Here is a 72,089-nt window from a genome sequence, read left to right as displayed (position 1 = left end):
TGGTGTCTTTAGGGTTATGTTCTAGGGATCCTGGCGTCTATAGGGTTATGTTCTAGGGATCCTGCCGTCTATAGGGTTATGTTCTAGGGGTCCTGGTGTCTATAGGGTTGCGCTCTAGGGATCCTGGCATCTATAGGGTTATGCTCTAGGGATCCTGGCATCTATATGGCCATATCCTATGGATCCTGGTGTCTATAGGGTTATAGTTTAGGGTGCCTGGTGTCTATAGGGTTATGATATAGGGATCCTGGTGTCTATAGGGTTATGATATAAGGATTCCGGTGTCTGTAGGGTTATGATATGGGAATCTTGGTGTCTACAGGGTTATGATATAGGGATCCTGGTGTTTATAGGGTTATAATATAGGGATCCTGGTATCTATGGGGTTATGATATACAGCTCCTGGCGTCTATAGGGTTATGATATAGGGATTCTGGTGTCTGTAGTCTTATGATATAGGGATCCTGGCATCTATAGGGTTATGATATCGTGATCTTGGCATCTATATGGTTATGATATAGGGATCTTGGCGCCTATAGGGTTATGATATAGGGATCCTGCCGTCTATAGGGTTATGATATAGGGACCCTTGTATCTATGGGGTTATGATATGGGGATCCTGGCGTCTATAGGGTTATGATATTGGGATTCTGGTGTCTGTAGGGTTATGATATAGGGATCCTGGCATCTATAGGGTTTTATGATATAGGGATATTGGCATCTATAGGGTTTTGATATAGGGATCTTGGCGTCTATAGGGTTATGATATAGGGATTCTGGTGTCTGTAGGGTTATGTTCCTGTGATATCAGCTGACTCTCTTTAATCACCAGTAGGGGGCACCAAAATCTTAATTTAGGAAAGTTTCTGGTTGATCTCCGTTTTTTCCCTTCCTTGTTCTGTGCAGATGATAAGAGCTGAGGGGAAAGTCCAGGGCCGTCAATCCATCTCCGATAATAGCGTGGGCCGCGCTCGCCTTCTGATCTCACTTTCAGGTTGTGTACCGTAAACAGCTGTGGATGTAGAACTATCATCGCCCGCTCCCTCGGCTCCACTGAACACAAGTTATATGTACAGACGGGGGGAAGCAGCGGATCCTCCGGCCTGTCCGATCTACACATCAGGCGTCTGGCGAGGGATTGGCCACCACTAAAGACGTCAACAATAGTTTTCCAAAATGACGCAGTTTTTTTTAAAGAAATTGCCGCCTGATGTGACCCGGCATCGGCCTCCAGGAGTAGGAAATGGCGCATGTACTTTATAACTGTGGTGATCGGTTATGTCAAAATAAGCCATGGCCTCGAAGAAATATTGTCGAAGAGAAGATGTGTCCGGGCGCTGTATAAATTCTATCTGAATAAATGCCTGCGCCAATTTTTATATGTGCGCCCCCAGTCACATGACTGGTCACTGACCCACAATATCCCACCCAGCACACATGGGGTAAAGTTTCGGGGGTTCTGCGGATCCGGACAAGTTGGCGTTTGCTCTTCTCCAGGTGACATCATCGATGACCTCACAAGTGTTTGACAGTGGGACGCGAACCCCGGGCCGTGTGATGTCACCCTGTAATTACTGTGACTCACGTCTTATCAAGACTCCGATCCAAGAAACACCCGGCAGAGATCTGAGAACGAACGCTGCGCCCAGGGATCAACACGAGAAACATCGGAAATACCCCCCCATGCACATAGATTAGATTGTAAGCTCCTCGGCTGCAGGCCTGATATTACATGTGACCATCCCCATGACCGCTGCAGTGCATGTTATACAGAGATGAGAGAATCAATCTGACTGTTCTGACGTTTCTCGTAATGTTCGCTGCTTGCCCACCATCGCTTGTTTGAGGGTCGCATGATCAGTGATGTCATCAGCTGGATATAGGATGGGCGCTCTCTATCTGATCAGACCCCCCCCTTAAACAGCCGCCGCGTAACACATATGACAGACCGCACATGTGGGGAGGGGTGTGGATGCAGCTGAGCCCACGTCTCCCCAATATCTGCTGATAACGGAGTCATGAAGCCGCCGCAGCCTCGGGATCCGCAGATAAGCCCTCATCATCTGCATGTTTGTTTATGCAGTTTAATATTTCATTAGCAGGGAGCGGCGGGGGGCCCCTGGGGCCCGGTATTCGCACATATCACGTCTAATTACTTCTTCTTGTTTTATCTACCAGGTTATAGAGGAAAGTTCTGGAATCTCAGATCTTCTGTATTCTGCAGATCTCACTCGGATCATTATCTATTTATAACGTACCAGTGGCAGCGGCAGGTTCTACAGGACGACCGGGGGACGACAAGATCAGTAAACATGTAACTGCGGTTGGGACTGCCGTCTCTCTGACTTCAGGGGTGTTACCACAGCGCCAGGCCGCGGGGAGACGACGCTTTCACCGGTTCGCGGCTTCTGCTCGTCTCTAGTAGGGGGGATTCTCATGGTCGGGGGCTGCGCTGTCACACGAGTCGCGTCCACATCCTGTCTGCTCCGCTGTGACATCATGCCGGTGCGCATGGTCAGAAATTTGACGCCATCACTCTGCAGCATCATCCGAACATCTGTCCTGTTATAACTTCTAGGTTTGTGCGCTGGATCACTAGGGGACCCCCTCCCCCCCATCCATGTCCTCCCCCGCTGCATACACAAGTCTTTACTTCTAACCAACCACAGAGGTTAATAAATGCCCACGCAGCCAATCAATGCCCAGTGAGAGACTCAGGTTATTGGCTGAAAATTCTAGACGTGGCAGTTCATGGGATTTATCACCAGATCACCAAATACACGTCCCGAAGATACAAGGACAAAAATTATATATAAAACTTGTATAAAAATGTTTATCAGACGATACAAAGCCACTGATTGGTGGAAAATAAACTCCCAGTGTCAGGCAGCTGCTGCAAAGGCAAATAAAACCACGGGTGCATCACAAGGGGCCTAGATGTACATGATGAAAACATAGTCCTACCTCTATACCACTCAATCGTCAGACCGCACCTGGAATACAGTACAGTACTGATCACCTGTGTATAAGACATAGCAGTGCTGGAGCGGTGTAGAGGAGACGAGACACAGTAATACATGGAATATTGTGCACAGCACTGATTACATGTGTATAGGACAAAGCATATGTATAAGTTACACATCTTGTAAATAGTGATATGGATCATGCTGGTATAACCTGGGTATCTTCTGTATATAATTATATATGTATAGCTGGTATAAGTTACACATCTTGTAAATAGTGATATGGATCATGCTGGTATAACCTGGGTATCTTCTGTATATAATTATATATGTACAGCTCGTATAAGTTATACATCTTCTTGTATATAGTGATATGGAGCATGCTGGTATAACCTGGGTATCTTCTGTATATAATTATATATGTACAGCTGGTATAAGTTATACATCTTCTTGTATATAGTGATGTGGCGCATGCTGGTATAACCTGGGTATCTTCTGTATATAATTATATATGTACAGCTCGTATAAGTTATACATCTTCTTGTATATAGTGATATGGAGCATGCTGGTATAACCTGGGTATCTTCTGTATATAATTATATATGTACAGCCGGTATAAGTTATACATCTTCTTGTATATAGTGATATGGAGCATGCTGGTATAACCTGGGTATCTTCTGTATATAATTATATATGTACAGCTGGTATAAGTTATACATCTTCTTGTATATAGTGATATGGAGCATGCTGGTATAACCTGGGTATCTTCTGTATATAATTATATATGTACAGCTGGTATAAGTTATACATCTTCTTGTATATAGTGATATGGAGCATGCTGGTATAACCTGGGTATCTTCTGTATATAATTATATATGTACAGCTGGTATAAGTTATACATCTTCTTGTATATAGTGATATGGAGCATGCTGGTATAACCTGGGTATCTTATGTATATAATTATATATGTACAGCTGGTATAAGTTATACATCTTCTTGTATATAGTGATATGGAGCATGCTGGTATAACCCGGGTATCTCCTGTATATAATTATATATGTACAGCTGGTATAAGTTATACATCTTCTTGTATATAGTGATATGGAGCGTGCTGGTATAACCTGGGTATCTTCTGTATATAATTATATATGTACAGCTGGTATAAGTTATACATCTTCTTGTATATAGTGATATGGAGCATGCTGGTATAACCTGGGTATCTCCTGTATATAATTATATATGTACAGCTGGTATAAGTTATACATCTTCCTGTATATAGTGATATGGAGCATGCTGGTATAACCTGGGTATCTTCTGTATATAATTATATATGTACAGCTGGTATAAGTTATACATCTTCTTGTATATAGTGATATGGAGCATGCTGGTATAACCTGGGTATCTTCTGTATATAATTATATATGTACAGCTGGTATAAGTTATACATCTTCTTGTATATAGTGATATGGAGCATGCTGGTATAACCTGGGTATCTTCTGTATATAATTATATACGTACAGCTTGTATAAGTTATACATCTTCTTGTATATAGTGATATGGAGCATGCTGGTATAACCTGGGTATCTTCTGTATATAATTATATATGTACAGCTGGTATAAGTTATACATCTTCTTGTATATAGTGATATGGAGCATGCTGGTATAACCTGGGTATCTTCTGTATATAATTATATATGTACAGCTGGTATAAGTTATACATCTTGTATATAGTGATATGGAGCATGCTGGTATAACCTGGGTATCTTCTGTATATAATTATATATGTACAGCTGGTATAAGTTACACATCTTCTTGTATATAGTGATATGGAGCATGCTGGTATAACCTGGGTATCTTCTGTATATAATTATATATATACAGCTAGTATAAGTTATACATCTTCTTGTATATAGTGATATGGAGCATGCTGGTATAACCTGGGTATCTTCTGTATATAATTATATATGTACAGCTGGTATAAGTTATACATCTTCCTGTATATAGTGATATGGAGCATGCTGGTATAACCTGGGTATCTTCTGTATATAATTATATATGTACAGCTAGTATAAGTTATACATCTTCTTGTATATAGTGATATGGAGCATGCTGGTATAACCTGGGTATCTTCTGTATATAATTATATATGTACAGCTGGTATAAGTTATACATCTTCTTGTATATAGTGATATGGAGCATGCTGGTATAACCTGGGTATCTTCTGTATATAATTATATATGTACAGCTGGTATAAGTTATACATCTTCTTGTATATAGTGATATGGAGCATGCTGGTATAACCTGGGTATCTTCTGTATATAATTATATATGTACAGCTGGTATAAGTTATACATCTTCCTGTATATAGTGATATGGAGCATGCTGGTATAACCTGGGTATCTTCTGTATGTAATTATATATGTACAGCTAGTATAAGTTATACATCTTCTTGTATATAGTGATATGGAGCAGGCTGGTATAACATGGGTATCTTCTGTATATAATTATATATGTACTGCTGGTATAAGTTACACATCTTCTTGTATATAGTGATATGGATCATGCTGGTATAACCTGGGTATCTTCTGTATATAATTATATATATGTACAGCTGGTATAAGTTATACATCTTCTTGTATATACAGTGATATGAAGCATGCTGGTATAACCTGGGTATCTTCTGTATATAATTATATATGTACAGCTGGTATAAGTTATACATCTTCCTGTATATAGTGATATGAAGCATGCTGGTATAACCTGGGTATCTTCTGTATATAATTATATATGTACAGCTGGTATAAGTTATACATCTTCCTGTATATAGTGATATGGGGCATGCTGGTATAACCTGGGTATCTTCTGTATATAATTATATATGTACAGCTGGTATAAGTTATACATCTTCTTGTATATAGTGATATGGAGCATGCTGGTATAACCTGGGTATCTTCTGTATATAATTATATATGTACAGCTGGTATAAGTTATACATCTTCTTGTATATAGTGATATGGGGCATGCTGGTATAACCTGGGTATCTTCTGTATATAATTATATATGTACAGCCGGTATAAGTTATACATCTTCTTGTATATAGTGATATGGAGCATGCTGGTATAACCTGGGTATCTTCTGTATATAATTATATATGCACAGCTGGTATAAGTTATACATCTTCCTGTATATAGTGATATGGAGCATGCTGGTATAACCTGGGTATCTTCTGTGTATAAATATATATGTACAGCTGGTATAAGTTATACATCTTCCTGTATATAGTGATATGGAGCATGCTGGTATAACCTGGGTATCTCCTGTATATAATTATATATGTACAGCTGGTATAAGTTATACATCTTCTTGTATATAGTGATATGAAGCATGCTGGTATAACCTGGGTATATTCTGTATATAATTATATATGTACAGCTGGTGTAAGTTATACATCTTCTTGTATATAGTGATATGGAGCATGCTGGTATAACCTGGGTATCTTCTGTATATAATTATATATGTACAGCTGGTATAAGTTATACATCTTCTTGTATATAGTGATATGAAGCATGCTGGTATAACCTGGGTATCTTCTGTATATAATTATATATGTACAGCTGGTATAAGTTATACATCTTCTTGTGTATAGTGATATGGAGCATGCTGGTATAACCTGGGTATCTTCTGTGTATAATTATATATGTACAGCTGGTATAAGTTATACATCTTCTTGTATATAGTGATATGGAGCAGGCTGGTATAACCTGGGTATCTTCTGTGTATAATTATATATGTACAGCTGGTATAAGTTATACATCTTCTTGTATATAGTGATATGGAGCAGGCTGGTATAACCTGGGTATCTTCTGTATATAATTATATATGTATAGTTGGTATAAGTTATACATCTTCTTGTATATAGTGATATGGAGCATGCTGGTATAACCTGGGTATCCTCTGTATATAATTATATATGTACAGCTGGTATAAGTTACACATCTTCTTGTATATAGTGATATGGAGTATGCTGGTATAACCTGGGTATATTCTGTATATAAGTATATATGTACAGCTGGTATAAGTTATACATCTTCTTGTATATAGTGATATGGAGCATGCTGGTATAACCTGGGTATCTCCTGTATATAATTATATATGTACAGCTGGTATAAGTTATACATCTTCCTGTATATAGTGATATGGAGGGTGCTGGTATAACCTGGGTATCTTCTGTATATAATTATATATGTACAGCTGGTATAAGTTATACATCTTCTTGTATATAGTGATATGGAGCATGCTGGTATAACCTGGGTATCTTCTGTATATAATGATATATGTACAGCTGGTATAAGTTATACATCTTCTTGTATATAGTGATATGGAGCATGCTGGTATAACCTGGGTGTCTTCTGTATATAATTATATATGTACAGCTGGTATAAGTTATACATCTTCTTGTATATAGTGATATGGAGCATGCTGGTATAACCTGGGTATCTTCTGTATATTATTATATATGTACAGCTGGTGTAAGTTATACGTCTTCTTGTATATAGTGATATGGAGCATGCTGGTATAACCTGGGTATCTTCTGTATATAATTATATATGTACAGCTGGTATAAGTTATACATCTTCTTGTATATAGTGATATGGAGCATGCTGGTATAACCTGGGTATCTCCTGTATATAATTATATATGTTCGGCTGGTATAAGTTATACATCTTCTTGTATATAGTGATATGGAGCATGCTGGTATAACCTGGGTATCTTCTGTATATAATTATATATGTACAGCTGGTATAAGTTATACATCTCCCTGTATATAGTGATATGGGGCATGCTGGTATAACCTGGGTATCTTCTGTATATAATTATATATGTACAGCCGGTATAAATTATACATCTTCTTGTATATAGTGATATGGAGCATGCTGGTATAACCTGGGTATCACCTGTATATAATTATATATGTACAGCTGGTATAAGTTATACATCTTCTTGTATATAGTGATATGGAGCATGCTGGTATAACCCGGGTATCTTCTGTATATAATTATATATGTACAGGTGGTATAAGTTATACATCTGCCTGTATATAATGATATGGAGCATGCTGGTATAACCTGGGTATCTGCTGTATTTAATTATATATGTACAGCTGGTATAAGTTATACATCTTCTTGTATATAATGATATGGAGCATGCTGGTATAACCTGGGTATCTACTGTGTATAATTATATATGTACAGCTGGTATGTTATACATCTTCTTGTATATAGTGATATGGAGCATGCTGGTATAACCTGGGTATCTTCTGTATATAATTATATATGTACAGCTGGTATAAGTTACACATCTTCCTGTATATAGTGATATGGAGCATGCTGGTATAACCTGGGTATCTTCTGTATATAATTATATATGTACAGCTGGTATAAGTTACACATCTTCCTGTATATAGTGATATGGAGCATGCTGGTATAACCTGGGTATCTTCTGTATATAATTATATATGTACAGCTGGTATAAGTTCTACATCTTCTTGTAAATAGTGATATGGAGCATGCTGGTATAACCTGGGTATCTTCTGTATATAATTATATATGTACAGCCGGTATAAATTATACATCTTCTTGTATATAGTGATATGGAGCATGCTGGTATAACCTGGGTATCACCTGTATATAATTATATATGTACAGCTGGTATAAGTTATACATCTTCTTGTATATAGTGATATGGAGCATGCTGGTATAACCCAGGTATCTTCTGTATATAATTATATATTTACAGGTGGTATAAGTTATACATCTGCCTGTATATAATGATATGGAGCATGCTGGTATAACCTGGGTATCTGCTGTATATAATTATATATGTACAGCTGGTATAAGTTATACATCTTCTTGTATATAGTGATATGGAGCATGCTGGTATAACCTGGGTATCTCCTGTATATAATTAGATATGTACAGCTGGTATAAGTTATACATCTTCTTGTATATAGTGATATGGAGCATGCTGGTATAACATGGGTATCTTCTGTATATAATTATATATGTACAGCTGGTATAAGTTATACATCTTCTTGTATATAGTGATATGGAGCATGCTGGTATAACCTGGGTATCTCCTGTATATAATTATATATGTACAGCTGGTATAAGTTATACATCTTCTTGTATATAGTGATATGGAGCATGCTGGTATAACCTGGGTATCTCCTGTATATAATTATATATGTACAGGTGGTATAAGTTATACATCTTGTATATAGTGATATGGAGCATGCTGGTATAACCTGGGTATCTTCTGTGTATAATTATATATGTACAGCTGGTATAAGTTATACATCTTCTTGTATATAGTGATATGGAGCATGCTGGTATAACCTGGGTATCTTCTGTATATAATTATATATGTACAGCTGGTATAAGTTATACATCTTCTTGTATATAGTGATATGGAGCATGCTGGTATAACCTGGGTATCTTCTGTATATAATTATATATGTACAGCAGGTATAAGTTATACATCTTCTTGTATATAGTGATATGGAGCATGCTGGTATAACCTGGGCATCTTCTGTATATAATTATATATGTACAGCTGGTATGTTATACATCTTCTTGTATATAGTGATATGGAGCATGCTGGTATAACCTGGGTATCTTCTGTATATAATTATATATGTACAGCTGGTATAAGTTATACATCTTCTTGTATATAGTGATATGGAGCATGCTGGTATAACCTGGGTATCTCCTGTATATAATTATATATGTACAGCTAGTATAAGTTATACATCTTCTTGTATATAGTGATATGGAGCATGCTGGTATAACCTGGGTATCTTCTGTATATAATTATATATGTACAGCTGGTATAAGTTATACATCTTCTTGTATATAGTGATATGGAGCATGCTGGTATAACCTGGGTATCTTCTGTATATAATTATATATGTACAGCTGGTATAAGTTATACTTCTTGTATATAGTGATATGGAGCATGCTGGTATAACCTGGGTATCTCCTGTATATAATTATATATGTACAGCTGGTATAAGTTATACATCTTCTTGTATATAGTGATATGGAGCATGCTGGTATAACCTGTGTGTCTTCTGTATATAATTATATATGTACAGCTGGTATAAGTTATACATCTTCTTGTATATAGTGATATGGGGCATGCTGGTATAACCTGGGTATCTCCTGTATATAATTATATATGTACAGCTGGTATAAGTTATACATCTTCTTGTATATAGTGATATGGAGCATGCTGGTATAACCTGGGTATATTCTGTATATAATTATATATGTACAGCTGGTATAAGTTATACATCTTCTTGTATATAGGGATATGGAGCATGCTGGTATAACCTGGGTATCTACTGTATATAATTATATATGTACAGCTGGTATAAGTTATACATCTTCTTGTATATAGTGATATGGAGCATGCTGGTATAACCTGGGTATCTTCTGTATATAATTATATATGTATAGCTGGTATAAGTTATACATCTTCTTGTATATAGTGATATGGAGCATGCTGGTATAACCTGGGTATTTCCTGTATATAATTATATATGTACAGCTGGTATAAGTTATACATCTTCTTGTATATAGTGATATGGAGCATGCTGGTATAACCTGGGTATCTCCTGTATATAATTATATATGTATAGCTGGTATAAGTTATACATCTTCTTGTATATAGTGATATGGAGCATGCTGGTATAACCTGGGTATCTTCTGTATATAATTATATATGTACAGCTGGTATAAGTTATACATCTTGTATATAGTGATATGGAGCATGCTGGTATAACCTGGGTATTTCCTGTATATAATTAGATATGTACAGCTGGTATAAGTTATACATCTTCTTGTATATAGTGATATGGAGCATGCTGGTATAACCTGGGTATCTCCTGTATATAATTAGATATGTACAGCTGGTATAAGTTATACATCTTCTTGTATATAGTGATATGGAGCATGCTGGTATAACATGGGTATCTTCTGTATATAATTATATATGTACAGCTGGTATAAGTTATACATCTTCTTGTATATAGTAATATGGAGCATGCTGGTATAACCTGGGTATCTCCTGTATATAATTATATATGTACAGCTGGTATAAGTTATACATCTTCTTGTATATAGTGATATGGAGCATGCTGGTATAACCTGGGTATCTCCTGTATATAATTATATATGTACAGGTGGTATAAGTTATACATCTTCTTGTATATAGTGATATGGAGCATGCTGGTATAACCTGGGTATCTTCTGTATATAATTATATATGTACAGCTGGTGTGTTATACATCTTCTTGTATATAGTGATATGGGGCATGCTGGTATAACCTGGGTATCTTCTGTATATAATTATATATGTACAGCTGGTATGCTATACATCTTCTTGTATATAGTGATATGGAGCATGCTGGTATAACCTGGGTATCTTCTGTATATAATTATATATGTACAGCTGGTATAAGTTATACATCTTCCTGTATACAGTGATATGGAGCATGCTGGTATAACCTGGGTATCTCCTGTATATAATTATATATGTACAGCTGGTATAAGTTATACATCTTCTTGTATATAGTGATATGGAGCATAATGGTATAACCCGGGTATCTTCTGTATATAATTATATATGTACAGGTGGTATAAGTTATACATCTGCCTGTATATAGTGATATGGGGCATGCTGGTATAACCTGGGTATCTTCTGTATATAATTATATATGTACAGCCGGTATAAATTATACATCTTCTTGTATATAGTGATATGGAGCATGCTGGTATAACCTGGGTATCACCTGTATATAATTATATATGTACAGCTGGTATAAGTTATACATCTTCTTGTATATAGTGATATGGAGCATGCTGGTATAACCCAGGTATCTTCTGTATATAATTATATATTTACAGGTGGTATAAGTTATACATCTGCCTGTATATAATGATATGGAGCATGCTGGTATAACCTGGGTATCTGCTGTATATAATTATATATGTACAGCTGGTATAAGTTATACATCTTCTTGTATATAGTGATATGGAGCATGCTGGTATAACATGGGTATCTTCTGTATATAATTATATATGTACAGCTGGTATAAGTTATACATCTTCTTGTATATAGTAATATGGAGCATGCTGGTATAACCTGGGTATCTCCTGTATATAATTATATATGTACAGCTGGTATAAGTTATCCATCTTCTTGTATATAGTGATATGGAGCATGCTGGTATAACCTGGGTATCTCCTGTATATAATTATATATGTACAGGTGGTATAAGTTATACATCTTCTTGTATATAGTGATATGGAGCATGCTGGTATAACCTGGGTATCTTCTGTATATAATTATATATGTACAGCTGGTATAAGTTATACATCTTCTTGTATATAGTGATATGGAGCATGCTGGTATAACCTGGGTATCTTCTGTATATAATTATATATGTACAGCTGGTATAAGTTATACATCTTCTTGTATATAGTGATATGGAGCATGCTGGTATAACCTGGGTATCTTCTGTATATAATTATATATGTACAGCAGGTATAAGTTATACATCTTCTTGTATATAGTGATATGGAGCATGCTGGTATAACCTGGGCATCTTCTGTATATAATTATATATGTACAGCTGGTATGTTATACATCTTCTTGTATATAGTGATATGGAGCATGCTGGTATAACCTGGGTATCTTCTGTATATAATTATATATGTACAGCTGGTATAAGTTATACATCTTCTTGTATATAGTGATATGGAGCATGCTGGTATAACCTGGGTATCTCCTGTATATAATTATATATGTACAGCTGGTATAAGTTATACATCTTCTTGTATATAGTAATATGGAGCAGGCTGGTATAACCTGGGTATCTTCTGTATATAATTATATATGTACAGCTGGTATAAGTTATACATCTTCTTGTATATAGTGATATGGAGCATGCTGGTATATCCTGGGTATATCCTGTATATAATTATATATGTACAGCTGGTATAAGTTATACATCTTCCTGTATATAGTGATATGGGGAATGCTGGTATAACCTGGGTATCTTCTGTATATAATTATATATGTACAGCTAGTATAAGTTATACATCTTCTTGTATATAGTGATATGGAGCATGCTGGTATAACCTGGGTATCTTCTGTATATAATTATATATGTACAGCTGGTATAAGTTATACATCTTCTTGTATATAGTGATATGGAGCATGCTGGTATAACCTGGGTATCTTCTGTATATAATTATATATGTACAGCTGGTATAAGTTATACTTCTTGTATATAGTGATATGGAGCATGCTGGTATAACCTGGGTATCTCCTGTATATAATTATATATGTACAGCTGGTATAAGTTATACATCTTCTTGTATATAGTGATATGGAGCATGCTGGTATAACCTGTGTGTCTTCTGTATATAATTATATATGTACAGCTGGTATAAGTTATACATCTTCTTGTATATAGTGATATGGGGCATGCTGGTATAACCTGGGTATCTCCTGTATATAATTATATATGTACAGCTGGTATAAGTTATACATCTTCTTGTATATAGTGATATGGAGCATGCTGGTATAACCTGGGTATATTCTGTATATAATTATATATGTACAGCTGGTATAAGTTATACATCTTCTTGTATATAGTGATATGGAGCATGCTGGTATAACCTGGGTATCTTCTGTATATAATTATATATGTATAGCTGGTATAAGTTATACATCTTCTTGTATATAGTGATATGGAGCATGCTGGTATAACCTGGGTATTTCCTGTATATAATTATATATGTACAGCTGGTATAAGTTATACATCTTCTTGTATATAGTGATATGGAGCATGCTGGTATAACCTGGGTATCTCCTGTATATAATTATATATGTACAGCTGGTATAAGTTATACATCTTCTTGTATATAGTGATATGGAGCATGCTGGTATAACCTGGGTATCTTCTGTATATAATTATATATGTACAGCTGGTATAAGTTATACATCTTGTATATAGTGATATGGAGCATGCTGGTATAACCTGGGTATTTCCTGTATATAATTAGATATGTACAGCTGGTATAAGTTATACATCTTCTTGTATATAGTGATATGGAGCATGCTGGTATAACCTGGGTATCTCCTGTATATAATTAGATATGTACAGCTGGTATAAGTTATACATCTTCTTGTATATAGTGATATGGAGCATGCTGGTATAACATGGGTATCTTCTGTATATAATTATATATGTACAGCTGGTATAAGTTATACATCTTCTTGTATATAGTAATATGGAGCATGCTGGTATAACCTGGGTATCTCCTGTATATAATTATATATGTACAGCTGGTATAAGTTATACATCTTCTTGTATATAGTGATATGGAGCATGCTGGTATAACCTGGGTATCTCCTGTATATAATTATATATGTACAGCTGGTATAAGTTATACATCTTCTTGTATATAGTGATATGGAGCATGCTGGTATAACCTGGGTATCTTCTGTATATAATTATATATGTACAGCTGGTGTGTTATACATCTTCTTGTATATAGTGATATGGGGCATGCTGGTATAACCTGGGTATCTCCTGTATATAATTATATATGTACAGCTGGTATAAGTTATACATCTTCTTGTATATAGTGATATGGAGCATGCCGGTATAACCTGGGTATCTTCTGTATATAATTATATATGTACAGCTGGTATAAGTTATACATCTTCTTGTATATAGTGATATGGAGCATGCTGGTATAACCTGGGTATCTCCTGTATATAATTATATATGTACAGCTGGTATAAGTTATACATCTTCTTGTATATAGTGATATGGAGCATGCTGGTATAACCTGGGTATCTTCTGTATATAATTATATATGTACAGCTGGTATAAGTTATACATCTTCTTGTATATAGTGATATGGAGCATGCTGGTATAACCTGGGTATCTTCTGTATATAATTATATATGTACGGCTGGTATAAGTTATACATCTTCTTGTATATAGTGATATGGAGCATGCTGGTATAACCTGGGTATTTTCTGTATAGAATTATATATGTACAGCTGGTATTAGTTATACATCTTCCTGTATATAGGTGATATGGAGCATTCTGGTATAACCTGGGTATCTTCTGTATATAAATTATATATGTACAGCGGGTATAAGTTATATATCTTCTTGTATATAGTGATATGGAGCATGCTGGTATAACCTGGGTATCTCCTGTATATAATTATACATGTACAGCTGGTATAAGTTATACATCTTCTTGTATATAGTGATATGGAGCATGCTGGTATAACCTGGGTATCTTCTGTATATAATTATATATGTACAGCAGGTATAAGTTATACATCTTCTTGTATATAGTGATATGGAGCATGCTGGTATAACCTGGGCATCTTCTGTATATAATTATATATGTACAGCTGGTATGTTATACATCTTCTTGTATATAGTGATATGGAGCATGCTGGTATAACCTGGGTATCTTCTGTATATAATTATATATGTACAGCTGGTATAAGTTATACATCTTCTTGTATATAGTGATATGGAGCATGCTGGTATAACCTGGGTATCTCCTGTATATAATTATATATGTACAGCTGGTATAAGTTATACATCTTCTTGTATATAGTAATATGGAGCAGGCTGGTATAACCTGGGTATCTTCTGTATATAATTATATATGTACAGCTGGTATAAGTTATACATCTTCTTGTATATAGTGATATGGAGCATGCTGGTATATCCTGGGTATATCCTGTATATAATTATATATGTACAGCTGGTATAAGTTATACATCTTCCTGTATATAGTGATATGGGGAATGCTGGTATAACCTGGGTATCTTCTGTATATAATTATATATGTACAGCTAGTATAAGTTATACATCTTCTTGTATATAGTGATATGGAGCATGCTGGTATAACCTGGGTATCTTCTGTATATAATTATATATGTACAGCTGGTATAAGTTATACATCTTCTTGTATATAGTGATATGGAGCATGCTGGTATAACCTGGGTATCTTCTGTATATAATTATATATGTACAGCTGGTATAAGTTATACTTCTTGTATATAGTGATATGGAGCATGCTGGTATAACCTGGGTATCTCCTGTATATAATTATATATGTACAGCTGGTATAAGTTATACATCTTCTTGTATATAGTGATATGGAGCATGCTGGTATAACCTGTGTGTCTTCTGTATATAATTATATATGTACAGCTGGTATAAGTTATACATCTTCTTGTATATAGTGATATGGGGCATGCTGGTATAACCTGGGTATCTCCTGTATATAATTATATATGTACAGCTGGTATAAGTTATACATCTTCTTGTATATAGTGATATGGAGCATGCTGGTATAACCTGGGTATATTCTGTATATAATTATATATGTACAGCTGGTATAAGTTATACATCTTCTTGTATATAGTGATATGGAGCATGCTGGTATAACCTGGGTATCTTCTGTATATAATTATATATGTATAGCTGGTATAAGTTATACATCTTCTTGTATATAGTGATATGGAGCATGCTGGTATAACCTGGGTATTTCCTGTATATAATTATATATGTACAGCTGGTATAAGTTATACATCTTCTTGTATATAGTGATATGGAGCATGCTGGTATAACCTGGGTATCTCCTGTATATAATTATATATGTACAGCTGGTATAAGTTATACATCTTCTTGTATATAGTGATATGGAGCATGCTGGTATAACCTGGGTATCTTCTGTATATAATTATATATGTACAGCTGGTATAAGTTATACATCTTGTATATAGTGATATGGAGCATGCTGGTATAACCTGGGTATTTCCTGTATATAATTAGATATGTACAGCTGGTATAAGTTATACATCTTCTTGTATATAGTGATATGGAGCATGCTGGTATAACCTGGGTATCTCCTGTATATAATTAGATATGTACAGCTGGTATAAGTTATACATCTTCTTGTATATAGTGATATGGAGCATGCTGGTATAACATGGGTATCTTCTGTATATAATTATATATGTACAGCTGGTATAAGTTATACATCTTCTTGTATATAGTAATATGGAGCATGCTGGTATAACCTGGGTATCTCCTGTATATAATTATATATGTACAGCTGGTATAAGTTATACATCTTCTTGTATATAGTGATATGGAGCATGCTGGTATAACCTGGGTATCTCCTGTATATAATTATATATGTACAGCTGGTATAAGTTATACATCTTCTTGTATATAGTGATATGGAGCATGCTGGTATAACCTGGGTATCTTCTGTATATAAATATATATGCACAGCTGGTATAAGTTATACATCTTCCTGTATATAGTGATATGGATCATGCTGGTATAACCTGGGTATCTTCTGTATATAATTATATATGTACAGCTGGTATAAGTTATATATCTTCTTGTATATAGTGATATGGAGCATGCTGGTATATCCTGGGTATCTCCTGTATATAATTATACATGTACAGCTGGTATAAGTTATACATCTTCTTGTATATAGTGATATGGAGCATGCTGGTGTAACCTGGGTATATTCTGTATATAATTATATATGTACAGCTGGTATAACTTGGGCACAGATTTTTGAAGTGTACGTGTTGTTTCTTTATAAACATTCCCTTTATCGTCTTGTAGAAGCTTTTAGTTTGTGTTGTGTGTCCCCGGATGTGGTTTTTGTATATAGGCGGAGAGGAGGGTGAAGCAGCAGGGAATGCAGCTGATTGGTCAGACTCTCCGCACAGTTATGACATCACACTCGTCCAGTCATCAGTCATTTCTGTAAACGTACATTAAGAGGGAAAATAAAACACCAAATCTGTGGCTTTCACACGACATTTCTGCCCCCACCACATCTACAGCCACATAACAGAGTAATAGTAATAATGTGTCAGACGTGTAGCGGAGGGGATGAGGCCGTGACGTGTACGCAGCTGTGTGACTCTGTGACTAAAGTCGATTCTCTAGTGTGTTCCACATGGCGGACTGCGGCTGCTGCTTCCGGTCTGGGTGTCAGCAGGCAGAGCAGTTCTGGAAGTGACGTATTGGGCGGCCCGTGAGGAGCACCTGGGGGGGTTCATTATGTGGGTGGAGTCATGTTTTATGCCCCTCCCCCATGTGGCGGTCACACCAGCACTCACACAGCAGTAACGAGCCGCACGCGAAGGTAACAGAACACGGACTTTACTGTTGTCAAATGAAGATCATAAAAAAACAAGCTCAGTGCAACATATCACAAGATAGAGGAGGGGGCGAGCGGGCGGCAGTCGCTCTTACGCAGGCCGCGGTTCAGTCCTCTTATTAGCCATTTCACCACCAGTGGCCGGAGCACCGATCCGGTTTTGGTGAGTGGTCCAGAGTAGCCGGTGACGGTGGGCGCAGCGGTGGCGCCGCAGAGATGGCGTCTGATGGATCCGGATTTTGGAAATGCGTTTAATGAGGAATCCGGATGGGAATGAAATCGGTATAAAACGGAAGACTATTTCCAGCAGGGGGCGCATATTTACATGAACTGACATTGGCTTGTCCCATTCGTGAGCCATCCTGCGCCACCGGATTCAAAATGGCTGCCCTGCGGGTAAGGAAGACGGGGCCAATGATCCCAATAAGTTACCGGACCCCCTGAAACCCCCTCAATTAACACTTTCACTCCTGGAGTGTATTACTACAAGATGGGTCCTTCTGGCAGCACCGGCAGCGCGGCCGGACAGCGCTCAAACCATAATACCGCAGTGCAACAAAGAAACATACAGGAAAGGGTTAAAAACGAGATGTACAATAAAAAATAACGACCCACAGGCAGCGCGGGGCCCGATACAGGCGGCGGGCGCATACAAGAGACCCCGCTGGGCATTTAGCAGACACGTTATGGCACACGTCTGTCCGGGCGAGAAGAGCGGCGGGTCCCAGAGGGCCCCCGGGGGCCACACAAACATCATGTGGGTGAAGTCGCTCTGAAAGAAATGATACAATCTCTTGCTGCTTGAGTCCATACCCTCCCCCCACTGCCAGAGCGGGGGGCACTGCCAGCAAGTCATCCGAGAAAGGAAGGACGTACCATGACGGGCATTGTCCCTGCGCCTCATTCCTGGTGTAGACGAGGGGCACCCCGCTTTCCATGGAGCAGATATACAAAGCTTTGGCTGAGGCCAGGGGAAACGTTCCAGTGCCCAGCACAAATGCCCCCGGGTCCTGGCTCAGTGCCCAGTTTCCCCCCAGGCTGAGATGAGCTTGGCTGCTGGAGCTGGCACAGCCGCTTAGTCAATGGTGCCCGGGTGGATGCTGAGCACGGGCGGCTCCAGGCAGGTGGGGGAGTAATTCAGGTGCGGCTCCTTGATCCATAAGAGCGGCACACCGTTTTTGCCCTCGCCAGTCTTGCTGGATGGTCGGCTGCGGAACCTCACCAGCAGGATGGTGATGATGAGGATGCCGAAGATGGGGAAGGGATAGAAGAAGACCAGGTAGAAGAGCGCGTCATTGGAGCAGATGACGGACTGCAGGCTGGATTCTGCCGATAAAACAAAAACATGGATGATAACACCGAGGGCCAGGCAACAACGGGACGGAACCAACTGTGAGCGCCCGTCACATGATCAGAACCCTCATCTAATGTTACATTGTAAATCTCTGCCGCGTGGTGTAACCGCTCCACCTCCTTACAGAACTGCGCTGAACTCCAATCACACCCAGAGCTGCAGTCACAATTCTGATGATTTTGGCCTCATGCACACGGCCATGCCCGTAATCACAGCTGGCCGATTTTTTGTGCCGTGCTCCCATACAAAGTACAAAAAAAGAAAAGTAGGACATGCTCCATATTTCACGGCACGGTTCTACTCTACGGAAAGGTGTCCGCGGCCAATAGAACTGGGCGGGTCCGTAATTACGGAGATTTTTACGGTCGTTTTCATGGGGCCTTCCTGTTAACTCAGGTTCTTTTTTAGGCCGGGTTCCCGCAGGACGGATGCGCTGCGTAAAAAGTCATGCAACGTGTCCGACCCGGCACCCGCATAACATCCACTGCGGAAGAAGCCGTTCACACTTACCCCTCCCTCCTCCGCTCCAGTGACGTTGCAGGCCATGTGACACTGCAGTCTGTGATTGGCTGCGACAGTCTCATGGGACGCAACGTCATCCAGGGAGGCCGGACCGGAGGAGGGAGAAGGAGCAGAGAGTTCTGTTTTTTAACGTTTTCGCTGCATTTTTTTTTCGCAGCGTCGGCCGGAGTTTTACTAAATCTCATCCACTGTAAATGTGGTGGAATTTCCGCGCACAATTCCGTTGCGGAAATTCTGCAGCGTTTATGCTACGTGGGAACCTGGCCGTTCTGCGTTGTGGGAAATGTAGCGTTAGCACAGTGCTGTTCAATACCAAGGAACAGCATCCACCAGTGTGGGTGCAGCTCTGAACGTGGCTGGAGCATAAGATATGATGTCACAGCAGAATTGTGAATGCAGCTCTGGTTGTGACTTGAGTATAAGCTATGACATCATACAGAATTGTGGATGCAGCTCCGGTTGTGACTGGAATATAAGATATGATGTCACAGCAGAATTGTGAATGCAGTGCTGGTTGTGACTGGAGTATAAGACATGACATCACACAGAATTGTGGATGCAGCTCTGGTTGTGGCTGGAGTATAAGACATGACATCACACAAAATTGTGGATGCAGCTCTGGTTGTGACTGGAGTATAAGACATGATGTAACTCTGCGTCAGTACGAGAATCTCCGGATTTCCAGTTAATTGGCGCTACATGGAGATTTACCCTGTAACCGGACGTTTGCCCCCCACTTACCCTTGCTCTGCACGGCGACCCATCCTACCAGACTCTCATCCTGGGCCAGCAGGTACCAGACCCCGCGAGGCCCCATCATCCACTCCTGGACAGAACACGTGTAATTCCCGGAATCCGCCCGGCTGGCCTGAGGGATCCTCATCTTATACATGGTGGGCGAGAGCTGGAGCTGTTGCAGGCGGCCCTCCCAGCGCGGGGCGAGCGGGCTCCACACACCGGAGCGGTCCGTGGTCAGGATGGTCTCAGCCTCCGCCCCCCGACTCCGGCTGTGAAAAGACCAGGACACCGCCAGCTGCGAATCAGGCCGCGAGCGGGACAAGACGGTGCAGTCCAGGGTAACATGGCCGCCGTCCAGCACCGAAACATTGAGGGGCGCAGCGTCCAGCAGCAGGTCTGCATCTGAGGGGAGACAAGACGGGTGTTCTGTCAGTGTGCTTAACATCTTCAAGATCTCTGCTTGCAGTTGGTGAATGCGAACATGCTAACATATCTAGTGACTGAATACCGGTCCTGACTTAGTCATGCTCACACAGCTGAGCATTTGTTACAATTTTATCCAGTCTAGACAATCCTCGGAGATAAATGGCCTGGACTCCAGGACACAAGAATTCATTTTACCTGCACTGATACATTGTAACAAACTATCAGGACAGAGCTTTGTTCCGCTGATGCGTTTACCTCACAGAGGATGGTTTACAGCGATACATTGTAGCAAAGCTTCAGGAAGTGTTAGGGCTGTACAGGTTTAACAGCAAGCATAGTTATTGAAAAGGAGGAAACGAGGTTCAAGCTGTTAGAAAGTATCAGGGACTGGACGGATATAATACACACACAAACACGCACACGGGTTGTAGCACTCACCTGGGCGCCGCACACTGACGTAGGTGGCGGCTGATCGCTCGTCCGCCCGCTTGTACCACTGCCCCCTGGGGTCCTGCAGCCATTCCTGTACCCGGCAGCTGTAGGCTCCGCTGTCCTGCTCCTCGGCCCGGTGTAGGGTGAGGGTGTAGACCCCGGGCGACGGCTGCCAGAGATGGAAGCGACTGGGCAGCTCCAAGCTCCCTCTCTCTTCATCCTCAGTGGGGGGCAGAGTGATGCCATCTGGGGATATCCTGGCCACCATCCTCCTCTCAGGCTCTCCTGCCCTCCAGACCAACCACTCCAGGGACAGGCGAGACTGCGGCAGAGTACGATTCAGCACCGGGCACGTCACCGTGAAGCTGTCACCCTCCAAGGAGGAAATATTCCGAGGGAGCGGATCCACCCGCAGGTTGTTTTCTGTGGAGATGAAGGGGCACATGGGTCAACATGGTGCTGGCATCACTGACCAATGTCATCACATACAGTGCCCCCTCTATACCATAAAATACGGGCCGGCGCCCCCTCTACACCGTGCACCACCGGCCGGCGACCCCCTCTACACCGTGCACCACCGGCCGGCGCCCTCTTTCCCCCATACACCACCGGCTGGCCGCCATTGTGCCCCACTTCTCACCGGGCATTTTCACTGCGACCTCCGTCAGTCCTGATGCGTCCTTGGCGAGCTGGTACCAGGCCTGGTTGGGGTCCAGCATCCACTCCTCCACCTGGCAGTAGTAGCCGCCACTGTCCTCCTGCCGTGCCCCCAGCAGGGTGAGTGTGTAGTGTCCGGGGGTCAGCTCCTCCAGCTGCAGCCGGTCCTTCAGATCCGCCTCCTCGGCGTAAGTCCCGTACTCCATGCCGGCCCCGCTGCGCACAATCAGCTTCCCGTCGGCCCCCGAGGGCTCCTGGGCGAACCACAGCACTGAGAAGCGGGAGTCCGGGCCGCTCTGAGCCCGCACCGCGCAGGTCAGGGTCACCGCCGCACCCTCCAGCACCGCCACAGAACGCGTCCCCTTACCGACCTGCAACCGCGACACTGAAAGACAGACACGAGGAGATGTAAACCTGCCTGGACCTCAATACATAGCGGTCATTCAGGAGTCCAGGAAAGCTGGATGACAAGCCCTATACAAGCTTATTGAATCATGTATTGTATCCGCCATTCAAGAGTCCGGGAAATCTGGGTGAAAACCATCGTCACAGCTCCCGACACGGTGTGTCACTCAGCTTTTCCAGACACCTGAAAGTTAATCTGCTATTTATACCATCATACATCCCCTACTCCCATCGCTACATAATATGGTAGATTTGCCATTCGGGACTGTAGGAAAGCTGAGTGACAATCTGTGGGGGAGCTGTAATCTTATCAGTACTTAACTAGGAATATGTGCCATTCATGAATCTGGGAAAGCTGGGTGACAACTAGTATAGCCCCCCCACAGGGCGCAGTGTCCCCCCCCACACATCGCTTCATCGCTTCCTGTTCCCGATTGATACTGGGACCCGCAGACTGCGATCACCTCCCTCCCAGGCAACCGTTGCTATGGAGACCTACGTTTCCAGGGGAACCACATGTACAGAGTCCCGGGGAGTGGGCGTACGACGCGGAGGACAGCGCAGAAATAGGGAGACCACAAAACACCCGCATCGTACGTTAATGAGGGTCAGCAGGACCAGAATGCAAAGCGACAGATTATGCAAATGAGCCAGCGTGCTAACGAAATAATCCGATCCATACTGGGATCCTATAACATACCCATTATATACTGGGATATATAAAAATATATCCTAAGATATAGCTCCTGCGTGGAATCACTATAAATGGACCCTATATACACTGCAATTACGGTAAATGGACCTTATATAGACAGAGATCCCTATATATGTGAAGTTGACTATAAATATGCCCTATATACACTGGGATCCCCGTAAATGGACCCTATATACGCAGAGTTGACTATTGATTAACCCTTTATACACCAGGATTACAATAAATCTGTGCCAAATTTTAATCAAACCAGGACATGTCAGACTATGGAGGAGCCACAGAGGGAAGAGGAGAAGGAGCCACAGAATGAAGAGGAGAAGGAGGAGGAGGAGGAGCCACAGAATGAAGAGGAGAAGGAAGAGGAGGAGCCACAGAATGAAGAGGAGAAGGAGGAGGAGAAGGAGCCACAGAATGAAGAGGAGAAGGAGGAGGAGAAGGAGGAGGAGGAGGAGAAGGAGCCACAGAATGAAGAGGAGAAGGAGGAGCCACAGAATGAAGAGGAGAAGGAGGAGCCACAGAATGAAGAGGAGGAGGAGGAGGAGGAGGAGCCACAGAATGAAGAGGAGAAGGAGAAGGAGACACAGAATGAAGAGGAGGAGGAGGAGGAGGAGGAGCCACAGAATGAAGAGGAGAAGGAGGAGCCACAGAATGAAGAGGAGAAGGAGGAGCCACAGAATGAAGAGGAGGAGGAGGAGGAGGAGGAGGAGGAGCCACAGAATAAAGAGGAGGAGGAGGAGGAGCCACAGAATGAAGAGGAGAAGGAGGAGGAGGAGGAGGAGAAGGAGCCACAGAATGAAGAGGAGAAGCAGGAGCCACAGAATGAAGAGGAGAAGGAGGAGGAGGAGGAGGAGGAGGAGGAGGAGGAGGAGAAGGAGCCACAGAATGAGAAGGAGAAGAAGGAGGAGAAGGAGCCACAGAGGTAGGGGGAGAAGAAAAGGGGAGAAGAAGGGGGAGAAGAAGGGGAGAAGGAGCTACAGAGGGGAGAAGGAGGAGAAGAAGGGGGAGAAGGAGCCACAGAGGGAAGAAGGAGGAGAAGAAGGGGGAGAAGGAGCCACAGAGGAGAGAAGAAGGGGGAGAAGGAGCCACAGAGGGGAGAAGGAGGAGAAGAAGGGGGAGAAGGAGCCACAGAGGGGAGAAGGAGGAGAAGAAGGGGGAGAAGGAGCCACAGAGGGAAGAGGGAGGAGAAGGAGGAGAAGAAGGGGAGAAGGAGCCATAGAGGGAAGAGGGAGGAGAAGAAGGGGGAGAAGGAGCCACAGAGGGAGGAGAAGAAGGGGGAGAAGGAGCCACAGAGGGAAGAGGGAGGAGAAGGAGGAGAAGAAGGGGGAGAAGGAGCCATAGAGGGAAGAGGGAGGAGAAGAAGGGGGAGAAGGAGCCACAGAGGGAGGAGAAGAAGGGGGAGAAGGAGCCACAGAGGGAAGAGGGAGGAGAAGAAGGGGGAGAAGGAGCCACAGAGGGAGGAGAAGAAGGAGCCACAGAGGGAAGAAGGAGGAGAAGAAGGGGAGAAGGAGCCACAGAGGGAAGAGGGAGGAGAAGAAGGGGGAGAAGGATCCACAGAGGGAAGAGGGAGGAGAAGAAGGGGGAGAAGGATCCACAGAGGGAAGAGGGAGGAGAAGAAGGGGGAGAAGGATCCACAGAGGGAAGAGGGAGGAGAAGAAGGAGCCACAGAGGGAAGAGGGAGGAGAAGGAGGAGAAGAATGAGCCACAGAGGGAAGAGGGAGGAGAAGGAGGAGAAGAAGGGGGAGAAGGAGCCACAGAGGGAAGAAGGAGGAGAAGGGGGAGAAGGAGCCACAGAGGAGAGAAGAAGGGGGAGAAGGAGCCACAGAGGGGAGAAGGAGGAGAAGAAGGGGGAGAAGGAGCCACAGAGGGGAGAAGGAGGAGAAGAAGGGGGAGAAGGAGCCACAGAGGGAAGAGGGAGGAGAAGGAGGAGAAGAAGGGGGAGAAGGAGCCACAGAGGGAAGAGGGAGGAGAAGAAGGGGGAGAAGGAGCCACAGAGGGAAGAGGGAGGAGAAGAAGGGGGAGAAGGAGCCACAGAGGGAAGAGGGAGGAGAAGGAGGAGAAGAAGGGGGAGAAGGAGCCATAGAGGGAAGAGGGAGGAGAAGAAGGGGGAGAAGGAGCCACAGAGGGAGGAGAAGAAGGGGGAGAAGGAGCCACAGAGGGAAGAGGGAGGAGAAGAAGGGGGAGAAGGAGCCACAGAGGGAGGAGAAGAAGGAGCCACAGAGGGAAGAAGGAGGAGAAGAAGGGGAGAAGGAGCCATAGAGGGAAGAGGGAGGAGAAGAAGGGGGAGAAGGATCCACAGAGGGAAGAGGGAGGAGAAGAAGGAGCCACAGAGGGAAGAGGGAGGAGAAGGAGGAGAAGAAGAATGAGCCACAGAGGGAAGAGGGAGGAGAAGGAGGAGAAGAAGGGGGAGAAGGAGCCACAGAGGGGAGAAGGAGGAGAAGAAGGGGGAGAAGGAGCCACAGAGGGAAGAGGGAGGAGAAGGAGGAGAAGAAGGGGGAGAAGGAGCCATAGAGGGAAGAGGGAGGAGAAGAAGGGGGAGAAGGAGCCACAGAGGGAGGAGAAGAAGGGGGAGAAGGAGCCACAGAGGGAAGAGGGAGGAGAAGAAGGGGGAGAAGGAGCCACAGAGGGAAGAGGGAGGAGAAGGAGGAGAAGAAGGGGGAGAAGGAGCCATAGAGGGAAGAGGGAGGAGAAGAAGGGGGAGAAGGAGCCACAGAGGGAGGAGAAGAAGGGGGAGAAGGAGCCACAGAGGGAAGAGGGAGGAGAAGAAGGGGGAGAAGGAGCCACAGAGGGAGGAGAAGAAGGAGCCACAGAGGGAAGAAGGAGGAGAAGAAGGGGAGAAGGAGCCATAGAGGGAAGAGGGAGGAGAAGAAGGGGGAGAAGGATCCACAGAGGGAAGAGGGAGGAGAAGAAGGAGCCACAGAGGGAAGAGGGAGGAGAAGGAGGAGAAGAATGAGCCACAGAGGGAAGAGGGAGGAGAAGGAGGAGAAGAAGGGGGAGAAGGAGCCACAGAGGGAAGAGGAGAAGGAGGAGAAGGAGCCACAGAGGGAAGAGGAGAAGGAGGAGAAGAAGGGGGAGAAGGAGCCACAGAGGGAAGAGGGAGGAGAAGAAGGGGGAGAAGGAGCCACAGAGGGAAGAGAAGAAGGAGGAGAAGGAGCCACAGAGGGAGGAGAAGAAGGAGCCACAGAGGGAAGAAGGAGGAGAAGAAGGGGAGAAGGAGCCATAGAGGGAAGAGAAGGAGGAGAAGGAGCCACAGAGGGAAGAGGGAGGAGAAGGAGGGGGGAGAAGGAGCCACAGAGGGAAGAGGAGGAGGAGGAGGAGGAGGAGGAGGAGAAGAAGCCACAGAGGGAAGAGGAGGAGGAGGAGGAGGAGGAGGAGGAGAAGAAGCCACAGAGGGAAGAGGAGGAGGAGGAGGAGGAGGAGGAGGAGGAGGAGGAGGAGGAGGAGAAGAAGCCACAGAGGAAGAGGAGGAGGAGGAGGAGGAGGAGGAGGAGGAGGAGAAGAAGCCACAGAGGGAAGAGGAGGAGGAGGAGGAGGAGGAGGAGGAGGAGGAGGAGAGAAGAAGCCACAGAGGGAAGAGGAGGAGGAGGAGGAGGAGGAGGAGGAGGAGGAGGAGAAGAAGAAGCCACAGAGGGAAGAGGAGGAGGAGGAGGAGGAGGAGGAGGAGGAGGAGGAGGAGAAGAAGCCACAGAGGGAAGAGGAGGAGGAGGAGGAGGAGGAGGAGGAGGAGAAGAAGCCACAGAGGGAAGAGGAGGAGGAGGAGGAGGAGGAGGAGGAGGAGGAGGAGGAGAAGAAGCCACAGAGGGAAGAGGAGGAGGAGGAGGAGGAGGAGGAGGAGGAGGAGAAGAAGAAGAAGCCACAGAGGGAAGAGGAGGAGGAGGAGGAGGAGGAGGAGGAGGAGAAGGAGAAGAAGCCACAGAGGGAAGAGGAGGAGGAGGAGGAGGAGGAGGAGGAGGAGGAGGAGGAGGAGGAGGAGGAGGAGCCGCCACAGAGGGAGGAGGAGGAGGAGGAGGAGGAGGAGGAGAAGAAGAAGCCACAGAGGGGGAGGAGGAGGAGGAGGAGGAGGAGAAGAAGAAGCCACAGAGGAGGAGGAGGAGGAGGAGGAGGAGGAGAAGAAGAAGCCACAGAGGGAGGAGGAGGAGGAGGAGGAGGAGGAGAAGAAGAAGCCACAGAGGGAGGAGGAGGAGGAGGAGGAGGAGGAGGAGAAGCCACAGAGGGAAGAGGAGGAGGAGGAGGAGGAGGAGGAGAAGAAGCCACAGAGGGAGGAGGAGGAGGAGGAGAAGCCGCCACAGAGGGAGGAGGAGGAGGAGGAGCCGCCACAGAGGGAGGAGGAGGAGGAGGAGGAGGAGGAGGAGAAGAAGAAGCCACAGAGGGAGGAGGAGGAGGAGGAGGAGGAGGAGAAGAAGAAGCCACAGAGGGAGGAGGAGGAGGAGGAGGAGGAGGAGGAGAAGCCACAGAGGGAAGAGGAGGAGGAGGAGGAGGAGGAGGAGAAGAAGCCACAGAGGGAAGAGGAGGAGGAGGAGGAGGAGGAGGAGGAGAAGAAGAAGCCACAGAGGGAAGAGAGGAGGAGGAGGAGGAGGAGGAGGAGAAGAAGAAGCCACAGAGGGAAGAGAGGAGGAGGAGGAGGAGGAGGAGGAGGAGGAGAAGAAGCCACAGAGGGAAGAGGAGGAGGAGGAGGAGGAGGAGGAGGAGGAGAAGAAGCCACAGAGGGAAGAGGAGGAGGAGGAGGAGGAGGAGGAGGAGGAGAAGAAGAAGCCACAGAGGGAGGAGGAGGAGGAGGAGGAGGAGGAGGAGAAGAAGAAGCCACAGAGGGAGGAGGAGGAGGAGGAGGAGGAGGAGAAGAAGAAGCCACAGAGGGAGGAGGAGGAGGAGGAGGAGGAGGAGGAGGAGAAGCCACAGAGGGAAGAGGAGGAGGAGGAGGAGGAGGAGGAGAAGAAGCCACAGAGGGAGGAGGAGGAGGAGGAGGAGAAGCCGCCACAGAGGGAGGAGGAGGAGGAGGAGCCGCCACAGAGGGAGGAGGAGGAGGAGGAGGAGGAGGAGGAGAAGAAGAAGCCACAGAGGGAGGAGGAGGAGGAGGAGGAGGAGGAGAAGAAGAAGCCACAGAGGGAGGAGGAGGAGGAGGAGGAGGAGGAGGAGGAGAAGCCACAGAGGGAAGAGGAGGAGGAGGAGGAGGAGGAGGAGAAGAAGCCACAGAGGGAAGAGGAGGAGGAGGAGGAGGAGGAGGAGGAGGAGAAGCCGCCACAGAGGGAGGAGGAGGAGGAGGAGCCGCCACAGAGGGAGGAGGAGGAGGAGGAGGAGGAGGAGGAGAAGAAGAAGCCACAGAGGGAGGAGGAGGAGGAGGAGGAGGAGGAGAAGAAGAAGCCACAGAGGGAGGAGGAGGAGGAGGAGGAGGAGGAGGAGGAGAAGCCACAGAGGGAAGAGGAGGAGGAGGAGGAGGAGGAGGAGAAGAAGCCACAGAGGGAAGAGGAGGAGGAGGAGGAGGAGGAGGAGGAGGAGAAGAAGCCACAGAGGGAAGAGGAGGAGGAGGAGGAGGAGGAGGAGGAGGAGAAGAAGCCACAGAGGGAAGAGGAGGAGGAGGAGGAGGAGGAGGAGGAGGAGAAGAAGCCACAGAGGGAAGAGGAGGAGGAGGAGGAGGAGGAGGAGGAGGAGGAGGAGAAGAAGCCACAGAGGGAAGAGGAGGAGGAGGAGGAGGAGGAGGAGGAGGAGGAGAAGAAGCCACAGAGGGAAGAGGAGGAGGAGGAGGAGGAGGAGGAGGAGGAGGAGAAGAAGCCACAGAGGGAAGAGGAGGAGGAGGAGGAGGAGGAGGAGGAGGAGAAGAAGCCACAGAGGGAAGAGGAGGAGGAGGAGGAGGAGGAGGAGGAGGAGAAGAAGCCACAGAGGGAAGAGGAGGAGGAGGAGGAGGAGGAGGAGGAGGAGGAGAAGAAGCCACAGAGGGAAGAGGAGGAGGAGGAGGAGGAGGAGGAGGAGGAGAAGAAGCCACAGAGGGAAGAGGAGGAGGAGGAGGAGGAGGAGGAGGAGGAGAAGAAGCCACAGAGGGAAGAGGAGGGGGAGGAGGAGGAGGAGGAGGAGGAGGAGGAGGAGGAGAAGAAGCCACAGAGGGAGGAGGAGGAGGAGGAGGAGGAGGAGGAGGAGGAGGAGAAGCCGCCACAGAGGGAGGAGGAGGAGGAGGAGGAGGAGAAGAAGAAGCCACAGAGGGAGGAGGAGGAGGAGGAGGAGGAGGAGGAGAAGAAGAAGCCACAGAGGGAGGAGGAGGAGGAGGAGGAGGAGGAGGAGGAGGAGAAGCCACAGAGGGAGGAGGAGGAGGAGGAGGAGGAGGAGGAGGAGAAGAAGAAGCCACAGAGGGAGGAGGAGGAGGAGGAGGAGGAGGAGAAGAAGAAGCCACAGAGGGAGGAGGAGGAGGAGGAGGAGGAGGAGGAGGAGGAGAAGCCACAGAGGGAAGAGGAGGAGGAGGAGGAGGAGGAGGAGAAGAAGCCACAGAGGGAGGAGGAGGAGGAGGAGGAGAAGCCGCCACAGAGGGAGGAGGAGGAGGAGGAGCCGCCACAGAGGGAGGAGGAGGAGGAGGAGGAGGAGGAGGAGAAGAAGAAGCCACAGAGGGAGGAGGAGGAGGAGGAGGAGGAGGAGAAGAAGAAGCCACAGAGGGAGGAGGAGGAGGAGGAGGAGGAGGAGGAGAAGCCACAGAGGGAAGAGGAGGAGGAGGAGGAGGAGGAGGAGAAGAAGCCACAGAGGGAAGAGGAGGAGGAGGAGGAGGAGGAGGAGGAGGAGGAGGAGAAGAAGCCACAGAGGGAAGAGGAGGAGGAGGAGGAGGAGGAGGAGGAGGAGGAGAAGAAGCCACAGAGGGAAGAGGAGGAGGAGGAGGAGGAGGAGGAGGAGGAGGAGAAGAAGCCACAGAGGGAAGAGGAGGAGGAGGAGGAGGAGGAGGAGGAGGAGGAGAAGAAGCCACAGAGGGAAGAGGAGGAGGAGGAGGAGGAGGAGGAGGAGGAGGAGAAGAAGCCACAGAGGGAAGAGGAGGAGGAGGAGGAGGAGGAGGAGGAGGAGGAGAAGAAGCCACAGAGGGAAGAGGAGGAGGAGGAGGAGGAGGAGGAGGAGGAGGAGAAGAAGCCACAGAGGGAAGAGGAGGAGGAGGAGGAGGAGGAGGAGGAGGAGGAGAAGAAGCCACAGAGGGAAGAGGAGGAGGAGGAGGAGGAGGAGGAGGAGGAGAAGAAGCCACAGAGGGAAGAGGAGGAGGAGGAGGAGGAGGAGGAGGAGGAGGAGAAGAAGCCACAGAGGGAAGAGGAGGAGGAGGAGGAGGAGGAGGAGGAGGAGGAGAAGAAGCCACAGAGGGAAGAGGAGGAGGAGGAGGAGGAGGAGGAGGAGGAGGAGGAGAAGAAGCCACAGAGGGAGGAGGAGGAGGAGGAGGAGGAGGAGGAGGAGGAGGAGAAGCCGCCACAGAGGGAGGAGGAGGAGGAGGAGGAGGAGAAGAAGAAGCCACAGAGGGAGGAGGAGGAGGAGGAGGAGGAGGAGGAGAAGAAGAAGCCACAGAGGGAGGAGGAGGAGGAGGAGGAGGAGGAGGAGGAGGAGAAGCCACAGAGGGAGGAGGAGGAGGAGGAGGAGAAGCCACAGAGGGAGGAGGAGGAGGAGAAGCCACAGAGGGAGGAGGAGGAGGAGAAGCCACAGAGGGAGGAGGAGGAGGAGAAGCCACAGAGGGAGGAGGAGGAGGAGAAGCCACAGAGGGAGGAGGAGGAGGAGGAGGAGAAGCCACAGAGGGAGGAGGAGGAGGAGGAGGAGAAGCCACAGAGGGAGGAGGAGGAGGAGGAGGAGAAGCCACAGAGGGAGGAGGAGGAGGAGGAGGAGAAGCCACAGAGGGAGGAGGAGGAGAAGCCACAGAGGGAGGAGGAGGAGAAGCCACAGAGGGAGGAGGAGGAGGAGGAGGAGGAGGAGGAGGAGGAGAAGAAGCCACAGAGGGAGGAGGAGGAGGAGGAGGAGAAGCCACAGAGGGAGGAGGAGGAGGAGGAGGAGGAGAAGAAGCCACAGAGGGAGGAGGAGGAGGAGGAGGAGAAGAAGCCACAGAGGGAGGAGGAGGAGGAGGAGGAGAAGCCACAGAGGGAGGAGGAGGAGGAGAAGCCACAGAGGGAGGAGGAGGAGGAGAAGCCACAGAGGGAGGAGGAGGAGGAGAAGCCACAGAGGGAGGAGGAGGAGGAGGAGGAGGAGGAGAAGCCACAGAGGGAGGAGGAGGAGGAGGAGGAGGAGGAGGAGGAGGAGAAGAAGCCACAGAGGGAGGAGGAGGAGGAGGAGGAGGAGGAGGAGAAGAAGCCACAGAGGGAAGAGGAGGAGGAGGAGGAGGAGGAGGAGGAGGAGAAGAAGCCACAGAGGGAAGAGGAGGAGGAGGAGGAGGAGGAGGAGAGAGAAGAAGCCACAGAGGGAAGAGGAGGAGGAGGAGGAGGAGGAGGAGGAGAAGAAGCCACAGAGGGAAGAGGAGGAGGAGGAGGAGGAGGAGGAGGAGAAGAAGCCACAGAGGGAAGAGGAGGAGGAGGAGGAGGAGGAGGAGGAGAAGAAGCCACAGAGGGAAGAGGAGGAGGAGGAGGAGGAGGAGGAGGAGGAGAAGGAGAAGGAGAAGAAGAAGCCACAGAGGGAGAGAGGAGGAGGAGGAGGAGGAGGAGGAGGAGGAGGAGGAGGAGGAGGAGAAGGAGAAGGAGAAGAAGAAGCCACAGAGGGAAGAGGAGGAGGAGGAGGAGGAGGAGGAGGAGGAGGAGGAGAAGGAGAAGCCACAGAGGGAAGAGGAGGAGGAGGAGGAGGAGGAGGAGGAGGAGGAGGAGAAGGAGAAGCCACAGAGGGAAGAGGAGGAGGAGGAGGAGGAGGAGGAGGAGGAGGAGGAGGAGGAGGAGGAGAAGAAGAAGAAGCCACAGAGGGAAGAGGAGGAGGAGGAGGAGGAGGAGGAGGAGAAGCCACAGAGGGAGGAGGAGAAGGAGGAGGAGGAGGAGGAGGAGGAGGAGGAGGAGAAGCCACAGAGGGAAGAGGAGGAGGAGGAGAAGAAGAAGAAGAAGCCACAGAGGGAAGAGGAGGAGAAGAAGAAGAAGAAGAAGCCACAGAGGGAAGAGGAGGAGAAGAAGAAGAAGAAGAAGCCACAGAGGGAAGAGGAGGAGAAGAAGAAGAAGAAGAAGCCACAGAGGGAAGAGGAGGAGAAGAAGAAGAAGAAGCCACAGAGGGAAGAGGAGAAGCCACAGAGGGAAGAGGAGGAGGAGGAGGAGGAGGAGGAGGAGGAGAAGCCACAGAGGGAAGAGGAGGAGGAGGAGGAGGAGGAGAAGCCACAGAGGGAAGAGGAGGAGGAGAAGCCACAGAGGGAAGAGGAGGAGGAGGAGGAGAAGCCACAGAGGGAAGAGGAGGAGGAGGAGGAGAAGCCACAGAGGGAAGAGGAGGAGGAGGAGGAGGAGGAGGAGGAGGAGGAGGAGGAGAAGAAGCCACAGAGGGAGGAGGAGGAGGAGGAGGAGAAGAAGCCACAGAGGGAAGAGGAGGAGGAGGAGGAGAAGAAGCCACAGAGGGAAGAGGAGGAGGAGGAGGAGGAGGAGGAGGAGGAGGAGGAGAAGAAGCCACAGAGGGAAGAGGAGGAGGAGGAGGAGGAGGAGGAGGAGCCACAGAGGGAAGAGGAGGAGGAGAAGCCACAGAGGGAAGAGGAGGAGGAGGAGGAGAAGCCACAGAGGGAAGAGGAGGAGGAGGAGGAGAAGCCACAGAGGGAAGAGGAGGAGGAGGAGGAGGAGGAGGAGGAGGAGGAGAAGAAGAAGCCACAGAGGGAGGAGGAGGAGGAGGAGGAGGAGGAGGAGGAGAAGAAGCCACAGAGGGAGGAGGAGGAGGAGGAGGAGAAGAAGCCACAGAGGGAAGAGGAGGAGGAGGAGGAGGAGGAGGAGGAGGAGAAGAAGCCACAGAGGGAAGAGGAGGAGGAGGAGGAGGAGGAGGAGGAGGAGGAGGAGAAGAAGAAGCCACAGAGGGAGGAGGAGGAGGAGGAGGAGGAGGAGAAGAAGCCACAGAGGGAGGAGGAGGAGGAGGAGGAGGAGGAGGAGGAGGAGAAGGAGGAGAAGAAGCCACAGAGGGAAGAGGAGGAGGAGGAGGAGGAGGAGGAGAAGAAGCCACAGAGGGAAGAGGAGGAGGAGGAGGAGGAGGAGGAGAAGAAGCCACAGAGGGAAGAGGAGGAGGAGGAGGAGGAGGAGGAGGAGGAGAAGAAGAAGAAGCCACAGAGGGAAGAGGAGGAGGAGGAGGAGGAGGAGGAGGAGGAGGAGAAGAAGAAGCCACAGAGGGAAGAGGAGGAGGAGAAGAAGAAGAAGAAGAAGAAGCCACAGAGGGAAGAGGAGGAGGAGAAGAAGAAGCCACAGAGGGAAGAGGAGGAGGAGAAGAAGAAGCCACAGAGGGAAGAGGAGGAGGAAGAGGAGAAGCCACAGAGGGAAGAGGAGGAGAAGCCACAGAGGGAAGAGGAGGAGGAGGAGGAGGAGAAGCCACAGAGGGAAGAGGAGGAGGAGGAGGAGAAGCCACAGAGGGAAGAGGAGGAGGAGGAGGAGAAGCCACAGAGGGAAGAGGAGGAGGAGAAGCCACAGAGGGAAGAGGAGGAGGAGGAGGAGAAGCCACAGAGGGAAGAGGAGGAGGAGAAGCCACAGAAGGAAGAGGAGGAGAAGCCACAGAAGGAAGAGGAGGAGGAGGAGGAGGAGCAGAAGCCACAGAGGGAAGAGGCAGAGAAGCCACGGAGGGAAGAGGCAGAGAAGCCACGGAGGGAAGAGGCAGAGAAGCCACGGAGGGAAGAGGCAGAGAAGCCACGGAGGGAAGAGGCAGAGAAGCCACGGAGGGAAGAGGCGGAGTATTTATAAATAAGACGCAGAAGGTCACATCAGGCGCACAAACAAAATATCCCCAACAGAATGAAGAGGGGGAACCAAGAGCGTCTACAGATAATATACAGATTGTCAGCTCTTTTGCACTGCACAGTCGACGTCTATAGATAATATACAGGTTGTCAGCTCTTCTACACAGCCGGTGTCTATAGATAATATACAGATTGTCAGCTCTTCTGCATCACACAGCCGACGTCTATAGATAATATACAGATTGTCAGCTCTTCTGCATCACACAGCCGGCGTCTACAGATAATATACAGATCGTCAGCTCTTCTACACAGCCGACGTCTACAGATAATATACAGATTGTTAGCTCTACTACACAGCCGGCGTCTACAGATAATATACAGATTGTCAGCTCTACTACACAGCCGGCGTCTACAGATAATATACAGATTGTCTTTCATCTATATCCCGAGTGCTGGGGTTTGGTGGAGAGATACCGGCTCCACGTTCCCCGACAATCATGTTCTATCATTACTCCCCCCTCCCACTCCTCGCGCCTCCGTCTGTGGGGGAGGGGGATCTGCAGATTGTAATTATCATTAAAGACTCTTCTGGGCGCAGAGCGGCGGTTATTATTGAGCAAGACTGCGCCGGGACATCCGGGGGGACACGACTAATGGCTTCCAGTTTATGAGCTGCAGAAGGAGGGTGGGGGGGGGGGGGGGGGGGGTTGAGACTGCAGAGAGGAAAAGAGTGCAAGAGAGAGAAAGAAAATCGTATTGTGTATTATAGTTGTGGAAGAGGGAGTGTATGTGGTATATAGTTTGTTATATAGTGTACATGGTGTATAGAGGCTATACAGTGTGTATATATAATGTATAGGGTGTATAGATATAGTGGGTATACATAGTGTATAGGATGTGTATAGGGCGTGTATATAGATAGTGTATAGGGTGTGTATATAGTGTATAGGGTCTATACAGTGTGTGTAGAGTGTATATATAGTGTATAGGGTGTAGAGTGTATAGGGTATATAAGGGATAGAGGGTCTGGACAGGTAGCAGAGGTAGCGTGTCATCATAGACGGAGCGTGTACCTGGGGGGGGATTAATGTGGATTTACCAGTCTGGCAGTGACCTCCACACCTCCCCCGCTGGGTGACCGGTCTCTCACCTGGCCGCAGGACTCTGATTTCCAGCAGGTTGGAGGTTCTCTCTGCCAGGCGGGTCCAGCTGGCATTGTATTCTCTCCTCCACAGCTCGGCCATACACTGGTACTTCCCGGCCTCGGACTCGCTGGCCCGGCTGACGCTCAGACGCACGTTGTGGCTGGAATCGGCTTTCTCCACAATGCTGCGACCACGGAAGTTACCAGCTCGCTCTCCCCACTGGACCCCGCCAGAGCGGCTGAACGTCACCAGGTCGTGTGTGTCCCCTCCACTGACGGGCTGGAAGCGCCAGGTCACCGAAATGCCCACCCAGGGCGGATAATGAGGCTTGAGGATACACTGAAGGTCAAAAGAGTCATAATAGCTGACGCCCGGAGTGCGGGAGATGGCCGTCACCGCAAATCCTGTATCTGGAACAAGAGGAAGCAGACAGGAGAATCACCACACAGAAATAGCCGGCATCTCCTGAAATACTCTGTGCTGCTGGGGACCCTGCCCCTTCCTCGAAATAACGCTTAGTCTGCTGGGTACCCTGCCCTTTCCACTAGGTGACTCAGTCTGTGACCTGCTATTAGATCTGCACGCTCCTCTCCTGACATACTCTGTGCTGCTGGGGACCCTGCTCCTTCCACTATGTGACTCCGCTTGTGACCTCCTATTAGAGCGGTGCACTCCTCTCCTGTAATACTTTGTGCTGCTGTGGACCCTGCACCTTTTTATATGTAAGTCTCAGTCTGACTTCCCATTAGATCTACACACTCATTTGCTAAAATACTCTGTGCTGCTGTGGACGCTGCTTCTTTCACTATAACGGACCGTCTGTAATCTCCCATATGATCAGTACCACTATTTGCTGAAATACTCTATGCTGCTGTGGACTCTCATCCTTTCACTATTTAACACAGTGTGTGACTTTCCACAATCTCAGCTTACGCCTCTCCCGAAATCCTCTGTGCTGATCCCACTATGTTGTATGGCTACATGCTGACGCGGTTACCCCCCTCGTGTCACATGACTGAGCGATCACATGGCGGTGAGAAAGTGCCAGTGAAGTGGTTGGGAAGGTTGTTGCTTTAGGTCGATCTCCGTGTTCACCGCGGACACTACTCCTAGTCACTCAGCCGTGTCGCGCCACTTACGCTCATTGTCTCCAGTCGTATTGTGACAGCACATTCCACACACGATGGACCCATGCCAGGAATTACAAACCCTGCCAGTGATCCTCATGTCTTACACTCCAGTCACATCCAGAGCTGCAGTCACCGTTCTGCTATTACATCCTATAGAGGAGGCGGCCTCATTACCCTCATTACCTTGATTTCCCAAAACTGCTTAACACAAAGGAGATGGGACCAGGCGGAGATGGTGCCTCCTTTTCTCACGGGCCTTTAGCATAAGCTGCCCTATGTCGCGTACACCCGTGCTTACACACAAATCACCTCCAGAGCTGCATCCAAATTCAGACTGCAGCTCTGATCTCACAAGACATCACGGCCCCTGAGTAATGAGAATGCAGTGCATTATGGGATTGCAGCTGTTAAGGGTGTCAGTCAGCTCCGTGCTGGGGGACTCCAAGTGGCAGCAACCAGGGGTGTAACTATAGGGGGTGCAGAGGTTGTGGTCGCTTCCTGATACCTTAGGAGACCCAAAAGTCTTTGCCCCCCTATGAGGAGACCATTAGTATAAATGACATCTGACGGGCCCTCTGAGATTCTGGAGCTTCAAGTTACTCAGCCAGCAGATATGTGGAGGCAGCTCTGGATGTGACTGGAGTAAATCCATCTGGTTACACGCATTACTCTGCGTTATTTGTACCCGGACTGTGACTCACCTAGAGAAGTAACATCCACGTTGGTCTTGGCGGACCTCTCACCCAGCCTCTGCCAGTCTCCGTCGTAGCTCGGCAGCCATTCTGTGACACGGCATTCGTATGAGCCGCCATCTTGGCGCTGACTGCTCTCCAGCTCCAGGGTGAAGGTGTCGGAGCCGGACCTCACCATCCGCAGACCTCCAGCACTGGCTCGCTCCCTGTACGCCTGACTTGCCCAGGTCACGCCGTCCCGATCTTGCTGGATCACCTCTCGTTGCCGGTTTTGTGCGTCTTGGAGGTGCCACGAGGCAGATATGCGGCTCTGCGGACCAAACAGCGAGGCCACCGAGCAAGTCAAGAAGATACGGGAGCCTTCCAAGACCGCGCTGGAGTTTACCACCACGGTGACTGTAACGGAGGTCCCTGCAAAAGAGCAAGATGAAGAACCATGAGAAAACCAAGGAGGGACCCGGGTCATAGATCCGGCCACAGGAGGAGCCCCAAAACCACAGAGACAATCACATACCCCAGGGAGGACCGCCACGGTGGGGGTGGGCTCAGAGGGGATGAGCCCCAAAACCACACAGACCATTATCACATACCAGAGGGGAGGACCGCCACGGTGGGGTGGGCTCAGAGGCGAAGGACCGCCACGGTGGGGTGGGCTCAGAGGCGAAGGACCGCCACGGTGGGGGCGGGCTCAGAGGGGTGGACAGTGATGGTCACTTACTCAGAGGTGAGACCGTGATGGGAATGTTCTTTGGCTCTTGCTGTCACGGTCCACCATCTCTCCAGACGCCGACCTCTCCCTCTCGGTCACCCTGCAGTTGTATTTGCCGCTGTCTTCTGGACGAAGCCGAAAGATCTTGAGGGAGAAGATGCTGTCACTGTCCCGGGCCACACGCAGCTCTCCACGACTCTCTCTCTGGCTGTAGTCTCCGGTCAGCGAGGAAACCCCCCAGGGCTCAGACCGGCGATCACTGAACTGTTAAAAGCCCAGGACACAGCGAACGTGCGATCTGCAGCATTCTGAGCCTCAATGATGCACCGCAGCTCCGCGCCCTCCCCGGCGCTGTACGTACGACGGTCCGTCTCCAGACGCACATGAAATTCCTTGTCTATAGGGAAGAAACGGATCATGTAACGGTGACCAAGGTATAAAATATACGTATGGAAATAAAATAACATCTTATATACAGGAACAGCTATTCATCTATTACTACTGACAACCAGCCTGTATATCATGTGTGAGAGGTTGTCACAGCTCCGCCCCCTGTTACTGACATCCCTGATATATAATATAATTACATGTGATCAGACATGAGATCCACACATCTTATATACAGTAACAGCTATTCATCTATTACTACTGACAACCAGCCTGCATATCATGTGTGAGGTTGTCACAGCCCCGCCCCTGTTACTGACATCCCTGATATATAATATAATTACATGTGATCAGACATGAGATCCACACATCTTATATACAGTAACAGCTATTCATCTATTACTACTGACAACCAGCCTGTATATCATGTGTGAGAGTTTGTCACAGCCCCACCCCCTGTTACTGACATCACTGATATATAATATAATTACACTGTGATCAGACATGAGATCCGCACATCTTATATACAGTAACAGCTATTCATCTATCACTACTGACAACCAGCCTGTATATCATGTGTGAGAGGTTGTCACAGCTCCGCCCCCTGTTACTGACATCACTGATATATAATATAATTACACTGTGATCAGACATGAGATCCACACATCTTATATACAGTCACAGCTATTCATCTATTACTACTGACAACCAGCCTGTATATCATGTGTGAGAGGTTGTCACAGCCCCGCCCCCTGTTACTGACATCACTGATATATAATATAATTACATTGTGATCAGACATGAGATCCACACATCTTATATACAGTAACAGCTATTCATCTATTACTACTGACAACCTGCCTGTATATCATGTGTGAGAGGTTGTCACAGCCCCACCCCCTGTTACTGACATCACTGATATATAATATAATTACATTGTGGTCAGACATGAGATCCACACATCTTATATACAATAACAGCTATTCATCTATTACTACTGACAACCTGCCTGTATATCATGTGTGAGAGGTTGTCACAGCCCCGCCCCCTGTTACTGACATCACTGATATATAATTACACTGTGATCAGACATGAGATCCACACATCTTATATACAGTAACAGCTATTCATCTATTACTACTGACAACCGGCCTGTATATCATGTGTGAGAGGTTGTCACAGCCCCGCCCCCTGTTACTGAGAGGTTGTCACAGCCCCGCCCCCTGTTACGGATGAATGGTACATGGTGTGGTGCGGGGTGGATTATATCACGTGACAGGTTTATTATTGTTTTTTTCTTCAGGTTTCACCTGTTGTTTGGACGATGACCTCTGACCCCTCGGATTGCTTGCGTGTCATAGTAAACCAGGATCGGTCGGGGTCCTCGATCCACTCGGCTCCCTGGCAGAAGAACTCTCCTTGGTCTGGCGGCTGCAGGTTGTACACGGTAAGGCGGAAGGTGCTGTTCCCCACTTTATCTAACCGGACGTCCCCCACGGAGAAGCGTTGAGCGTAGGACGGCCCAGGGCTCAGGAGGAACTCTCGGGTCAGGGAGATGACCTCTTCGGTTTGTTCGCCATTCTTCCGGTACCAGGAGACGGAGAGGTGGGTGTGCTGTGCGCTGCTGTGGGACACCTCACAGGAGAGCTGCAAAGAGCGGCCCTCAACCTTCTGTAGGGTCTGAGCGGGGGACGAGACGAGTAGCGTGTCAGGAATCACTGCGGACAGAGGAGACCAGGTCAGAGAAGGTCTGGAACCGGACGAGGGCCCGAACATACCGACCAATCCTGAAGACGGGGTCACTAGTAAACAATATCCCCCATCACCAAACTATCTATACCCTGAAACCAAAGAATTCTCTCTATTACAAACAGTGAAGATCCTTAAAGGACAACTCCACCCGTAACATAGGATTTCTCTGGTGACAACCAGCCTCGTTATCATGACAAGGATGGAGAGGTTGTCACGGCCACGCCCTCCTACTATCCGTCTAGTCTGTCCCCACAAGGATCCATCACTGCAGAGGATCCCATCACCCCCCAGTAATGACTCTGAACCCCATAATAGTGCACTAGAACATACAGCCAGCGTGTCAGGTGTGGGGGAGGGGTAAGGAAGGAAAAGACAGGACTAGGAGATGATAAAAATCAGGGGCCTGGAGGACTGGAGGGAGCGGATAATGAGGATGTAATCTGCAGTAATGTTTCAGCCTCACAGATCCGTCTTCATTTAATAAAGCAGAGAGGGGGGGGGGGGGGACCACCATTAACCTATAAACTGCCAGAACTGCAGCAAGAAAACAAAACGTCCTCCGCTCCCAGCCCTATGGTAGTTCTCTAATGAAAAGATCAGGCATCAGCTGCCAGACAGCCACATAAACAGGAGGGAAGGTGCCAAGGAGAAGGTACGGAGGAGGACCTGGGATCACATACACAGGAGAGAAGATACCAGGGAGAGGTTACAGGGGAGGACCTGGGATCACATACACAGGATAGAAGATACCAGGGAGAGGGTACAGAGGAGGACCTGGGATCACATACACATGAATGAAGGTGGCAGGGAGAGGGTACAGATGAGGACCTGGGATCACATACACAGGAAAGAAGATACCAGGGAGAGGGTACAGAGGAGGACCTGGGATCACATACACATGAGAGAAGATACCAGGGAGAGGTTACAGGGGAGGACCTGGGATCACATACACAGGAGAGAAGATACCAGGGAGAGGTTACAGGGGAGGACCTGGGATCACATACACAGGATAGAAGATACCAGGGAGAGGGTACAGAGGAGGACCTGGGATCACATACACATGAATGAAGGTGGCAGGGAGAGGGTACAGAGGAGGACCTGGGATCACATACACAGGAAAGAAGGTGGCAGGGAGAGGGTACAGGGGAGGACCTGGGATCACATACACAGGATAGAAGATACCAGGGAGAGGGTACAGAGGAGGACCTGGGATCACATACACAGGAGGGAAGGTGGCAGGGAGAGGGTACAGAGGAGGACCTGGGATCACATACACAGGAGAGAATATACCAGGGAGAGGGTACAGAGGAGGACCTGGGATCACAAACACAGGAGAGAAGATACCAGGAAGAGGGTACAGAGGAGGACCTGGGATCACATACAAAGGAGGGAAGATACCAGGGGAGAGGGTACAGAGGAGGACCTGGGATCACATACACAGGAAGGAAGATACCAGGGAGAGGGTACAGAGGAGGAACTGGGATCACATACACAGGAGGGAAGATACCAGGGAGAGGGTACAGAGGAGGACCTGGGATCACATACACAGGAGAGAAGATACCAGGGAGAGGTTACGGGGAGGACCTGGGATCACATACACAGGAGGGAAGATACCAGGGAGAGGGTACAGGGGAGGACCTGGGATCACATACACAGGAGGGAAGATACCAGGGAGAGGTTACAGGGGAGGACCTGGGATCACATACACAGGAGGGAAGGTGGCAGGGAGAGGGCACAGAGGAGGACCTGGGATCACATACACAGGAGGGAAGGTGGCAGGAAGAGGGTACAGAGGAGGACCTGGGATCACATAAACAGCAGGGAAGATACCAGGAAGAGGGTACAGGGGAGGACCTGAGATCACATACACAGGAGGGAAGGTGGCAGGGAGAGGGTACAGAGGAGGACCTGGGATCACATACACAGGAGGGAAGGTGGCAGGAAGAGGGTACAGAGGAGGACCTGGGATCACATACACAGGATGGAAGGTGGCAGGGAGAGGGCACAGAGGAGGACCTGGGATCACATACACAGGATGGAAGATACCAGGGAGAGGGTACAGAGGAGGACCTGGGATCACATACACAGGAGAGAATATACCAGGGAGAGGGTACAGAGGAGGACCTGGGATCACATACACAGGAGAGAAGATACCAGGGAGAGGTTACAGGGGAAGACCTGGGATCACATACACAGGATAGACGATACCAGGGAGAGGGTACAGAGGAGGACCTGGGATCACATACACAGGAAAGAAGGTGGCAGGGAGAGGGTACAGGGGAGGACCTGGGATCACATACACAGGATAGAAGATACCAGGGAGAGGGTACAGAGGAGGACCTGGGATCACATACACAGGAGGGAAGGTGGCAGGGAGAGGGTACAGAGGAGGACCTGGGATCACATACACAGGAGAGAATATACCAGGGAGAGGGTACAGAGGAGGACCTGGGATCACATACACAGGAGAGAAGATACCAGGAAGAGGGTACAGAGGAGGACCTGGGATCACATACAAAGGAGGGAAGATACCAGGGGAGAGGGTACAGGGGAGGACCTGGGATCACATACACAGGATAGAAGATACCAGGGAGAGGGTACAGAGGAGGACCTGGGATCACATACACAGGAGAGAAGATACCAGGGAGAGGTTACAGGGGAGGACCTGGGATCACATACACAGGAGAGAATATACCAGGGAGAGGGTACAGAGGAGGACCTGGGATCACATACACAGGAGAGAAGATACCAGGGAGAGGTTACAGGGGAGGACCTGGGATCACATACACAGGAGGGAAGATACCAGGGGAGAGGGTACAGAGGAGGACCTGGGATCACATACACAGGAGGGAAGATACCAGGGGAGAGGGTACAGAGGAGGAACTGGGATCACATACACAGGAGAGAAGATACCAGGGAGAGGGTACAGGGGAGGACCTGGGATCACATACACAGGAGGGAAGATACCAGGGAGACTGTACAGGGGAGGACCTGGGATCACATACACAGGAGAGAAGATACCAGGGAGACTGTACAGGGGAGGACCTGGGATCACATACACAGGAGGGAAGATACCAGGGGAGAGGGTACAGAGGAGGACCTGGGATCACATAAACAGGAGAGAAGATACCAGGGAGAGGTTACAGGGGAGGACCTGGGATCACATACACAGGAGAGAATATACCAGGGAGAGGGTACAGAGGAGGACCTGGGATCACATACACAGGAGAGAAGATACCAGGGAGAGGTTACAGGGGAGGACCTGGGATCACATACACAGGAGGGAAGATACCAGGGGAGAGGGTACAGAGGAGGACCTGGGATCACATACACAGGAGGGAAGATACCAGGGGAGAGGGTACAGAGGAGGAACTGGGATCACATACACAGGAGAGAAGATACCAGGGAGAGGGTACAGGGGAGGACCTGGGATCACATACACAGGAGGGAAGATACCAGGGAGACTGTACAGGGGAGGACCTGGGATCACATACACAGGAGAGAAGATACCAGGGAGACTGTACAGGGGAGGACCTGGGATCACATACACAGGAGAGAGCGTTGTACTACATCATAGACATCCAACAGTTCCTTGGCTCCTCCAGTATTATGTTTTTAGGGTTTACCTTATTATTCATGTATAATGACAAATGCTTCCAATTCCTTAATTTCTCACAATTATCAAGATCTCTGCTTGTTTTCAGTGAATGGGAACATTCTTCTCACAGCTGAGGTTTTGTTACAATTGTATCCGGTATACACGATCCTCTGTGAGGTAAACAGCCTGGACTCTAGACTGATACATTGTAACAGACTATTAAGACAGGAGAAAAACGTGTGATGCAATGTTAGGCCCCATGGACACGACCGTAAAATTACCGACCCATTCAGTTCTATTGCCCGCGGACGCCTTCCCTTATCGCTACGGATAGGTGTCCGGGCCGTAGAACTTTACATGTCCTATATTTTGGGCTGTGCTCTTACACTTTGTAAATGATTACGGGCACGGCCGTGTGGATGAGGCGTTGAGCTCAGATTGTGTAGTATAAAACGCTCAGGCAGATTTTCAGTCTATGAATACAAAGATTCACTGTCAGCAAGTAGAGATCTTGAAAATGGTGGAAAGTAGACGCCATTCATTAGAACATGACAGAACTGTCGGTTACAGGATGATTAATATTTCAGGAGCCGATGATCATGTTATATTTATCAGTATTACATCCCCCACACCGGTGAGAACATGCGGCTGGTGTGGGCACTGGTGTGGGCGCTGCTGTCACCCGCCTCGTTCAGGGCACTCTTCATTATCCCAGGGGGGAAGGGGGGGGTCCTCAGCCTGATCTACTCCAGCTGTCGGCCATCTGCCCCCCTCGTCTCTCACACCAGAGTCCCCCGAGCTTCACTCTAAAAGCCGCTGCCGGGAGTGGAAAGTGTTCCAGAAAATGTCCCATTAACTATTTATGTGCAAGCCGGGAAGCGTTGCACCGAGGGAGGGGGGAGAATCTCCCATCTATAGCCTGGGGGGGCGTCAGTGATGAGCTACATGGAAAATCTCAGATTAGAGAATCCGGTGCTTCACAGAGACCATTACCCGGCCCATTGTTCCCTGTATGACCTGGAGTGTAGACGCGGGACCCCCGCCGTCCCCTCTAATGGATCTTAATTACTTATAAAATGTAGAAACCCTCTGCAGAAATCATCCGCTCGGAGCCTCCTCTTCCCCAGCGCCCCGCTCACATTAAGAGGTGGTCTGAGCGATGGCGACGCCGCCTCCGGCACCTTCTCTGCTGCGCCACCGACATGTCTCATGATTACTTCAGAACAAATGTTCCGTGTAGAGCGGACGACGGAGAAAACCGCAATCAATAGCGGAGGCGTCAGGAGAAGGAGCCGGAACAGCGGAGCTATAACCGGTCATACGGGAGGGGTAGTGCGGAGCCCCGGGGGTGGGCAGGATGGCCGAGCCTCAGTCCAGTACTGGGCCCTACATAGTGAGCCGTCACGGGCCCCGTCTGCAGCTCTTACCGCTCAGGTTGACTTTGGCGCTGTAGCTGCCGTAGAACTTGGGGTCGGTGTTGGGCGTGTGACATTCGTATTCTCCAGCGTCTCGTTCCTGCAGCTGGCGGATGTGTAGGGTGGTGCGGTCCCCCGTCACCCTCTCTATGGAGATGTCCCCATTTTGGACACGCTGGTTGTATATGGCGTAGGAGAAGGAAGGGTCTTGGGTGCTCACCATCTGGACCTCCCGGTCGGGGGCGGAGGGAAGGTAGATGGAGTACTGGAAGTTCTGCTCCGAAGGGCCCTGGTAGCCTTTAACCTGGCACCAGATGGTAACGTGAGAGCCCACGGTGCGGTACAGGGGCCCCTGCTGAATGGTCACCTCCCGCTGAGCCCAGGAGACACCTGTGAGGAGAACACAACATGGAGAATTATTTTCAATGCCAACACCAATCAGAGCGTTCACGTACCTTGAATATTACGCCAACATCTCGCCGCCAAACCGGTTTGCACAATGTAGTAGATGGATTAATACAGCGACACAGATTCCCTCATCATGAATCGCATTTCAATCCCACACATTTTCATTTACCAGCACATGAATACTCTGTGCCCACACAACAGATCTCAGCCATGCCCAGATGCCAGCTCATCCCACCAGGTGTCATGGCGAATCCCAAGAGAACATATGCCGGGTGCAGAGCTATTCCTGTCCTGAGAGCCGAGCGGGTGCCAGGGCCTGGATACCGATGTGCAGATACCGCTCACTCCGTCATGGGTTAGAGGGCACCAGTATTCATGCCCATTTTAAGGCTCTTAAGGCGATACAGTGCCCATTAATGTTCCTAAATTTCCAGCGATAACGCGTATATGGAGAGGTAGGGCATATGTGGCTCCTGTATACAGTATTTGGGGAGGAATGCATCATATAGGACTCCTGTATACGCCGTGTGTGGAGTGACGGGTCATATATGACTCCTGTATACGCCATGTGTGGAGGGACGGGTCATATATGACTCCTGTATACGCCATGTGTGGAGGGACGGGTCATATATGACTCCTGTATACGCCATGTGTGGAGGGACGGGACATATATGACTCCTGTATATGCCATGTGTGGAGGGACGGGACATATATGACTCCTGTATATGCCGTGTATAGGGGGATGGGACATATGACTCCTGTATACGCCGTGTGTGGAGGGACGGGACATATATGATTCCTGTATACGCCGTGTATAGGGGATGGGACATATAGGACTCCTGTAAACGCCGTGTATAGGGGGATGGGTCATATAGGATTCCTGTATATGCCGTGTGTGGAGGGATGGGACATATATGGCTCCTGTATATGCCGTGTATAGGCGGATGGGACATATATATGACTCCTGTATACACCGTGTATAGGGGGATGGGACATATATGACTCCTGTATACGCCGTGTGTGGAGTGACGGGTCATATATGACTCCTGTATACGCCATGTGTGGAGGGACGGGACATATATGACTCCTGTATATGCCGTGTGTGGAGGGACGGGTCATATATGACTCCTGTATACGCCGTGTGTGGAGGGACGGGTCATATATGACTCCTGTATATGCCGTGTGTGGAGGGACGGGTCATATATGACTCCTGTATACGCCGTGTGTGGAGGGACGGGTCATATATGACTCCTGTATACGCCGTGTATAGGGGGATGGGACATATATGACTCCTGTATACGCCGTGTATGGAGGGACGGGACATATATGATTCCTGTATACGCCGTGTATAGGGGGATGGGACATATATGACTCCTGTATACGCCGTGTATAGGGGGATGGGACATATATGACTCCTGTATACGCCGTGTATGGAGGGACGGGACATATATGATTCCTGTATACGCCGTGTATAGGGGGATGGGACATATATGACTCCTGTATACGCCGTGTATAGGGGGATGGGACATATATGACGTAGCGGTGACCAGGAGACAACACGACCTCACACACTGAAGGACATAAATTCCTCTGTTTGTGAAGGTTCCTGTGCACCTCCCCCACCCTGACAGCTGGATGTGAGAGGGGGGCTACAATACAAGGACCAGCAGCGCCCACCCCATCACACCCCGGTCTACACAGGAGGATGAGGAAGAAAACCACACAACACGCAGGACGACGACGCGGATCATTCGCTGCGGAGATTCATCAATACGAGGCAGGAACGTACCAAATTATTATTAATATGACGCCAAACAAAAAGGTCCTCCTTCCCCACGAGGAGACGAGCACTAGAAATTAAGTTGATAGTTGGGGGTCCCGGTTATAGGTTTTGCTTCGGGGTCCAAAAGCAACAATTTACATTTCTGCATCTAAAACACTAAAAACTCGCTGCACGGAACGTGGGACTGAATCTTGTGATCAAATTGTCGCACATTGTTTTATGCAACAGACGCAAAACAATAAAACTCATCAGTGAGAAGAACCTCAAATATAAGGAAATACAGACCCTAAACACGAGGGAGGAGGGCGGGCGAGGAGACCCCGAACACGAGGGAAGAGGGCGGGCGAGGAGACCCCGAACACGAGGGAGGAGGGCGAGCGAGGAGACCCCGAACACGAGGGAGGAGTTCGAGCGAGGAGACCCCGAACACGAGGGAGGAGTTCGAGCGAGGAGACCCCGAACACGAGGGAGGAGTTCGAGCGAGGAGACCCCGAACACGAGGGAGGAGTTCGAGCGAGGAGACCCCGAACACGAGGGAGGAGTTCGAGCGAGGAGACCCCGAACACGAGGGAGGAGTTCGAGCGAGGAGACCCCGAACACGAGGGAGGAGGGCGAGCGAGGAGACCCCGAACACGAGGGAGGAGGGCGAGCAAGGAGACCCCGAACACGAGGGAGGAGGGCGAGCAAGGAGACCCCGAACACGAGGGAGGAGGGCGAGCGAGGAGACCCCGAACACGTGGGAAGAGGGCGAGCGAGGAGACCCCGAACACGAGGGAAGAGGGCGAGCGAGGAGACCCCGAACACGAGGGAGGAGGGCGAGCGAGGAGACCCCGAACACGAGGGAGGAGGGCGGGCGAGGAGACCCCGAACACGAGGGAGGAGGGCGGGCGAGGAGACCCCGAACACGAGGGAGGAGGGCGGGCGAGGAGACCCCGAACACGAGGGAGGAGGGCGGGCGAGGAGACCCCGAACACGAGGGAGGAGGGCGGGCGAGGAGACCCCGAACACGAGGGAGGAGGGCGGGCGAGGAGACCCCGAACACGAGGGAGGAGGGCGGGCGAGGAGACCCCGAACACGAGGGAGGAGGGCGGGCGAGGAGACCCCGAACACGAGGGAGGAGGGCGGGCGAGGAGACCCCGAACACGAGGGAGGAGGGCGGGCGAGGAGACCCCGAACACGAGGGAGGAGGGCGGGCGAGGAGACCCCGAACACGAGGGAGGAGGGCGGGCGAGGAGACCCCGAACACGAGGGAGGAGGGCGGGCGAGGAGACCCCGAACACGAGGGAGGAGGGCGGGCGAGGAGACCCCGAACACGAGGGAGGAGGGCGGGCGAGGAGACCCCGAACACGAGGGAGGAGGGCGGGCGAGGAGACCCCGAACACGAGGGAGGAGGGCGGGCGAGGAGACCCCGAACACGAGGGAGGAGGGCGGGCGAGGAGACCCCGAACACGAGGGAGGAGGGCGGGCGAGGAGACCCCGAACACGAGGGAGGAGGGCGGGCGAGGAGACCCCGAACACGAGGGAGGAGGGCGGGCGAGGAGACCCCGAACACGAGGGAGGAGGGCGGGCGAGGAGACACCGAACACGAGGGAGGAGGGCGGGCGAGGAGACACCGAACACGAGGGAGGAGGGCGAGCGAGGAGACACCGAACACAAGGGAGGAGGGCGAGCGAGGAGACCCCGAACACGAGGGAGGAGGGCGAGCGAGGAGACCCCGAACACGAGGGAGGAGGGCGAGCGAGGAGACCCCGAACACGAGATAGGAGGGCGAGGAGACCCCGAACACGAGATAGGAGGGCGAGGAGACCCCGAACACGAGGGGGGGGGTGAGGGAGGACACGGAGACCCCGAACACGAGGGGGGGTGAGGGATGACACGGAGACCCCGAACACGAGGGGGGGTGAGGGAGGACACAGAGACCCTGAACATGAGGGGGGGTGAGGGAGGACACGGAGACCCTGAACATGAGGGGGGGGTGAGGGAGGACACGGAGACCCTGAACATGAGGGGGGGGTGAGGGAGGACACGGAGACCCTGAACATGAGGGGGGGGTGAGGGAGGACACGGAGACCCTGAACATGAGGGGGGGTGAGGGAGGACACGGAGACCCTGAACATGAGGGGGGGGGTGAGGGAGGACATGGAGACCCCGAACACGAGGGAGGAGGACGAGCGAGGAGACCCTGAACACGAGGGAGGAGGGCGAGGAGACCCTGAACATCTGGGGGGGGGGGGTGAGGGAGGACATGGAGACCCTGAAAATGAGGGGGGGGGGGGTGAGGGAGGACATGGAGACCCTGAACACGAGGGAGGGGGGGTGAGGAAGGACATGGAGACCCTGAACATGAGGGTGGGGGTGAGGGAGGACATGGAGACCCTGAACACGAAGGAGGGGGGGGGGGGTGAGGAAGGACATGGAGACCCTGAATATAAGGTGGTTGGGGAAGAACATGCAGATGTGAAGCAGCGGACCCTGAACATGGCACACGGGATATGATGAATACACGTGGTGACAGGCGATACATCCGGTTACTCAGCAGTTAGACCGGTTCTATCATGAATGAAGAAATCATCTCCTCGCCCCAGGGGCACAGAGCTGACATATACCCACCAGTGTGACGCGGCCCACCCATGACCTGGACACCGGAACACATGACGCAGACAATTTACCCTGTGTGAGAATTTTTACTGAAACTTGAGCGTGTCCTCAGATGTAACGTCGTCCTCCCGTGAGAAGTCCGACTACAGGAGGAAGAGGAAGAGGAAGAGGAAGAGAGGAGGTGGTGGAGAAGAAGATGGAGAAGAAGGAGAAGGGAGAAGGTGGTGGAGAAGAAGATGGAGAAGAAGAAGGAGAAGGGAGAAGGTGGTGGAGAAGAAGGAGAAGGTGGAGAAGGAGAAGGGAGAAGGTGGTGGAGAAGAAGGAGAAGGTGGAGAAGGAGAAGGGAGAAGGTGGTGGAGAAGAAGGAGAAGGTGGAGAAGAAGAAGGAGAAGAAGAAGGAGAAGGGAGGAGGTGGTGGAGAAGAAGAAGGGAGAAGGTGGAGAAGGAGAAGGGAGAAGGTGGAGAAGGGAGAAGGTGGAGAAGGAGAAGGGAGAAGGTGGAGAAGAAGAAGGAGGAGAAGAAGGAGAAGAAGTAGAAGGTGGAGTAGAAGGTGGAGAAGCTTCAGTCTAGGGAACACCTTTCCAACCAGCCACGTGTGGTTACCTCTGCAGTTGTCAGAGCCGTTAGCGGCAAGTCTGACACCTCTAGGGTCTAACCCGCATCTGCCCCCACATGTAAGACAACCTGCCCAGGGGTGGAGAGATTATAGAGCGGTCATTCTTCTACCTCCGTCAAATCTTATGGTTTGGACTGAGACTTCTAATAAAATTAGCAATTTGATGAAGATGTTGGGAATTTTGTATTTTCTTAGTAGTGCGAAAACCCCCCGAGAGTTGTTACCCCGATCAATAAGATCGCCCATTGTTAAACCTTTGTTGGTCCACCAGAGACATTAGGGAGGGGTGTCCGGATTCTGAAATACTGGGGCAGCCGGCTCGTGGGCACTTAGTACGTAACATGTCCTATATGGAAAGAAAACGGGAGTGGGCGGGGCACAACCAGAAAGAAAACAACATAAAAAGTCGTTATTTATACGTTTTAAAGCAGGTAGGGAACGTGTACGGGGAGAACTGGAAGAATTCAGGGAACATATTCACTTTAGAGACGCTGTTTTTCATAACTAGGCGACAGACTGGACCATCCACAGATCCCAGGGATCGCCCTCAGCAAGGGGGTAAATAGCCCCATAGAGGGAAAGTATAGTAGGGGCTAATCGTCTTATCTAGCTTTCCACAGACTATGAATTAGGTTTGAAGAGCGACACCCCCTCCCATCTGCCCCGGCTGTGTCAGTCTTCACTGCGGTTCTAGCATTCTGTTCCTGATGCAGGAATCTCAGGATGAACAGAGCTGTAGGTCCCTCTTGGACAGTGGATCGCTGCGGAGCGGGAGAACGGACGATATACAAGATGAATCTAGGATAAAAGTCCTTGATCATCATCCATAACAACGCTGCGTCTGTGGCCGGGGTCCAGCACATGTTATACGTGGATCCGGCGAGGTTACGTAACGCCATGCAAGCACTGGCAGCACACGAGGACCTTGCACCCTGCAGCGAGCGCGGCTTTAATGCAGCAATTACAAGATCTGTGCATTATTATTACACATCTCACACCATTCATTACCACAACACGAACACGGACCGGCGCCCGGTGCCGGGGGAACCATCAGCCGTCACCATGGCAACCCCGAGCGCAGGCTTCAGCCCTGCGTCATTCCAGAAAAAAGCTCAGAGACTAATAGGTAATTTGATTTTATCAGAATGTAAAGAAGAAAAAAGCTGAAAGATAGAAAGATGGGGGAGGGGACGGCGGCACCACCAGCGCCGCTCGCACCGCAGAGCCAAAACTTGGTGGATTATTCCGGCGCCGCGTTCAATAGAACAATCCCAGAGAGAACGTAAGAGGCTTGTACAATGTAATCAGCGAGGGACGGCGAGCCGGGATCAGCTTACGGGGGAGGGGGCAGACACGAGACTCAATAATACAAAATAATCACCGCAAAGCAGGGGGGGGGGGTCAACATGGCGGCAGCTGCTGCGTCACCTGTACCGGCAGGCGTTACTATTATTCTGAGAGATACACGGGAGCAGCCGCCGCAATGGAGGCCGCCACGTGCTGCGCTGTATGATGTATTGGACGCGTCTTATTGGCCGCTGATGGTGATGACATCACAACTTGTACCGGTTATAATAATTTACTAGAGAATAATGAACAGAAGAAGAAATAATTCTCCAGATAAGGATGTGGATTCCTCGTATGTTACCGTACGGCGCCCTCCGACTCACATACATCACCCCATCCGCCCGGGACACGGATGTAACAGCCGGCGCTTCCATACATTAGACCCCATCAAAAATTCATGACCCAACTGAGGCCGATCGATTTTACACGCAAAGAGTTTTAGGCGAAATAAACGAAAATCTTCCCTCAGCGCCAAACAGACCCCGAAGAGGTCACATGACCAAAATCCAACCACCAAAAGTACAGAAACAAACAAATCCACACCGCCAAAGATAACGCAGTCATTGTATATAAGAGATGAAGCCTAAGTTATAGCAGATGAACAATTATATACAGAAGATACCCAGGTTATACCAGCATGCTCCATATCACTATATACAAGAATATGTATAACTTATACCAGCTGTACATATATAATTATATACAGAAGATACCCAGGTTACACCAGCATGCTCCATATCACTATATACAAGAAGATGTATAACTTATACCAGCTGTACATATATAATTATACACAGAAGATACCCAGGTTATACCAGCATGCTCCATATCACTATATACAAGAAGATGTATAACTTATACCAGCTGTACATATATAATTATATACAGAAGATACCCAGGTTATAGCAGCATGCTCCATATCACTATATACAAGAAGATGTATAACTTATACCAGCTGTACATATATAATTATATACAGAAGATACCCAGGTTATACCAGCATGCTCCATATCACTATAAACAAGAAGATGTATAACTTATACCAGCTGTACACATATAATTATATACAGAAGATGCCCAGGTTATACCAGCATGCTCCATATCACTATATACAGGAAGATGTATAACTTATACCAGCTGTACATATATAATTATATACAGAAGATACCCAGGTTATACCAGCATGCTCCATATCACTATATACAAGAATATGTATAACTTATACCAGCTGTACATATATAATTATATACAGAAGATACCCAGGTTATACCAGCATGCCCCATATCACTATATACAAGAAGATGTATAACTAATACCAGCTGTACATATATAATTATATACAGAATATACCCAGGCTATACCAGCATGCTCCATATCACTATATACAAGAAGATGTATAACTTATACCAGCTGTACATATATAATTATATACAGGTGATACCCAGGTTATACCAGCATGCTCCATATCACTATATACAGGAAGATGTATAACTTATACCAGCAGTACATATATAATATATACAGAAGATACCCAGGTTATACCAGCATGCTCCATATCACTATATACAAGAAGATGTATAACTTATACCAGCTGTACATACATAATTATATACAGAAGATGCCCAGGTTATACCAGCATGCTCCATATCACTATATACAAGAAGACGTATAACTTATACCAGCTGTACATATATAATTATATACAGGAGATACCCAGGTTATACCAGCATGCTCCATATCACTATATACAAGAAGATATATAACTTATACCAGCTGTACATATATAATTATATACAGAAGATACCCGGGTTATACCAGCATGCTCCATATCACTATATACAAGAAGATGTGTAACTTATACCAGCTGTACATATATAATTATATACAGGAGATACCCAGGTTATACCAGCATGCTCCATATCACTATATACAAGAAGATGTATAACTTATATCAGCTGTACATATATAATTATATACAGAAGTTACCCAGGTTATACCAGCATGCTCCATATCACTATATACCAGCAAATGCCAAATGTATACCAGCTGTACATATATAATTATATACAGAAGATACCCAGGTTACACCAGCATGCTCCATATCACTATATACAAGAAGATGTATAACTTATACCAGCTGTACATATATAATTATATACAGGAGATACCCAGGTTATACCAGCATGCTCCATATCACTATATACAGGAAGATGTATAACTCATACCAGCTGTACATATATAATTATATACCGGAGATACCCAGGTTATACCAGCATGCTCCATATCACTATATACAAGAAGATGTGTAACTTATACCAGCTGTACATATATAATTATATACAGAAGATACCCAGGTTATACCAGCATGCTCCATATCACTATATACAAGAAGATGTATAACTTATACCAGCTGTACATATATAATTATATACAGAAGATACCCAGGTTATACCAGCATGCTCCATATCACTATATACAAGAAGATGTATAACTTATACCAGCTGTACATATATAATTATATACAGAGGATACCCAGGTTATACCAGCATGCTCCATATCACTATATACAAGAAGATGTATAACATACCAGCTGTACATATATAATTATATACAGAGGATACCCAGGTTATACCAGCATGCTGCATATCACTATATACAAGAAGATGTATAACTTATACCAGCTGTACATATATAATTATATACAGAAGATACCCGGGTTATACCAGCATGCTCCATATCACTATATACAAGAAGATGTATAACTTATACCAGCTGTACATATATAATTATATACAGAAGATAACCAGGTTATACCAGCATGCTCCATATCACTATATACAGGAAGATGTATAACTTACACCAGCTGTTCATATATAATTATATACAGAAGATACCCAGGTTATACCAGCATGCTCCATATCACTATATACAAGAAGATGTATAACTTATACCAGCTGTACATATATAATTATATACAGAAGATGCCCAGGTTATACCAGCATGCTCCATATCACTATATACAAGAAGATGTATAACTTATACCAGCTGTACATATATAATTATATACAGAAGATACCCAGGTTATACCAGCATGCTCCATATCACTATATACAAGAAGTTGTATAACTTATACCAGCTGTACATATATAATTATATACAGAAGATACCCAGGTTATACCAGCATGCTCCATATCACTATATACAAGAAGATGTGTAACTTATACCAGTGTGTACATATATAATTATATACAGAAGATACCCAGGTTATACCTGCATGCTCCATATCACTATATACAAGAAGATGTATAACTTATACCAGCTGTACATATATAATTATATACAGAAGATACCCAGGTTATACCAGCATGCTCCATATCACTACATACAAGATGTTTAACTTATACCAGCTGTACATATATAATTATATACAGAAGATACCCAGGTTATACCAGCATGCTCCATATCACTATATACAAGAAGATGTGTAACTTATACCAGCTGTACATATATAATTATATACAGAAGATACCCAGGTTATACCAGCATGCTCCATATCACTATATACAAGAAGATGTGTAACTTATACCAGTGTGTACATATATAATTATATACAGAAGATACCCAGGTTATACCTGCATGCTCCATATCACTATATACAAGAAGATGTATAACTTATACCAGCTGTACATATATAATTATATACAGAAGATACCCAGGTTATACCAGCATGCTCCATATTACTATATACAAGAAGATGTATAACTTATACCAGCTGTACATATATAATTATATACAGAAGATGCCCAGGTTATACCAGCATGCTCCATATCACTATATACAGGAAGATGTGTAACTTATACCAGCTGTACATATATAATTATATACAGAAGATACCCAGGTTATACCTGCATGCTCCATATCACTATATACAAGAAGATGTATAACTTATACCAGTGTGTACATATATAATTATATACAGAAGATACCCAGGTTATACCAGCATGCTCCATATCATTATATACAAGAAGATGTATAACTTATACCAGCTGTACATATATAATTATATACAGAAGATACCCAGGTTATACCAGCATGCTCCATATCACTATATACAAGAAGATGTATAACTTATACCAGCTGTACATATATAATTATATACAGAAGATACCCAGGTTATACCACCATGCTCCATATCACTATATACAAGAAGATGTATAACTTATACCAGCTGTACATATATAATTATATACAGAAGATGCCCAGGTTATACCAGCATGCTCCATATCACTATATACAGGAAGATGTGTAACTTATACCAGCTGTACATATATAATTATATACAGAAGATACCCAGGTTATACCAGCATGCTCCATATCACTATATAGAAGAAGATGTATAACTTATACCAGCTGTACATATATAATTATATACAGAAGATACCCAGGTTATACCTGCATGCTCCATATCACTATATACAAGAAGATGTATAACTTATACCAGTGTGTACATATATAATTATATACAGAAGATACCCAGGTTATACCAGCATGCTCCATATCATTATATACAAGAAGATGTATAACTTATACCAGCTGTACATATATAATTATATACAGAAGATACCCAGGTTATACCAGCATGCTCCATATCACTATATACAAGAAGATGTATAACTTATACCAGCTGTACATATATAATTATATACAGAAGATACCCAGGTTATACCACCATGCTCCATATCACTATATACAAGAAGATGTATAACTTATACCAGCTGTACATATATAATTATATACAGGAGATACCCAGGTTATACCAGCATACTCCATATCACTATATACAAGAAGATGTATAACTTATACCAGCTGTACATATATAATTATATACAGAAGATGCCCAGGTTATACCTGCATGCTCCATATCACTATATACAAGAAGATGTATAACTTATACCAGCTGTACATATATAATTATATACAGAAGATGCCCAGGTTATACCAGCATGTTCCATATCACTATATACAGGAAGATGTATAACTTATACCAGCTGTACATATATAATTATATACAGGAGATACCCAGGTTATACCAGCATGCTCCATATCACTATATACAAGAAGATGTATAACTTATACCAGCTGTACATATATAATTATATACAGAAGATACCCAGGTTATACCAGCATGCTCCATATTACTATATACAAGAAGATGTATAACTTATACCAGCTGTACATATATAATTATATACAGAAGATACCCAGGTTATACCAGCATGCTCCATATTACTATATACAAGAAGATGTATAACTTATACCAGTGTGTACATATATAATTATATACAGAAGATACCCAGGTTATACCAGCATGCTCCATATCACTATATACAAGAAGATGTATAACTTACACCAGCTGTACATATATAATTATATACAGAAGATACCCAGGGTATAGCAGCATGCTCCATATCACTATATACAAGAAGATGTATAACTTACACCAGCTGTACATATATAATTATATACAGGAGATACCCAGGTTATACCAGCATGCTCCATATCACTATATACAGGAAGATGTATAACTTATACCAGCTGTACATATATAATTATATACAGGAGATACCCAGGTTATACCAGCATGCTCCATATTACTATATACAAGAAGATGTGTAACTTATACCAGCTGTACATATATAATTATATACAGAAGATACCCAGGTTATACCAGCATGCTCCATATCACTATATACAAGAAGATGTATAACTTATACCAGCTGTACATATATAATTATATACAGAAGATACCCAGGTTATACCAGCATGCTCCATATCACTATATACAAGAAGATGTATAACTTATACCAGCTGTACATATATAATTATATACAGAAGATACCCAGGTTATACCAGCATGCTCCATATCACTATATACAAGAAGATGTATAACTTATACCAGCTGTACATATATAATTATATACAGAAGATACCCAGGTTATACCAGCATGCTGCATATTACTATATACAAGAAGATGTATAACTTATACCAGCTGTACATATATAATTATATACAGGAGATACCCAGGTTATACCAGCATGCTCCATATCACTATATACAGGAAGATGTATAACTTATACCAGCTATACATATATAATTATATACAGAAGATACCCAGGTTATACCAGCATGCTCCATATCACTATATACAAGAAGATGTATAACTAATGCCAGCTGTACATATATAATTATATACAGGAGATACCCAGGTTATACCAGCATGCTCCATATCACTATATACAAGAAGATGTATAACTTATACCAGCTGTACATATATCATTATATACAGAAGATACCCAGGTTATACCAGCATGCTCCATATCACTATATACAGGAAGATGTATAACTTATACCAGCTGTACATATATAATTATATACAGAAGATACCCAGGTTATACCAGCATGCTCCATATCACTATATACAGGAAGATGTATAACTTATACCAGCTGTACATATATATTTATACCCAGGTTATACCAGCGTGGTGTAGCTTGTAGTGAAGTTGTATAGGATGTATGCATGACATACAGTGACGTCGCTCTGGATAGGAGGATGACATCACTGTATATAATCAGTCTTGGCGCCTCCACGTACAGAGCAGCTTCTCTCGCAGGCAGTGTCCTATGGTCTCTCAGTATTAGGGTCCCGCTTCCTCTGTAACCAACATTTATTTCAGTTCAGGATTTGGGGTTACAGTCTGCGGGGGGAGAAGCAGCTGGATTCATGCACATGGTGGTCTGTGGGGTAACACCTGCACAGTGAGCGCAGCGGTCGGCTCTGCAGTGCGGTGATATTTATGGGGACACAAGTAAACAGGATACTGGAAGCTTCACATCCCACTCAGTAAACATCCAGATCCTCCTTCCCATTAATCTCCCTACCACTAAAATGTGCGCCAGCTAAGCCACAACTGCATGCTATGCCGCCAGCGAGGGGGGTCACGTGACCACAAGCCCACCCAACCAGCGAAGAGGGGGTCACGTGACCACAAGCCCACCCAACCAGCGAAGAGGGGGGTCACGTGACCACAAGCCCACCCAACCAGCGAAGACGGGGTCACGTGAACACAAGCCCACCCAACCAGCGAGGGGTGGGTCACATGACCACAAGCCCACCCAACCAACGAAGAGGGGGTCACGTGATCACAAGCCCACCCCACCAGCGAAGAGGGGATCATGTGACCACAAGCCCACCCAACCAGTGAAGAGGGGGGTCACGTGACTACAAGCCCACCCAACCAGCGACGAGGGGGTCACGTGACTACAAGCCCACCCAACCAGCGATGAGGGGGGTCACGAGACTACAAGCCCACCCAACCAGCGAAGAGGGGGGGTCACGTGACCACAAGCCCACCCCACCAGCGAGGGGGTCACCATGGTAGGATTAGGTGAGGTTGTAGTGGGTACAAGTAGCTCATGTTCTGGCACTGAAGGTCCTGGCCTCAGGGGTTTGTTGGGGTGGGGGTGATAACAGATGTGTGGGGGGGTGACAGAATCAGTGACTCAACCTCTGTGAATCAGCGCTGCGCTCACAGATTAACCCCTCCTGTGCCAGGCCCTGTAACAGCACATTAACCCTTCTGCAGGAAGCTACAGAGCACTGGGCACCCACATTAACCTCTCTTATTCCCGGGACCTGCCAGAGAGTCCCACACTAGTGCCAGGTATCTTTAACCCCTCGAAACATATGACCAGGGGTCCATTTTAACCATGTAATTGCCTTCAAGGAGGAGAGAGACCGTCCATAGAGTCACCACTAACAGCAGAGACAGAATGAGCAATGTAAACAGAAGCCACGGACAAAGACATCTGCCCCGCCAGTGCCAGCCTCTCCCCCGCCAGTCCAGGATAAACCCCGCCAGTGCCAGCCTCTCCCCCGCCAGTCCAGGATAAACCCTGCCAGTGCCAGCCTCTCCCCCGCCAGTCCAGGATAAACCCCGCCAGTGCCAGCCTCTCCCCCGCCAGTCCAGGATAAACCCCGCCAGTGCCAGCCTCTCCCCCGCCAGTCCAGGATAAACCCCGCCAGTGCCAGCCTCTCCCCTGCTAGTCCAGGATAAACCCCGCCAGTGCCAGCCTCTCCCCCGCCAGTCCAGGATAAACCCCGCCAGTGCCAGCATCTGCCCCACCAGTCCAGGATAAACCCCGCCAGTGCCAGCATCTGCCCCACCAGTCCAGGATAAACCCCGTCAGTGCCAGCATCAGCCCCACCAGTCCAGGATAAACCCCGCCAGTACCAGCCTCTGCCCCGCCAGTCCAGAATAAACCCCGCCAGTGCCAGCATCTGCCCCACCAGTCCAGGATAAACCCCGCCAGTACCAGCCTCTGCCCCGCCAGTCCAGGATAAACCCCGCCAGTACCAGCCTCTGCCCCGCCAGTCCAGGATAAACCCCGCCAGTACCAGCCTCTGCCCCGCCAGTCCAGGATAAACCCCGCCAGTGCCAGCATCTGTCCCGCCAGTCCAGGATAAACCCCACCAGTGCCAGCATCTGCCCCGCCAGTCCAAGAGTAACCCTGTCTGTGCCAGCATCTGCCCCACCAGTCCAGGATAAACCCCACCAGTGCCAGCATCTGCCCTGCCAGTCCAGGATAAACCCCGCCAGTGCCAGCATCTGCCCCACCAGTCCAGGATAAACCCCGTCAGTGCCAGCATCAGCCCCACCAGTCCAGGATAAACCCCGCCAGTGCCAGCATCTGCCCCGCCAGTCCAGGATAAACCCCGCCAGTACCAGCCTCTGCCCCGCCAGTCCAGGATAAACCCCGCCAGTGCCAGCATCTGCCCCGCCAGTCCGGGATAAACCCCACCAGTGCCAGCATCTGCCCCGCCAGTCCAAGATTAACCCTGTCTGTGCCAGCAGCATCTAGTCCATCCCTGACCTCTGCTTGTCTGTTCAGAGACTCTTTCCGGAGAACTTACCTACAGCCAGGACCCCAGTAAGGAGAAGCCAGATGCCCGGGCAGCCCATGTTGTGTGTGGTCACAGTGCCATGTGTGTCCTGTAATCACAGCCTCGAACCTCAGGAGGTCACAGCGGGCGGAACCCCTCAATCCTAAGGGACAAAGGGGAGCAGATGGTGAGCGGGGGCCCGGACACATGACACCCACAACAACACAACCAGACACACACCCTGCCAGTCCCCACATGTGGCACAACAAGGTACCCTCCACCGGTACAAATACACAATACACAGACATCACACACATTCACACACACGCACACAACAAAACAAATATACACACAATACACAGACATCACACACACCATATATACACAATACACTATCACACACACACACACACACACCATGTACCATCCCTGCACCAAACGCAACAGATGACAAATATATACAATGTATCATATCCTCTAATGTAGACACAATACACTTATATGTACAATGTAATAGACACAGATATAGCTATACATATATATATATATACACACACACACACACACACTAATATACACACCCTGCTCGCAGCTCTCTCAACATCCACAGATCAAGGAGACTCAATACCAACTGACAATGAAATCCCAACCAAACAGCCCCACCTCTAGACAGCCCCAACAAGAGACAGCCCCCAACCCAGCCCATACCAAGAGACAGCCCAACCCTCTAAACACTCCCATAGCACTGCTATAATAATCCACCCCTCCCAACAAGACAACCTACAGCCCTCCAAGAGACAGCCCTAATCCCCCATGAGACATCACACCTGTAGGATGGACAGCCCCGACCCAGGACAGTCTTATCAGGGAACAGTCAGAAATCCTACAATGGACAGTCCCAATATAACAATAGACTGTTCAGACCTCACCCCAGACTGTATCAGCCAGCACAAAGAGACCTCCAGCCCGGGGCCGTCACAGACAGCAGGGGACCCCAGCGCAAGAACATATAGGGGGCATCATAGAGCACCCCCTATATGTCACCCCGGGTAATTGTCAGATACATGAGCTCAGTCCCTTCCATGTAATCTAATAGACAGTAGAGAGCGGCTTATAAAGTGGCAGTGCCCCCCAATCTACTGGACCCCCGTGTAACCCCACATATAGAATATCCACCCCAGACAGAGACTCACCTGAGAGACAGCCCAGGAACTAAGAGACATCAACACCTGAGAGACAGCCCAGGAACTAAGAGACATCAACACCTAAGAGACAGCCCAGGAACTAAGAGACATCAATACCTAAGAGACAGCCCAGGAACTAAGAGACATCAACACCTGAGTGACAGCCCAGGAACTAAGAGACATCAACACCTGAGAGACAGCCCAGGAACTAAGAGACATCAACACCTGAGAGACAGCCCAGGAACGAAGAGACATCAACACCTAAGAGACAGCCCAGGAACTAAGAGACATCAACACCTGAGAGACAGCCCAGGAACTAAGAGACATCAACACCTGAGAGACAGCCCAGGACTAAGAGACATCAACACCTGAGAGACAGCCCAGGAACTAAGAGACATCAACACCTGAGAGACAACCCAGGAACGAAGAGACATCAACACCTAAGAGACAGCCCAGGAACTAAGAGACATCAACACCTAAGAGACAGCCCAGGAACTAAGAGACATCAACACCTGAGAGACAGCCCAGGAACTAAGAGATATTAACACCTGAGAGACAGCCCAGGAACTATGAGACATCAACACCTGAGAGACAGACCAGGAACTAAGAGACATCAACACCTGAGAGACAGCCCAGGAACTAAGAGACATCAACACCTAAGAGACAGCCCAGGAACGAAGAGACATCAACCCCTAAGAGACAGCCCAGGAACTAAGAGACATCAACACCTAAGAAACAGGCCAGAAAATATGAGACATCAACACCTGAGAGACAGCCCAGGAACTAAGAGACATCAACACCTGAGAGACAGCCCAGGAAATATGAGACATCAACACCTGAGAGACAGCCCAGGAACTATGAGACCTCAACACCTGAGAGACAGCCCAGGACTAAGAGACATCAACACCTGAGAGACAGCCCAGGAACTAAGAGACATCAACACCTGAGAGACAACCCAGGAACTAAGAGACATCAACACCTAAGAGACAGCCCAGGAACTAAGAGACATCAACACCTAAGAGACAGCCCAGAAAATATGAGACATCAACACCTGAGAGACAGCCCAGGAACTAAGAGACATCAACACCTAAGAGACAGCCCAGGAACGAAGAGACATCAACACCTGAGAGACAGCCCAGGAACTAAGAGACATCAACACCTAAGAGACAGCCCAGAAAATATGAGACATCAACACCTGAGAGACAGACCAGGAACTAAGAGACATCAACACCTGAGAGACAGCCCAGGAACTAAGAGACATCAACACCTGAGAGACAGCCCAGGAACTAAGAGACATCAACACCTGAGAGACAGCCCAGGACTAAGAGACATCAACACCTGAGAGACAGCCCAGGAACTAAGAGACATCAACACCTGAGAGACAGCCCAGGAACTAAGAGACATCAACACCTGAGAGACAGCCCAGGAACTAAGAGACATCAACACCTGAGAGACAGCCCAGGAACTAAGAGACATCAACACCTGAGAGACAGCCCAGGAACTAAGAGACATCAACACCTGAGAGACAGCCCAGGAACGAAGAGACATCAATACCTAAGAGACAGCCCAGGAACTAAGAGACATCAACACCTGAGAGACAGCCCAGGAACTAAGAGACATCAACACCTGAGAGACAGCCCAGGAACTAAGAGACATCAACACCTGAGAGACAGCCCAGGAACGAAGAGACATCAACACCTAAGAGACAGCCCAGGAACTAAGAGACATCAACACCTGAGAGACAGCCCAGGAACTAAGAGACATCAACACCTGAGAGACAGCCCAGGACTAAGAGACATCAACACCTGAGAGACAGCCCAGGAACTAAGAGACATCAACACCTGAGAGACAACCCAGGAACGAAGAGACATCAACACCTAAGAGACAGCCCAGGAACTAAGAGACATCAACACCTAAGAGACAGCCCAGGAACTAAGAGACATCAACACCTGAGAGACAGCCCAGGAACTAAGAGATATTAACACCTGAGAGACAGCCCAGGAACTATGAGACATCAACACCTGAGAGACAGACCAGGAACTAAGAGACATCAACACCTGAGAGACAGCCCAGGAACTAAGAGACATCAACACCTAAGAGACAGCCCAGGAACGAAGAGACATCAACCCCTAAGAGACAGCCCAGGAACTAAGAGACATCAACACCTAAGAAACAGGCCAGAAAATATGAGACATCAACACCTGAGAGACAGCCCAGGAACTAAGAGACATCAACACCTGAGAGACAGCCCAGGAAATATGAGACATCAACACCTGAGAGACAGCCCAGGAACTATGAGACCTCAACACCTGAGAGACAGCCCAGGACTAAGAGACATCAACACCTGAGAGACAGCCCAGGAACTAAGAGACATCAACACCTGAGAGACAACCCAGGAACGAAGAGACATCAACACCTAAGAGACAGCCCAGGAACTAAGAGACATCAACACCTAAGAGACAGCCCAGAAAATATGAGACATCAACACCTGAGAGACAGCCCAGGAACTAAGAGACATCAACACCTAAGAGACAGCCCAGGAACGAAGAGACATCAACACCTGAGAGACAGCCCAGGAACTAAGAGACATCAACACCTAAGAGACAGCCCAGAAAATATGAGACATCAACACCTGAGAGACAGACCAGGAACTAAGAGACATCAACACCTGAGAGACAGCCCAGGAACTAAGAGACATCAACACCTGAGAGACAGCCCAGGAACTAAGAGACATCAACACCTGAGAGACAGCCCAGGACTAAGAGACATCAACACCTGAGAGACAGCCCAGGAACTAAGAGACATCAACACCTGAGAGACAACCCAGGAACGAAGAGACATCAACACCTAAGAGACAGCCCAGGAACTAAGAGACATCAACACCTAAGAGACAGCCCAGAAAATATGAGACATCAACACCTGAGAGACAGCCCAGGAACTAAGAGACATCAACACCTAAGAGACAGCCCAGGAACGAAGAGACATCAACACCTGAGAGACAGCCCAGGAACTAAGAGACATCAACACCTAAGAGACAGCCCAGAAAATATGAGACATCAACACCTGAGAGACAGACCAGGAACTAAGAGACATCAACACCTGAGAGACAGCCCAGGAACTAAGAGACATCAACACCTGAGAGACAGCCCAGGAACTAAGAGACATCAACACCTGAGAGACAGCCCAGGACTAAGAGACATCAACACCTGAGAGACAGCCCAGGAACTAAGAGACATCAACACCTGAGAGACAACCCAGGAACGAAGAGACATCAACACCTAAGAGACAGCCCAGGAACTAAGAGACATCAACACCTAAGAGACAGCCCAGAAAATATGAGACATCAACACCTGAGAGACAGCCCAGGAACTAAGAGACATCAACACCTAAGAGACAGCCCAGGAACGAAGAGACATCAACACCTGAGAGACAGCCCAGGAACTAAGAGACATCAACACCTAAGAGACAGCCCAGGAACGAAGAGACATCAACCCCTAAGAGACAGCCCAGGAACTAAGAGACATCAACACCTAAGAGACAGCCCAGAAAATATGAGACATCAACACCTGAGAGACAGACCAGGAACTAAGAGACATCAACACCTGAGAGACAACCCAGGAACTAAGAGACATCAACACCTGAGAGACAGCCCAGGAACTAAGAGACATCAACACCTGAGAGACAGCCCAGGAACGAAGAGACATCAACACCTAAGAGACAGCCCAGGAACTAAGAGACATCAACACCTGAGAGACAGCCCAGGAACTAAGAGACATCAACACCTAAGAGACAGCCCAGGAAATATGAGACATCAACACCTGAGGGACAGCCCAGGAACTATGAGACATCAACACCTGAGAGACAGCCCAGGAAATATGAGACATCAACACCTGAGAGACAGCCCAGGAACTATGAGACCTCAACACCTGAGAGACAGCCCAGGAACTAAGAGACATCAACACCTGAGAGACAGCCTAGGAACTAAGAGACATCAACACCTGAGAGACAGCCCAGGAACTAAGAGACATCAACACCTGAGAGACAGCCCAGGAATTATGAGACATCAACACCTGAGAGACAGCCCAGGAATTATGAGACATCAACACCTGAGAGACAGCCCAGGAACTATGAGACCTCAACACCTGAGAGACAGCCCAGGAACTAAGAGACATCAACACCTGAGAGACAGCCCAGGAACTAAGAGACATCAACACCTGAGAGACAGCCCAGGAACTAAGAGACATCAACACCTGAAAGACCGCCCAGGAACTAAGAGATATTAACACCTGAGAGACAGCCCAGGAACAATGAGACCTCAACACCTGAGAGACAGACCAGGAACTAAGAGACATCAACACCTGAGAGACAGACCAGGAACTAAGAGACATTAACACCTGAGAGACAGCCCAGGAACTAAGAGACATCAACACCTGAGAGACAGCCCAGGAACTATGAGACATCAACACCTGAGAGACAGCCAAGGAACTATGAGACATCAACACCTGAGAGACAGCCCAGGAACTAAGAGACATCAACACCTGAGAGACAGCCCAGGACTAAGAGACATCAACACCTGAGAGACAGCCCAGGAACTAAGAGACATCAACACCTGAGAGACAGCCCAGGAACTAAGAGACATCAACACCTGAGAGACAGCCCAGGAACGAAGAGACATCAACACCTAAGAGACAGCCCAGGACTAAGAGACATCAACACCTGAGAGACAGACCAGGAACTAAGAGACATTAACACCTGAGAGACAGCCCAGGAACTAAGAGACATTAACACCTGAGAGACAGCCCAGGAACTAAGAGATATTAACACCTGAGAGACAGCCCAGGAACTATGAGACATCAACACCTAAGAGACAGCCCAGGAACTAAGAGATATTAACACCTGAGAGACAGCCCAGGAACTATGAGACATCAACACCTGAGAGACAGACCAGGAACTATGAGACATCAACACCAGAGAGACAGCCCAGGAAATATGAGACATCAACACCTGAGAGACAGCCCAGGAAATATGAGACATCAACACCTGAGAGACAGCCCAGGAAATAAGAGACATCAACACCTAAGAGACAGCCCAGGAACTAAGAGATATTAACACCTGAGGGACAGCCCAGGAACTATGAGACATCAACACCTGAGAGACAGCCCAGGAACTATGAGACATTAACACCTGAGAGACAGACTAGGAACTATGAGACATCAACACCTGAGAGACAGCCCAGGAAATATGAGACATTAACACCTGAGAGACAGACTAGGAACTAAGAGACATCAACACCTGAGAGACAGACCAGGAACTAAGAGACATCAACACCTGAGAGACAGACCAGGAACTATGAGACATCAACACCTGAGAGACAGCCCAGGAAATTTGAGACATCAACACTTTAGAGACAGCCCAGGAACTAAGAGACATCAACACCTGAGAAACAGCCCAGGAACTATGAGACATCAACACCTGAGAGACAGCCCAGGTACTATGAGACATCAACACCTGAGAAACAGCCCAGGAACTAAGAGACATCAACACCTGAGAGACAGCCCAGGAACTATGAGACATCAACACCTGAGAGACAGCCCAGGAACTAAGAGACATCAACACCTGAGAGACAGCCCAGGAACTAAGAGACATCAACACCTGAGAGACAGCCCATGAACTATGAGACATCAACACCTGAGAGACAGACCAGGAACTATGAGACATCAACACCTGAGAGACAGCCCAGGAACTAAGAGACATCAACACCTGAGAGACAGCCCAGGAACTATGAGACATCAACACCTGAGAGACAGCCCAGGAACTAAGAGACATCAACACCTGAGAGACAGCCCAGGAACTATGAGACATCAACACCTGAGAGACAGCCCAGGAACTAAGAGACATCAACACCTGAGAGACAGCCCAGGAACTAAGAGACATCAACACCTGAGAGACAGCCCAGGAACTATGAGACATCAACACCTGAGGGACAGCCATAACTCACCTACTCTACAGACAGACGGGTATCAATGTAAATAAATAAATGGCCTATGGAGTCAGTGGTCGTGGCCGGAAGAAACGGAGTAGTTGTCATTTAACAGTTTGTTACTCACCTCGCCCCGATCCAGCGACACTCTTCTGCTTGTGGCCCCGGGCTCTATGCTCACAGCCACGTGTCTCCATGACAACCAGCCTGCTCTGATGACATTACGCAGCTTTAAAAATGTGATTCTCCTGGATACCCCTTCCTGTGAGTGAGGTATATTCTGTCTAAGCTACTGCCTTTTATATGGACTCTGACCCTGAACTTGTTTCTGGATTTCGTCTTCGACCCCTGGCCCGTCCTCTAGTTACGTCTTCATCCGCTTCTTGTTGCATCCTGACCTCTTTCCTGGTGACCACCCCCGGCCCATTTTCTGGTTACCTCTTCATCTGCTCCTCTGACTTGCTGCATCCTGACCACTCTCCTGGTGATGACCTCTGGCCGGTCTTCCGGTGACGTCTTGGTCCGCTTCTCTGACTTGTTGCATCCTGACCACTCTCCTGGTGATGACCTCTGGCCGGTCTTCCGGTGACGTCTTGGTCCGCTCCTCTGACTTGTTGCATCCTGACCACTCTCCTGGTGATGACCTCTGGCCGGTCTTCCGGTGACGTCTTGGTCCGCTCCTCTGACTTGTTGCATCCTGACCACTCTCCTGGTGATGACCTCTGGCCGGTCTTCCGGTGACGTCTTGGTCCGCTCCTCTGACTTGTTGCATCCTGACCACTCTCCTGGTGATGACCTCTGGCCGGTCTTCCGGTGACGTCTTGGTCTGCTTCTCTGACTTGTTGCATCCTGACCTCTTTCCTGGTGACCACCCCTGGTCGGTCTTCTGGTGATGTCTTTATCCACTCCTCCTGCTTGTTGCATCCTGACAACTTTCCTGGTGACCACCCCCGGACCATCTTCTGGTTACCTCTTCATCTGCTCCTCTGACTTGTTGCATCCTGACCTCTTTCCTGGTGATGACCTCTGGCCGGTCTTCCGGTGACGTCTTGGTCCGCTTCTCTGACTTGTAGCATCCTGAGCTTTCCTGGTGACGACCCCTGGCTTCACTTTGACTTTAATTATGTATCGCTCCTACATCTCTACAGCGCACATGCTGCCAAGTGGTGACTACTTTGGAAACCGCGACCTGGGAATCAAACCAGAAAAGACCATACCCCCATGCTGAGGTTCTAGGGTGAAGAAAGGGGAGATTCCTTACACTCTGCACCTCAGTTTAGCCAGTGTCAAACCGATTGCGTTTAAAGGATCCAATTCCCGCTAATGCCATACTAGTATTGGCTGGCCATAGATTCCAAAGACGCTGTTAGCCCATGTACATCTATGAACCAGCCAAACAAGTGGCTCTGCAGGGTTCCGGTCAGGGGCATTCCAGTTGCTTGGATGCCTGATACCTGGATAATCTTGTGATGTCCATTTCTTCGGTGGTTCCAGCAGACGGCCATTTCAACTTCTCCACCTGTGCTGTCAACTCCCGTCTCTGCTCTGCGTCGCCCAACGTCACCGTGATTGTCCTTGAGGCCTGCCATGGGTTCGTTAATCAGTGTATCATACTTGTCTTTCGCAATTCTTTTCGGATCAAACCAAGGTGGCCTATATCATTTCCTTACTCTTAAGAGAAGCCTTGACCTGGACGTCACTCCCATGGGAACGTAATGTTATTATGGTCGGTCAGGACACCACTAAATTTCTTACCCTGTCGTCAGAGATTGCTTGGAATAATGGGGCTCTGGTGGCGGCCTGTTATGAACAACTCTTGGGACACATAAAAGATTAATTGAATTTGCGGGTTAAGCTCTTCCTCCAGATTACCTCATTTCCCTGGTCTTCATAGTGGATATTTGTTTCCAGTAGAGATCGTGGAAAGGGAACATGCCCGTTATTACCATCAGCAGTCCTCTAGGTGCAGTTCCAGACGAGTCCATGCAATTGAGTCTCATGGTCTAATTATCTGACTCATACATATAATATAAAGACAGGTATGTACTCAGTCCCTAAACCAGACATTGAGGACACGTGTATGCTCGCTCACATATACTGTAACATCTATGGCCTGAGATCGTCGTTCAGACTTATCTCTTGACGGCTCCGGCCATGGATATTTCTCTTCACGGCGTCTGCTCCCTCCAGAGAGACACTGGCACTCTCTTCTGGGTCCTTGGACTGATTCCCCGAGGTCGCGTCCACGGCCTTAAAGGGCGCTGTCACCCATCAATTATTAACCCAAACGGCTGCTGGACTTTAAAAAGGGGCTCTGCCCACTGGTTCCTTGCCTGAGCGTTGTTGTATATCTAAGTTTGTCTTGCAAATGGTCTCCCAGTGTTTTCCAGTTCCCAGTGTTACCCGTTCCTGCTGCCTGTACCCTGTATCCCGTGCTATCGTATCTACAGTGAGAGTCAAGTCGTGCCTTCCCGCTGCATCCACGGTGCCACCTGCTGTGAAAGTCAAGTCCTGCTCCCGCTACTGTCTACATTGCCTCAGGTACCCGTTCTGTACTAGAGACATTGTTTTGTACCTTGTTGGCCAGCTACTACCCTTCTACGCGGTACGGCCCAGTGGGTTCACACCCTGCGCCGTAACATATACAGACATCAAGGACAGGTGTATATCGCTCACGTATCCAGACATTTAGGACAGGTGTATGCTCGCTCACGTATCCAGACATTTAGGACAGGTGTATGCTCGCTGAAATATAATATAAAGACAGGTATGTACTTTAGTCCCTAAACTAGATATTCAGGACAGGTGTATGCTCGATCACATATCCAGACATACAGGACAGGTGTATGCTCGCTCACATATGCAGACATCAAGGACAGGTGTACGCTCGCTCACATATACAGACATTCAGGACAGGTGTACACTTGCTCACATATACAGACATCAAGGACAGGTGTATGCTCGCTCACATATACAGACATCAAGGACAGGTGTATGCCCGCTCACATATACAGACATTCAGTACAGGTGTATGCTCGCTCACATATACAGACATCAAGGACAGGTGTATGCCCGCTCACATATACAGACATTCAGGACAGGTGCATGCTCGCTCACATATACAGACATTCAGGACAGGTGTATGCTCGCTCACATATACAGACATCAGGGACAGGTGTACGCTCACTCACATATACAGATATCAAGGACAGGTGTATGCTCGCTCACATATACAGACATTCAGGACAGGTGTATGCTCGCTCACATATACAGACATTCAGGACAGGTGTATGCTCGCTCACGTATACAGACATCAAGGATAGGTGTATGCTCGCTCACATATACAGATATCAGGGACAGGTGTACGCTCACTCACTTACATATACAGACATCAAGTACAGGTGTATGCTCGCTCACATATAGAGACATTCAGGACAGGTGTATACTCGCTCACATATACAGACATCAAGGACAGGGGTATGCTCGCTCACATATAGAGACATTCAGGACAGGTGTATGCCCGCTCACGTATCCAGGCATTCTGGACAGGTGTATGCTCGCTCACATATAGAGACATTCAGGACAGGTGTATGCTCGCTCACATATACAGACATCAAGGACAGGTGTATGCTCGCTCACATATACAGACATTCAGGACAGGTGTATGCTCGCTCACATATACAGACATCAAGGACAGGTGTATGCTCGCTGAAATATAATATAAAGACAGGTATGTACTTTAGTCCGTAAACTAGATATTCAGGACAGGTGTATGCTCGATCACATATCCAGACATACAGGACAGGTGTATGCTCGCTCACATATGCAGACATTAAGGACAGGTGTACGCTCGCTCACATATACAGACATTCAGGACAGGTGTACACTTGCTCACATATACAGACATCAAGGACAGGTGTATGCTCGCTCACATATACAGACATCAAGGACAGGTGTATGCCCGCTCACATATACAGACATTCAGTACAGGTGTATGCTCGCTCACATATACAGACATCAAGGACAGGTGTATGCCCGCTCACATATACAGACATTCAGGACAGGTGCATGCTCGC

At 47.7% G+C, this 72,089-nt stretch overlaps 1 protein-coding gene across 1 annotated transcript; it reads right to left on the bottom strand.

The window, feature by feature from the left end:
• Positions 1 to 18,251: 18,251 nt before the first annotated feature.
• Positions 18,252 to 61,535, bottom strand: LOC142743719 (immunoglobulin superfamily member 3-like). Its single transcript, XM_075854739.1, is given in 13 exon segments — positions 18,252 to 19,591; positions 20,883 to 21,281; positions 21,744 to 22,160; positions 22,378 to 22,779; positions 35,478 to 35,882; positions 37,304 to 37,705; positions 38,013 to 38,048; positions 38,051 to 38,230; positions 38,233 to 38,400; positions 39,701 to 40,108; positions 45,168 to 45,545; positions 60,880 to 61,012; positions 61,431 to 61,535. Coding segments are annotated over 12 exon segments (3,495 nt in total). The 5' UTR covers positions 60,929 to 61,012; positions 61,431 to 61,535; the 3' UTR covers positions 18,252 to 19,340.
• Between the last annotated feature and the right edge of the window lie 10,554 nt (positions 61,536 to 72,089).

The sequence above is a fragment of the Rhinoderma darwinii genome, chromosome 2, assembly GCF_050947455.1.
Source record: "Rhinoderma darwinii isolate aRhiDar2 chromosome 2, aRhiDar2.hap1, whole genome shotgun sequence".
NCBI lineage: Eukaryota > Metazoa > Chordata > Amphibia > Anura > Rhinodermatidae > Rhinoderma > Rhinoderma darwinii.
Note: the sequence above shows the minus strand (reverse complement) of the source record. Positions and strands in the feature narration are given on the sequence as shown.